The sequence below is a fragment of the Pistacia vera genome, unplaced genomic scaffold, assembly GCF_008641045.1.
Source record: "Pistacia vera cultivar Batoury unplaced genomic scaffold, PisVer_v2 Contig427, whole genome shotgun sequence".
NCBI classification, from domain to species: Eukaryota; Viridiplantae; Streptophyta; class Magnoliopsida; order Sapindales; family Anacardiaceae; genus Pistacia; species Pistacia vera.
The window spans coordinates 663,085-735,173 of record NW_022196254.1 but is presented as its reverse complement, the minus strand read 5'-3'; the positions used below and the strand labels follow the sequence as shown (position 1 = coordinate 735,173).

The 72,089-nt window shown below is 35.5% G+C and overlaps 4 protein-coding genes and 3 pseudogenes across 6 annotated transcripts; all 7 read left to right on the top strand.

Moving 5' to 3' along the window:
• The first annotated feature begins 892 nt into the window (after window positions 1-892).
• Window positions 893-4,929, top strand: LOC116143249 (two-pore potassium channel 3-like). Of its 2 annotated transcripts, none has more exons than XM_031428700.1 (2): window positions 893-2,298; window positions 4,299-4,929. In XM_031428700.1, the coding sequence occupies exons 1-2, from the start codon at window positions 1,166-1,168 to the stop codon at window positions 4,447-4,449; spliced, it is 1,284 nt and encodes a 427-aa protein (XP_031284560.1). In that variant the 5' UTR covers window positions 893-1,165; the 3' UTR covers window positions 4,450-4,929. The 2 variants fall into 2 exon arrangements, with proteins under 2 accessions (XP_031284560.1, XP_031284561.1); XM_031428701.1 differs by having other exon boundaries at window positions 3,656-4,401.
• Window positions 4,930-14,551: 9,622 nt separating this feature from the next.
• LOC116143228 (WRKY transcription factor 71-like) lies at window positions 14,552-16,097 on the top strand. The gene is made up of 3 exons (XM_031428677.1): window positions 14,552-15,083; window positions 15,176-15,322; window positions 15,509-16,097. The coding sequence occupies exons 1-3, from the start codon at window positions 14,653-14,655 to the stop codon at window positions 15,900-15,902; spliced, it is 972 nt and encodes a 323-aa protein (XP_031284537.1). The 5' UTR covers window positions 14,552-14,652; the 3' UTR covers window positions 15,903-16,097.
• A 7,810-nt stretch (window positions 16,098-23,907) lies between these two features.
• Window positions 23,908-28,514, top strand: LOC116143194 (annotated as a pseudogene).
• A 3,833-nt stretch (window positions 28,515-32,347) lies between these two features.
• On the top strand, window positions 32,348-39,146 carry LOC116143193 (annotated as a pseudogene).
• An 866-nt stretch (window positions 39,147-40,012) lies between these two features.
• On the top strand, window positions 40,013-46,438 carry LOC116143192 (annotated as a pseudogene).
• Window positions 46,439-48,691: 2,253 nt separating this feature from the next.
• Window positions 48,692-55,447, top strand: LOC116143250 (protein REDUCED WALL ACETYLATION 3-like). Its single transcript, XM_031428702.1, has 17 exons — window positions 48,692-48,950; window positions 49,070-49,117; window positions 50,036-50,127; window positions 50,779-50,916; window positions 51,007-51,063; window positions 51,141-51,213; window positions 51,931-52,089; window positions 52,593-52,742; window positions 52,864-53,119; window positions 53,404-53,519; window positions 53,610-53,696; window positions 53,811-53,899; window positions 54,021-54,083; window positions 54,225-54,281; window positions 54,590-54,686; window positions 54,792-54,950; window positions 55,103-55,447. The coding sequence occupies exons 2-17, from the start codon at window positions 49,085-49,087 to the stop codon at window positions 55,106-55,108; spliced, it is 1,632 nt and encodes a 543-aa protein (XP_031284562.1). The 5' UTR covers window positions 48,692-48,950; window positions 49,070-49,084; the 3' UTR covers window positions 55,109-55,447.
• Window positions 55,448-58,076: 2,629 nt separating this feature from the next.
• LOC116143274 (probable purine permease 10) lies at window positions 58,077-60,449 on the top strand. 2 transcript variants are annotated; one of them, XM_031428732.1, is made up of 3 exons: window positions 58,077-58,228; window positions 59,049-59,123; window positions 59,238-60,449. In XM_031428732.1, exon 3 carries the CDS (start codon window positions 59,285-59,287, stop codon window positions 60,350-60,352), a length of 1,068 nt encoding a protein of 355 aa, XP_031284592.1. In that variant the 5' UTR covers window positions 58,077-58,228; window positions 59,049-59,123; window positions 59,238-59,284; the 3' UTR covers window positions 60,353-60,449. The 2 variants fall into 2 exon arrangements, with proteins under 2 accessions (XP_031284592.1, XP_031284591.1); XM_031428731.1 differs by lacking the exon at window positions 59,049-59,123.
• Window positions 60,450-72,089: the final 11,640 nt, after the last annotated feature.

The window sequence follows — 72,089 nt, the reverse complement described above, 5'->3', positions numbered from 1 at the left end:
GCAGGGTCGGGTTTTATACCCATCCCTAGTTTTCGTGGTGATGGGAAGTGTTGTCATCGTAAGAAACAGACCCTTTTTGTTAACTTTTTGCAAGATTTCAAACTTATAAGAATTTGCATGTAATTTTCAAAGGTATTTTTATTAAATTTCAAACTTTTAAACACCGATTTGATCAGTCGGTTAAACCGGTCAACCTAAAGCAAGTCATTTTATCGAGTTTCACCTCAGGTCGAGTTTTAAAAATATTGGTCTATATCATTGAGATTGAGTTATCAACTTGGATATTCAAACAATTATATTTGGAGTGACAAATATTAATAATAGGGCTATAAATATCGCTTTTTTTTTTTTAGATGTTTTCATATAAAGTTAAATATTAAAAACATGTGGGTTTAATTATATTTTTGCAAACAATAATACTACGCTTAGACCACTTCTTTACATCAATCCCTTACATTATGACATGGTAGATGACGTAATAATTGATTGAAATTATGAGGGGTTGCCAAATGATGTGGCACTACGATATGTTGATGTTGATAGTGATGCTGACAAGGATGATGAAATTTGAGATATAGGGTTTGCAATTTTTTTTATTTATTTATTTATTTATTTTTATTTTTCAGAGGAAATGACGTGGGGATTGATATAAGGGGAGTCGTGTAAGTATTAGCGTTATTGTTTTGAGTTTTGACAAAGCTGATGGTGAAAATGTATTTAGCGGATATCTTCGATTTCACGCGCGAACCACAACCGCGTGTTTGTAGAAAACTCGTGAAATGAAAGAAACCAAAAACTGTGTCGTTTTAGTACTACTACTCGGCAACGAATAGAGTCTACAGAATTAACTACTTGCGCTTTACTAGGCATTTGCTTCCCCAAACTACTGGAAGAACGAATCAAACTTTTCACAAACTTTCTTCACATTTTTTTATCCTATATAAGTACATATGTCTGTATAAGTGTATATCCATGGATATTCATATACTTCACTATGTCATCCTTTTAATTACTTTTTGCCCTTTCATTATTTCGTACTGAACAATACTGTTTTTGGTTTCTTTTTTTGTTTTTTTATAACTTCATCTTTGTCTCACTTTTCCCATTAATTTTCATCCAAAGAGGTTTCTTGGTGACACCATAAGCGGTTTCCCGGCGAACCCAGATGGAAAAAGAGCCTCTTTTGTCTTATTTAAGTCAGGGAAGGAAACCGATTCCTTCACCTCCTCTTCTTACTCTTCCTGAAGATGGAGAAATCTCTGTTCCAATGCCTTTAACCCCATCTGAATTTAAAGATATTCTCATTTTTGGACCTTCTTCTCCTAAGACACCATCTTCCCCCACTGTGGATGCCTTAACTCTCTCTTTTTCATCACCCAGGGGATCCACTTCTCATTCAATGGTAAGTCCTTTTGAATCGCCCAAAAAACAAACAGTTGTAGAGTCTTCACATTCTTGGTTGCATGAACCCTTCACTAGAAGAACAAAGAGTAATCTTCATAGGTCGAAGACTGCCCCTGCTATGGCTGTCATCAATGAATTACAGCAGCATCCTGTGGCTAAGCCTCAGTTTAGTTCTCAATCTATTGTTAGACAGGCTTTTGTGCTTTTGGTGTTATATTTGTCATTAGGTGTGATTATTTATTGGTTTAATAGGGATGATTTTTCTGCTAATGAGACTCACCCCGTTGTTGATGCTTTGTATTTTTGTATTGTGACAATGTGCACAATTGGGTATGGAGATATTACCCCTAATAGTGTGACAACTAAGTTGTTTTCTATATTCTTTGTGTTGGTTGGATTTGGTTTTGTTGATATTTTGCTTTCTGGGATGGTTACTTATGTGCTTGATTTGCAAGAGAGTAATTTGTTGAAAACTATTAAGGGTGGTGATGATAAGGAGGCTCATGGTTCATATATTGTTGATGTGAAGAAAGGGAGGATGAGGATAAGAATGAAGGTGGCATTGGCATTAGGTGTTGTGGTTCTTTGTATTGGGGTTGGTGTTGGTGTTATGCATTTTGTTGAGAAGCTAGGCTGGTTAGATTCAATTTATCTGTCGGTTATGTCGGTTACCACAGTAGGCTACGGTGACAGGGCTTTCCGGTCATTGGCGGGTCGAATTTTTGCTTCCATTTGGTTGCTTGTATCAACACTTGCAGTTGCTCGGGCCTTTTTGTATTTGGCTGAGGCGAGAGTAGATAAGCGGCACAGGAGGATGGCAAAGTGGGTGCTTGGTCACGACATGACTGTGGCTGAGTTTCTTGCTGCGGATATTGACAACAATGGTTTTGTGAGGTATGGGATTATTGTGATTCTGTAGGCTGTAAATGTAGCTTTTAGTCTTCTTAGGTTGTTTGGGATTGGCTGTAGCATAACTCCAGAAATTCTTTCTATGACTAACATTGTATTGTGTAAATCAGTTTTGGATATCACCAGAATTAGTTAGTTAAACTTTATGTATGTCAAAAAAATAGAGGTAATGTGTCTGTCATATAGTGCATTATGCCATTACCTCGTCAAGATGTGATACATGATGCCAAGTTGTATTCAGTTCTACTTCATGTGAATCTTATATTCATAAACATGGGGTAGATGCTATAAATTTGAATAAGCTGTATTAGTTTAAATATGTGATCACATATTTTGCAGCTTGTGTTCAGCTGTTCCAAATGATGAAGCTTGAAAGTTGGACTTGCTTGAGAAAAGTTTTCCTAATGATTAGGTGATTTGAATGATTAGGTGATTTGAAGTGCCCTTTGTAGTAATGAATGTCTAAAGGAATTTTGTTTGCCCTTGGATTCTACTGATGTGCATTCACATTTGGTAGACCGTCCACTTCTGTCTGTGTTTTTTCATTATTGAATGTAGTAAAGTGCTTCATGGAATTAATTTTATACTTCAAATTCTCCTTTGAGGTTAGGTGGCCGATGCTTATGGTACTTTGATATGAAATTGCTAAACAGTTTAGCATTGTTGTAGAGAAGCAAAATTTGACTCTCTAAAATTGTATCCAATGCCTTTTATTATTACCAAAACGAATTACATCCCAGAAGATTTTTGACAGATTGGATGGCAATCTTTAATTTCCTAATTTGTTCATTATTGCCATTTTCCATGATTTATGGTGTTCCTCTGTATTGCATTTGGATCTGTTGCATTCATTGAACCACTTGAAAGTATCTTAAATAACCTAAGTTCTGCATTCCCAATGTTGTTGCTGCTTAATGTCCCCCTACCCACCCCCTGACCGTGAGTAGGTTATCGAATGTTTTCAGTAGGGTGGTTGATTTTTCGGTTTTGTTTCTCATATCAAGCGTCTTGGTTGTGACATGTACTGGGCATTACCTTTTTTTTTAATGAAATTATTATTGCTTGCCAGGGGAAAAATTAAGTGGAAAATCAAGCGAAAGAAAAATATATATAGTTTTTTTAACGGGAGTATGCATATATATATACTACATGTGTAGAGGTTGGGTCTCTTATGTATTTCTGGTTAGTTGTATTACACCCCTGCATTATCATGCTGATGGAGTTCATATCGTCTGAAGCTCTAGTCTAAACTTTTTGTTATTTTCAGTTTTAAAAAGAGTTTTTAGGATTTATATCTGTTAATTATTATTAAAACATCCATAAGTTTTATCCTTGTTTACAGTAAAAACAGTTGTCTGGATTTCAAAACAAAAAGCCATGCGTTTTTCAGAAGGGAATCACCTAATGGACCAGTTAGGTGTGGATGTATGGCTTTAAGAAATGGCAAGTAGTAAAGAGCTCAGTTTTGATGTGAAGAATATTATCTAATGTTTATGCAAGTTGTTTTTAGTATTGTTGAACTTATGTACACAGTCACAAAAGTTGTGTTGAAACTTTGTATCTCATAAAATTTTAGTGGAGAGAAAATCTAATTCTACATTTTCTATGTTGCAAGTATTTGTTTGATCGTCAGTAAATTGGCATTGGCGTTCGTATCTGTAACTTCTAGCAATTCAATTGTGACCAAAGATATACTTGTTCTCTTGTTGTTTAATATTTATATGATAAATACTGGCCCGTATTTGCTTTACATTCAGTATATTCGGCATAGACATTCCTATTTTGTAACTTGGCTCACGTCTTTGCTAGAATTTCATGATTTCAACATACTTTCTTTCTGCTTTGTCCTTTATCATCAGATTTATATATTTTATGGTTCAATTATATTTATATGATGCCCATTTATTTCACAATGAATCTAACACTAAGTTGCCAGTTTGAGTACTTGACACAAGGTATTGTATTTCTGTTGGTTTTTTATGCAGCAAATCAGAATATGTGATATACAAGCTCAAGGAGATGGGAAAGATAACAGAGAAGGATATTCAGCAAATTTGTAAGACCTTTGACAGGCTAGACGCTGGTAATTGTGGAAAGATAACTCTTGCCGGTCTGATGCCGAGTCACCGAAGATGATTGTGGAAGGGTATCAGGGAAGGCTATATTATTTCTTTTGCTTATATCTATCCATAAACCAGTTGTAAATTGATGGAAGGGCTAGGTTAGTCTATTTCCAAGAATGATGCTCTCTGGACTTCACTGCCTGATTAGTAGTTCTCTTGCCTATCAATCCATTCAATCCATTAACCAGCTCTTGACTTCATATGCGAAGGATGCTCACAAGCTCTCAAGGTCTTGGTTAGATAGACAACTTTATTGATTGACGGCGTAGATGATCGTGAACTAAACATTTTGTAGTGTAGATTGATTCAATTTATTCTTTTATACTAGTACATTAACTAAATATGCTAAGGCTATTTAATTCTCGATGCCGATGCATTTGCAGAGTGTAAATTTTGTACATTGCATAAACTGAGTTCTTTCTCTCATTTGAGGTGTTTCCCACATCTTGTTTGTATTTTGATTTGTAATTAGAATCAAGAGGCCTATAAAATATTGAAGAAAACTTACTTTAACAGGTTCTGATGCCTTTCAACAGACTCAACATTAGTGTTTTTGCTATCATTGAATGTCAAAGTTCTCTCTTTTGTTCAAACGAAATGAGAATTTTTGTACCTAAAACCTGCTTAAACTTTAACATTATTTTACAAAACCCAGAACCCCACATGCAGCATGGCCAGGTTTTTTTGGTATTCAGGGTTTCTATGGGAAACTTAACGGTTAAGTAAACGGTTAAGTAAACTTCTCATGGTTTACCTCTTATTAGTAGTAGTAAGAATTCAAACTTAAAATCTGCTGAATAATTGTAATACAACTAAGAGTCTATAGGAAACCGACAGCTACCCGAGGTAGTTCAGCGTGGCCATGTTATGCAACAGAGACTATTACGCTTGTGATACACGAAACTTGACTTCAAATGTTCTCTTTACATCATTTACTTCTTGAGCTCGCAGCCTAAAGCTGAAACGTGAGACCATTGAAGACTAGCATTTGTCTCTATCCTATGAATCAAATGAAACACGTTACCTCTTGTAAAGCTAATCACTTATTGAGTTTTGTCCCCCTTTCCCCGCAATTTTATCATATGCATGAAAGTCAGCACGTGGCATTAAGCTCTTCTAGTGACAGCGTCAGCTTACTTTGAGAGTTCTGTTGAATTCATTCCTTAACTTTGGAAGGCATGGAAGAGCTATTAGAGAGTTCAGTTCACCAAACTTGAACGTCCGTATCTGTGAATTTTTAATTTATTACAAAGTAGTATTTAGTTGATTGAGAATCGGTTTAAAGTTATTCCAGTTTGCTCTCTGCAATCACTAACTGGGTAATAAATTTTGGTTTAAACAGATTATCACCTTTAAAGCATTATCTTTGTCAACCGCGGCTGGTTTGACTAGAATCAGTCTGCATTTTTTTCTTTTTGGTGACCAGAGTGTTTGGACTAGTTTGTGCACTATTAGGATATTAGGGTTCGTTTTCTTATTTGTTCTCATGCAAAATTGTATGTTTTTAAAAAAAATATTTTATAAAGAATACAATTGTAAATAAGAATATAATTTAGGAGTTGTAATAGGAATTGAAATATGAATCTTATTAGAATTAGAATATCTTATATCTTACCTATAAATATAAGGGTGAGAACCAATTCAAGGTTATGAGAGAACGTGAGAACACATGATATTTGATGTAAGAGTTATTAAACACCATGAGAGAGAGTGTTTTAGAAACTGGGATCGTTTTCACTCTAGGTAATGGGTTGAGGATGGTTAGAAGCTAGGATTGTTTTCATTTTATTTTATGTACTAAGATTATGGTGTTGTGTACACTCTTGTATATCATATTCATGAAACTATAATGGATTTTTTTCATCCGTAGATGTAGGTAGATTATGCCAAACCAAGTAAATATCGTGTCTTTTTGTGTGGTGTGATTTTATTCCTATGTTATTAATCTCGAATAACATGCACCTCAACTAATCCTTGAAGTCCATTGAACACCCTACAAGTCCAAATGACTAAGTACGCTACAATATTATTGTGGTAAATGCCTTAAGATTTGAATCCAAGAACTCAAAAAAGAGAACAAACCTCCTTGACCGTCAAACCAATCTCTTTTAAGGTTTAGAATCAATCTGCATTCCCATTGAGAATCAGTCTGCATTCCCACTGAGGTTTTGGATTGTCTAGAAGCATATTTGTCACTGTATAAGTGTATAGTAATGTCCTATTCGTAAAAGGGTAATCATCGAAGCTTTTTTCTGCAGCAATTAAAGCAAACTTTTAGTTGTTTGTCTACTTGATCATTCAGTGAACTACTTTTGATTTTTTGAATGAAAAGTTCCATCGAAGTCTTCATTCAAAAGTTCACTTGAGTGCTGCCATCCAAAGCCAAACCCTTTTGATTAATTCATGAACTTCAGACTAGACATGGTCCATGTTACTTTATTCTTCCCATAAATCTTCATTCAATCCCCCAATTCAAGCTCCTTTTTCGGTTTTCTTCAAGGTTAAAAGTAATTTTCAGGTACCCCCACATGAACTATAGCTAGTGCAGACCGAGTCAGATTAACATAAATTAACTCAAAAACGAAGAATCTTTAACAAGACCCTTTTGAATTCAAGTAAAAATAGACCAATTATTTAATCTTGTTTCCAGTGAACTTAAATTGACTGGATGAACAATGGCATCTGAATAATTGAGTTCATGGCGTTTACTCAAAGAAGATATGTAAAGAAATGAAATACCCTGAGTCAAACTCTTTTATCTTTCTTTAACAATGACAGTTGGTGATTCCTTCCATAAAATATAATACACTAATTATTTGGTAAAAAGAAGTCCCTTTTTTTTTTTTTTTTTCTTTATCATCTTTTTTACTAGTAAATTGGTGGGACACATTACAACAATAAAAAATATTAGGATGATAGCTTCAGTGGTTAGCTAGACTGGGGTCCAAGAAAAAAATTTGACTGCTGAAATAATCAAAGTATTAATGAGGGTTTTCACATTAGAAGGCTTAAGCTTTGGGAATAAATAATATGATTATTAAATTTGCAACTTTAATTGAAAATTTAATTTATTGGTTTAAAATTGGAATTACTAATCCATTCCATATTCAACATTCCTAATGGAGTAGCTGGTGAATTATGACTGGTGCTACCTATCTTTCATTTTCAAGTCAATTCCAAAATAATCAAATCAGAAAAAAATAATTAAAAATTAAATAAGGTGAAAAAGAAAATGTGATGAAAACGATTGATGTAATTAGCTTCTAATCTTTGATTAATTAATTAATTAATATATATATATATATATATATATAATGTGTGTGTGGGGGGTTGTTTATTTGTTTTTAATGCACAGCATCCGACTGTCGTCGTTCAAACCTATATTGGGAGCAAGGGGGCCTGAGACTATGTGCCTTAACCACATATTTTAGGGCTCGTCCGACCATTTGAGCTACCCAAGGATGGGTTGTTATTGGGTTGTTTTCAAATGATTGACTACTAATAAGTTATTAAATTGGGTTCTTTCATTGATTGATAAAAAAGGAATTATGCATGAAAAATATGCAGTTTTTTTTTTTTTTTTTTTTTTTTTTAAAAAGAAAAAGAAAAATACAATCTTCTCATAGTGTGGCACCTCCACTGATGTTTTTAGTCTTAGATATTATTAGTGAAATAGATTTTGAGTTGGAATAGGTTGCTGATTTTGCCATTAAGTTGCCAATATAGACTTGAATAAGTAATTGACATTGGACCTTAAAAAAGCACGTTGTATAAGTTCTATGCTATTTTCCTTCAAACAAAAGTAGCATTTGATAATGATTTTTTTCGATTTTTTCTTTGTTGAGACAACTTTAGATTAGATACTGACAAGGGCTTAGCCATGGAACTCACCCTTGGGTAGCTCAAGTGGTAGGATGAGTGCTGAGATTTATGATTAAAGTGCACGGTCCCATGTCCAATTCCCCTTAGCTCTCAAGATTTAAGCAGTCTGATTATGACTACAGGGATTAGGGATTAATCGAGGTATGTGTAAACTGGGCCAGACACACTGTTTAAAAAAAAAAAGGGGTTAGCCATTGGACTGCCAAGTATGTAGTTTGTTTTTACTTTTCAAAGAGCATGTTATGTTATATGTTTCTTTTTTCGAATTTTTCTTTGGTCGAGACAACTTTAGATTAGATACCCACAAGGGGTTAGTCGTTGGACCCATCCTTGGGTAGTTCAAGTGGCAGGATGAGCGCTAGGATGCGTGGTTAAGACGAATAATCTCAAATTCAAATCCTCTTCCCTTCTAAGATTTAAACAGGTAATCATGAAGGTATACGTAAGCTGATCAAACCGCTTTGTTAAAAAGAGAGGGTGGTTTGGTGTTAGCCGTTGGATTGTCAGCTATGTAGTTTGTTTTTACTTTTCAAAGAACGTGTTATGTTATACGATTTTTTTTGAATTTTTCTTTGTCGGGATAACCTTCGATTAGAAACCCACAAGGGGTTAGCCGTTGGATTGTCAACTACGTGGTTTGTTCTTACTTTTCGAAGAGAATAGGGTTTTTTGAATTCGAATTTGTAAATAATTTTTTTTTTTTAAATTATATATTTTTGTCCTGAACATTGTGATGTGAAAAGGGATGAAATTATGTATCTTGACACACCTAACAAAAAACCTGCCCTCTGTGTATTGAAACTGAAAGAGACTAGCAATACAAATACTTTATGTCACATTATACATTATATTGAATTCAACTAATTATATAAAAAAGGTCAACAATCTCAAGCTCTCAAGCCCAAAGTCATCTACAATAAACAACTATTCTCACTGATTTTGCAACCACATCTACTTTGTTTAATTTAATTGTATTGTTTTGAATTGAATTCTCCACTAACACAAGAATGAATGTAATTCTATGCGCTATTAATTTTTTTTTTTTTTTTCTATTATTGGTGTATACATATAGAATTTATTATCCAATCAAATATACGATGTTCCTTCTAGATAACATGTCACATTTTCTCCCACATATTCTTTATTATGGGAAAAGAATAAACATGATTCATATATGATGCAATTACTAACCTTATCCCATCTCATTTTTTAACNAACGTATGATGTAGGTGGCGTCCATCGTATGATTCATGATGTAGACTAACGTACTACGATATCATAACGAGAAATTAAATGAAATATGTCATCAGATCAATGTGTAACAAATTAACTGTTATTAGGTGACCAAACGGTTCGATAAGGGTTCTCGAGTATATTATTGAAAAGGTTCTAAATTTGAATCTCTCTTTGATTGCTACTGGGGGTAACCATTGAAGTTTTTATCTGATCAGTAGTTTTAGGGTGTTAAGAGATCAGTTGAGGTACAAGTAAACTGGCCTGAACACCCCTAGTCATAAAAAAAAATTATAAGTAATGCTACAGTTACCGAAAAAGTATACTGAATTCATGCACCGAACAGACGTGACACTATCTGCTTTTTTTAAAAATAAAATTTATAATTAATTAACGGTCGTGATGATGTCACATTGATCGGTGCATAAATTCAGTATCCCTTTTTCTGTATCATTTTCCAAAATTTATTGATAATCAAAATTATATAAACGAAGATGCAGGCGGGCTTTTTTTTATCAATTTGGGCTTACTGGGCCCAGACCCTGGGCTAATTTTTGTCTTCAGTTTTAGATTGAGGACTCGAATTGGACACCCATAATATAATAAATTATTGTATAAGATTGGAAATAATGCTACCACATATTAATGTTATATAAGATAAGAGTAAAATGTAACAAAAATTATGGAATTACAAAAATCTCCTTAAGTAGTCATTTACTTAATTGCCCACCAACTAAACCTTAATTGGACACTAATTATAAAAAAGAAAAAATATTATTGAATTGGTATATATTCAAATACTAAAAATTTATTTTCTTTTTTCTTTTTAATTAACTTCACTAATATAGGTTGAGCTGTCTTAATCAAATTTTGTGCTCCAACAATATTGCAGTAAACAACTTTTACTAAATTAGAANAGTATATAAAACATAGTCCTTTAAATAATAATAAAAAAAGTGTTAAATCAGTCTCACAACCAACATTTGAAGAAGGACAGAAGGTAGGTTGATGTCATTCAAGAGGGTGGCATGCAACTATGCTAGAATTAATGTGACAAATACACTCCAATTGTATTACATATATTTTAATCCAATTCAACACAACTAAATTAATTTAATTTATTTTAAAAAAGTACTTTCATTTGTAGATATTTTTTAGGCATGACAAGACAATATATAGATATGTAGAGGTGGAGCAAAAAATTAGGCATAATTTACGGCATGGAACTTAGGTTTAAGAAAATATAGCTCGGGAAAATCGGTCATTTTAATTACTACTTTACACTATTGCCTTTTCAATTTGGACCGACTATTAATTGAAAGCTTCCCACTAATCACCGTGCGATGATTGTGTTAACACCCTAATTCAATATATTAATTTAAAAAATGATTGATTATATATATAATGTTTCTACATCTTACTTTTCTAGTTTTCTTCACAAATATTATGATTTATTGACAAAAAAGATGAAGAAATTAATTTCATTCAATTCAACAACATCCATTTTAAATATCTCCATCAACATACTATTAAGATTATATTCTATAAAATATTATTGTTTAATTCAACGATTCTCAATATAAAAAAAAAAAATGTTCAGGTGTGTTTGTTTTATTATTTTGAGTAAGATTTTTGAAAAAGTTGAGATGTGTGATTATTAAGAGGTGGGATTTGAAAATTAATAAAAACAGCTCATAAGTTTGTTAATTTACTAAATACCCTTACAATAAAATATTGAAAATTAACAAAAGCACTCTCACTCACACATTAAACGCCAGTAGCCGGCCACAGACCGCCATCGTCAGAGGGTGGCCGACAGTGGCCATAATGACTCACGGCCAAATGGATTTGGCTGATCGTACGCTGATATGACCTTTTTCGGTCGGACCACCATGGATTTGATCGAAAAATACTAGATTTACGGCCAGATCTGACCATCTTTGGTCGTTAATGATGGCCAAAGACATGGCCGTTGTTGATGGTCAACGACAGCCATATCTTGGCCATCGTTGATGACCAGCTATGGCCAAAGATCTGATCATCAACGAGTATATCTTTGGCCGTATATCTGACATTTTTCAGCTAGATTAACGATGGATTTGACTGAAAAAGGATAGATCGGCACACTACCGACTATATCCAGTTAATAGTGTGTAATTACGCTAGATTTTGGCCACCTTTCGACGGTGGTGGCCGGAATCTGGCAAATGTGGATGGGCGAGAGTGTTTTTATCAATTTCTAAATTTTTTTTTGGGGGTGTTTAGTTAAATTAAAAAACCTAAGGGGTTTAAAAATAGTTAAATAAAATAGATTTAGATTTTTAGAATAGGAAAACAAATATGTATTTTAGGTAAGATATGGATAGGATAATGTAAAAATATTAAATCAAATGCAGCCTTTAAACTTCATTTGTTTTAATTCCTTTAAGAAATAAATTTGTTTATTTTAATGTGGTACTATAAAAGCAAAATATATTTTAATGATGCTTTTAATATCATAGGTCATCCAAAATTTGGAAGAAAAAAGAAGCAACATTAATAAAGAGTGCATAAATGCGACCTTTCAAAAAAGTTGTGTCCTACTACGACAACGTATCTAATAAAACGATGAGGTAAATCATAAAGAAATTAAACTATTTGCCTTTAGATTTATTCAAACCTTTTTGTTGTTGACCAATTGTATCATATTTCAAAGTCACCTTTTGCTTTCTTGTCATTTGATGATTGCTAAGTAAGAAATTTTTTTAATTTCTTGTTGACTACTTCCAATCTTGCTTTGGATAATTTTCCCACTAATTAATTATTTTATTTACATCTCATCCTTATATTTAACTTAACGTGTTTTGTAAGTAACACTACAAAAATAAACAGAGGCTGGGTTATCGAATAGAAACTCTTGGATATATTACTCAAAATGTATTAAGTTTGATTCTCTTCGATTGTTAATAGGGATGACCACTGAAGATTTACCTGGTCATTAACTTCAGTACCCTGAGAGATCAGTTGAATGTATGCGTAAGTTAGCTCAGACACTTCCAGTCACAAAACCGTCAACTTTAGGGTTCTAGAGAATTAGTTGAGGTGTGTGTAACCTAGTCTGGACACCCCTAGTCACAAAAAAAAAAAAAAAAAAAATTGTATTCATAATGATATGTTTATGATGTAATTACCTAAAATAAAATTATTATAATTTTTTTTTTTTTTTTTTTTTGGTCTCTATAATTGGCGGTGTTGAAGAGATGATTTCAATTTGTGGTGCTACTTACGAACAACAATTGCCACCAAAAATAAATGAAATACATAATTAATTAATTATTTAAAACGACTTTATATTACGTTTCTAGGCCATTTAATTTCGTTTGTATGTTTCCTATATAATATTTTTAGGACATATATGAAAATGATAGTCGGTCCTTTGATTTATTATTAACCACTAACCAATTTATTCATTATCATTAAAATAATACACAATTAAAATTATTTTCTCTATATCAATTTTTCTTAATATAAAAATTATTAAATTCCACCAATTTGAATGGATTCACGACAAATTTGAGTTAATTTTAATGGTCCCTGATGTTTTGTCCACTAAAGTTAGATCCGATATAATCTGATAGTAATTAGGTCCTTTCAGTTAGATGACTCAGATAGCAATTTTTTCAAAACTTTTTTTAAAATTCTAAAATGCCCTCAATCTTATTTTATGTGAATAAGATTAAAAATAGTAGAATTATAAAAAAGAAATTTAAAAATTATTATTGTATTAATCATAAAAAATAAATAAAAAAAAATAATTCAAATATCTCTTACCTGAAGGACCTAAGTGTTACTATTAAATTTGACTGGACCTAAAAGATTGATCTCCCTGAAATCTAGAGCTAAAATAGTAAAATTGTGAGACCAAAAAGGTTAAGTTAGATGGGGAAGATGATGACGTGGGGGAAGCATCACTCCAGTAAGGAAGCTGGTAAAGGTCTACCACGTGCGCATCAGGTTGTCGGCTACGGTCAAATGCCGGTGCCAATAATACAAAGGTGGTATTTGTAAAGTTTGAAAGTTGACCGGCTTTGCGCTCTCATGCACAAAAAGAGGCATCTCATGACTGACTGATTACTGACCTGACTACAACCCGTTACTTTGTAGTCTTCGCTGACTTCTTCTTATCTCTGCCCTTTATCCATCCTTCTTTGCTCTTAACACTCACCTTTCAATAATATTTCAATTCCTTTCACTTTCCACCCCCAATCCTTTATGCATTGACACAACTTCAATACCGACACTCCGACATGCCCCATTTTCTATAGTTAACATAAATTTGAGAACAAATGAGCAAATATTATATGAGAAATCATAGTTTTAAATACCCTCAAGAATTTTCAAAAACTATTAAATATCTTTTATCAAGAGCGTATTATTCAAAAATCATGAGTTCGAATATCTTTTCGATTGCTAATAATAGTAGTCACTGGAACTCTTACTCAACTGATAGTTTCAGAGTCCTAACGATTAGTTGAAGTATGCGTAAACTGGTCGGACATCTCGGTCATGAAAAAAAAAAAAAAAAAAAGTTTTGAAAAGGTTGAGATATTTGAACAAATAAATCTTTATGGGCAGATGAAAATAAGTTATAGTAGTTTGCAAAGAACCCAAAAATATTGGTGGGGTTTAATTATTACAATAATATATAAATTTTTTTTTTTTTTTTTATTTGAATTTGTTTAGATGATAGAATTAATTAAAAAAGAGGAAGGTATTTGTGTGATTGATGGGAGTAGGAGGATAGCAGTTTTTGGACTTGGAAATGTTTCCATATTAGAAGCCACTTTTGCATCTTCTAATTGGAAGGAGTTGCTTTGTCAACCTTCTCTTTGTAAAGTAAAGTGGTGTAGCAAAAGTCGCATTCAAAGCTCAAGACTGTTTATATTTTATTTTTATATGAATTTCTTTTCTATTATATATATATAAAAAACTTGGACAACATAAATAGGTTAAAACTTACAAAAAGTCTCAGATTAACAAGACTGAGAGACCTCATCAAAACCGCTCCCTGGCTAGCTAGCTACCTCTCTTTCTTTGTTGATCTTCATCTTCTAATTCTTCCATGTCTAATGAATCTAGAGACCTTTATTACCGATCTCTCTTCCCTGACGATCAACATAATATGTCTGCAAACGCCGGCATGTATCATGACCAGAAGCCCTCCATTGCTGCTGGTTCTTCTGTTTACACTACTTCTTCGCGCGAGTTTGATGCTGGAAACCTCAACTTCGCCGACTGCTTAAATGGGTTGGTCGACTATAATTCTCTTGAGAAGGCCTTCGGCATGTCGCCTTCTTCCTCTGAGGTGTTTTCTTCCGTTGAAGGTAATCAGAAACTGGTTGGTCCTGAAGACTTAGGTGAAAACTTGGCGACCCCAAATTCTTCCATCTCTTCTTCTTCTACAGAGGCTGGTGCAGAAGAAGATTCCGGCAAGAGTAAGAAAGATGCGCAACCTAAAGGGTCGGATGATGGAGGAGAAACCTCTAAGAAAATGTAAGTATCTTGTTTCTTAACAGTTCATTGCCATGATTTAATTTCTTGGTGTAACTTTGATTCACTTTTGATGTTGTTTAATTTGATGACAGAAGCAAAGCAAAGAAACAAAAAGGAGAAAAGAGGCAGAAGGAACCGCGAGTTGCGTTCATGACAAAGAGCGAGGTTGATCATCTTGAAGATGGGTATAGATGGAGAAAATACGGACAAAAAGCTGTCAAGAATAGTCCTTATCCAAGGTTAGTATGTCAACTTTACACGCAAACACCAAAACCCCATATTATCATGTAAACACAGACACAGTCAATCCAAAATTTTGCCTAAATACTTTTGAGAAAAAGATAAAATGAAACCTAACTAAATAGTTAAACACTATGCCTTTTGATTCTAGTTTTGATCGGAGACTACTTTTCCTTTTAATGCAGAAGCTATTATAGGTGCACTACTCAGAAATGCACAGTCAAGAAACGTGTGGAGAGATCTTTTCAAGATCCATCGATTGTGATCACGACGTATGAAGGCCAACACAATCACCCCATCCCCACAACGCTGAGAGGCAACGCCGCCGGAATGTTCCGGCCTTCTATGTTAACGCCGACGCCGATCGACATGTCGAGCTACGCTCATCATGAATGGCTCGGGAGTTACTTGCCCGGTGCAGGCATACATAATAACCATGGTAGTGGTGCAGGCGCTTTGCAAATGCACCCACAGAATAATGTTAACGTCTCTTTTGAGCAGTATCATCAACCACAGCTTCCTGATTACGGGCTTTTGCAGGACGTAGTTCCTTCTATGTTCCTCAAAAGAGAGCCATGAATGATTGAATGCCCGATGGATATTATGATGATTAATTTATCTCCAATATCTCCATATCCGCTGCTTCCCCCTCTCATTGTAAATACTCCTACTAGCTAGAGAGGTACTTGAATTTTTTTTTTCTTTCCCTATTTTGTTTCTAACCTTTTCGAGCACAACGATGATTATCTATAGCTACTATATATATATATATTTTGGAAGTGAAATTGTAGCCTTCTATTGGAAATTAGGGGTATAATTTGCTTTGCAGTGCCTCTTTTAAGGAACTTAATGTTTCTAGAGTTGGAGAGAATGGTCAGGTTCTCCTAATGTAAGAGGATTTCATTTCTCTTTATATTACTATATTATAATACTAGAAATGTAGTTTTTATTATACTATATGCTTGTGTTTATTTATTGTCACACAGAAACTCCATTTTGTTGCAGTGATATATGAAAGCTTACAGAATGTCTTCGAGAATTTTTTGTTCCAATGTTTTCTTGATTAAATATTCATCTTATAGTCATTATAGAGACCAAGTGACTGCCTCTCTCTGCAACTTAAAAGATAAGACCCTTTGGCTATAGTTAATTCCAGTGGTTAAAGGGTTTATTATTCGACCATAAGAGAAAAAGTAATTACCGAACTTGTGTGTGTTGAAACATACAAGTTTTGTTTTGCTTGGGAAAGTTAGAAAATGCTTTATGTTGTTGGCGGTCAGAAACAGCATCTAAAAGCAAAGTTTAAGGAGATTTTTAAAAGGTATATATTGTGGTCAGCTTCAATTGTTGAATAGCATATCACTATACGATCGGAGGTTTTGTCTATGATTTGTTCATAAAAAGCAGGAAATAACGCAGGTATTTTTGACTGGCTGTTTGCATATCATTTCAGTTTTTCAACTCTCTCAACTCCAAACGAAAGTGCAGTCTGAATTGAGCCACAATGCCGTAATTTAATTTTATTATTTGTTATCTTTAGATTCCTGGTCCCAATTCACAAGGAGGTAAGGTACCAGAAGAAGGATGACCCCAACCCTTTCTACACTCCAATTATATTACATAGATTTTAATCCATTCAACACAACTAAATTATTTAATTTATTTTAAAAAAGTACTTCATTTGTGATATTTTGGCATGACAAGACATATATATGATATAAGGTGAGCAAAAATTAGGCAAATTTACGGCATGGAACTTAGGTTTAAGAAAATATAGCTCGGGAAAATCGGTCATTTAATTACTACTTTACACTATTGCCTTTTCAATTTGGACCGACTATTAATTGAAAGCTTCCCACTAATCACCGTGCGATGATTGTGTTAACACCCTAATTCATATATTAATTTAAAAAATGTGATTATATTAATGTTTCTACATCTTACTTTTCTAGTTTTCTTCACAAATATTATGATTTATTGACAAAAAAGATGAAGAAATTAATTTCATTCAATTCACAACATCCTTTTAAATATCTCATCAACATACTATTAAGATTATATTCTATAAAATATTTTGTTTATTCAACGATTCCATATTAAAAAAAAAAAATGTTTAGGTTTGTTGTTTATATTTTGGTATAGAATTTTTGAAAAAGTTGAGATGGTGTGATTATAAGATGGGATTTGAAAATTAATAAAACACCCATAAGTTTGTTAATTTACTAAAACCCTACATAAAATTAAAAATTAACAAAACACCTCCACCCACCCGTTAAACGCGCAGCCGGACACCACCATCGGAAGGTGGCCGACAGTCCATAATGAACGGCCAAATGATTTGGCTGCGTCTGACGCTGATATGACTTTTTCGGTAAACCACCATGATTTGATCGAAAAATGTTGAATCTACAGTCAGATCTGGCACATTGGTCGTCAAGATGGCAAAGATATGGTCCGTGGATGGTCAACGACAGCCATATCTTGGCATCGTTGATGATCAGCTATGACCAAAGATCAGTCATCAACGACAGATCTTAGCTGTGATTTGACATTTTTTAGCTAGATCAACGGTGAATCTGATCGAAAAGATAGATGGCACATACCGACCATATCAGTCGTAGCAAATTATGCAGATTTGGCTACCTTCACGATGGTGGCCTGATTTGCAAATGTGGGTGGGCGAGGGTTGTTTTTACATTTCTAATTTTTTTTTTTTTGGTGTTTAGTTAAATAAAAACCTAGGGTTAAAAATAGTAATAAAATAGATTTGAATTTTTAGAATAGGAAAACAAATATGTATTTGGTAAGATATAGATAGGAAGTGTAAAAATATTAAATCAAAGCAGCCTTTAAACTTTTTGTTTTAAGATTTTTTTTTTAATCTTGTAAGAAATAAATTATTATTATGTCTTAAAAGCAAAATATATTAATGATCTTAATATCTAGGTCATCCAAATTTGGAAGAAAAAAGAAGCAACATTAATAAAGAGTCATCATGGACCTTTCAAAAAGTTTGTCCTACTACGACAACGATCTAATAAAACGATGAGGTAATCATAAAGAAATTAAACTATTTCCTTTAGATTTATTCAAACCTTTTGTTGTTGACCAATGTATCATATTTCAAAGTCACCTTTTGCTTTCTTGTCATTTGATGATTGCTAAGTAAGAAATTTTTTTAATTTCTTGTTGACTACTTCCAATCTTGCTTTGGATAATTTTCCCACTAATTAATTATTTTATTACATCTCATCCTTATATTTAACTTAACGTGTTGTAAAACACTACAAAAATAAAAAGGCGGGTTATCGAATAGAACTCTGGTATATTACTCAAAGTATTAAGTTTATTCTCTTCGATTTTAATAGGGATGACCACTGAAGTTATAGTCATTAACACGTCCCTGAAGGATCAGTTGAATGTATGCGTAAGTTAGCTCAGACACTTCCATCACAAAACGTCAACTTTAGGGTTCTAGAGAATTAGTTGAGTGTGTGAACCTAGTCGGACACCCTAGCACAAAAAAAAAAAAAAATTGTATTCATTAATATATGTTTATGATGTAATTACCTAAAATAAATTATTATAATTTTTTTTTTTTTTTTTGGTCTCTATAAATTGGCGGTGTTGAAGAGATGATTTCAATTTGTGGTGCTACTTACGAACAACAATTGCCACCCAAAAATAAATGAAATACATAATATAATTAATATTAAACGACTTTATTATTACGTTTTCTAGGTTGCCTTTTATATCGCTTTTTAGGACATATGAAAATGATAGTCGGTCCTTTGATTTATTAAACCACTAACCAATTTATTCATTATCATCAAATTAATACACAATAAAATTAATTTCTCTAATCAATTTTTTTCATAAAAATTATTAAATTCCACAATTTGAATGATTCACGCAAATTTGAGTTAATTTTATGGTCCCTGAGTTTTGTGAATAAGTTAGGTCCGATATATCTGATAGTAACATTGGTCCTTATCAGTTAGATGACTCAGCTCAGATAGCAATTTTTTCAAAACTTTTTTTAAAATCTAAATGCTCAATCTTATTTTATGTGAATAAGATTAAAATTAAGAATTATATAAAAAAAAAAATTTATAAATTTAATATTATATTAATCATAAAAAATAAAAAAAAATAATTCAAAATCTCTTACCTGAAGGACCTAAGTGTTACTATTAAATTTTGACTGGACCTAAAAGATTTATCTCCCTGAAATCTAGAGCTAAATAGTAAAATTGTGAGACCAAAAAGGTTAAGTAGATGGGGAAGATGATGACGTGGGGGAAGCATCACTCCAGTAAGGAAGCGGTAAAGGTCTACCACGTGCCGCATCAGGTTGTCGGCTACGGTCAAATGCCGGTGCCATAATACAAGGTGGTATTTGTAAAGTTTGAAAGTTTGACCGGCTTTGCGCTTCATTGCACAAAAGAGGCATCTCATGACTGACTGATACTGACCTGACTACAACCCGTTACTTTGGTCTTCGCTGACTTCTTATCTCTTCCCATTTTATCTCCATCCCTTCTTTGCTCTAACACTCACCTTTCAATAATATTTCAATTCCTTTCACTTTCCACCCCAATCCTTTATGCATTGACACAACTTCAATACCGACATCCGACATGCCCATTTTCTATAGTTAACAAAAATTTGAGAACAATGAAAATATTATATGAGAATTCATAAGTTTTAAATACCCTCAAGAATTTTCAAAAACTATTAAATATCTTTTATCAAGAGGGTATTATTCAAAAATCATAGTTCGAATATCTTTCGATTGTCTAATAGATAGTCACTGAGACTCTTACTCAACTGATAGTTTCAGGTCTAAAAGATTAGTTGAGTATGCGTAACTGTCGGACATCCGGTCATAAAAAAAAAAAAAAAAAAAAAAAAAAAAAAAAAAAAAAACTTTATGGGGCAGATGAAATAAGTTTAGTAGTTTGCAAAGAACCAAAAATATTGGTGGGGTTTAATTATTACAATAATATATAATTTTTTTTTTTATTTGAATTTGTTTAGATGATAGAATAATTAAAAAAAGAGGAAAGGTTTGTTTGATTGATGGAGTAGGAGGATAGCAGTTTTTGGAACTTGGAAATGTTTCCATATTAGAAGCCACTTTGCATCTTCTAGGAAGGAGTTGCTTTGTCAACCTTCTCTTTGTAAGTAAAGTGGTGTTATAAAAAATACAATCTTCTCATAGTGTGGCACCTCCACTGATGTTTTTAGTCTTAGATATTATTAGTGAAATAGATTTTGAGTTGGAATAGGTTGCTGATTTTGCCATTAAGTTGCCAATATAGACTTGAATAAGTAATTGACATTGGACCTTAAAAAAGCATGTTGTATAAGTTCTATGCTATTTTCCTTCAAACAAAAGTAGCCTGTGATATGATTTTTTTTTCGAATTTTTCTTTGTTGAGACAACTTTAGATTAGATACTGGCAAGGGGTCAGTCGTTGGACTCACCCTTAGGTAGCTCAAGTGATAAGATGAGTACTGAGATTTATGGTTAAAGCGCACGGTCCCATGTTCAATTCCCCTTGGCTCTCAAGATTTAAGCAGTCTGATTATGGCTACATGGATTAAGGATTAGTCGAGGTATGCGTAAGCTAGCCTTGACACACTGTTTAAAAAAAAAAAAAAGGGCTAGCCATTGGATTGTCAAGTATGTAGTTTGTTTTTACTTTTCAAAGAGCATGTTATGTTATATGATTTTTTTTTTTCGAATTTTTCTTTGGTCGGGACAACTTTAGATTAGATATCCACAAGGGGTTAGTCGTTGGACCCATCCTTAGATAGCTCAAGTGGTAGAATGAGCGCTAAGATGTGTGGTTAATACAAACAATCTGAGATTTAAATCCTCCTACTTCCTAAGATTTAAACAAGTAATCATAAAGGTATGCGTAAACTGGTCAAACCACCTTGTTAAAAAGAGAGAGTGGTTTGGTGTTAGCCGTTGGATTGTCATGTATGTAGTTTGTTTTTACTTTTCAAAGAGTATGTTACGTTATATGATTTTTTTTTTTCGAATTTTTCTTTGATCGGGACAACTTTAGATTAGATACCCACAAGGGGTTAGCCGTTAGATTTTCAGCTACGTGGTTTGTTCTTACTTTTCGAAGAGTATAGGGTTTTTTTGAATTCGAATTTGTAAATAATTATTTTTTTTTAAATTATATATTCTTGTCCTGAACATTGTGATGTGAAAAGGGATGAAATTATGTATCTTGACACACCTAACAAAAAACCTGCCCTCTGTGTATTGAAACTGAAAGAGACCAGCAATACAAATACTTTATGTCACATTATACATTATATTGAATTCAACTAATTATATAAAAAAGGTCAACAATCTCAAGCTCTCAAGCCCAAAGTCATCTACAATAAACAACTATTCTCACTGATTTTGCAACCACATCTACTTTGTTTAATTTAATTGTATTGTTTTGAATTGAATTCTCCACTAACACAAGAATGAATGTAATTCTATGCGCTATTAATTTTTTTTTTTTTTTTTCTATTATTGGTGTATACATATAGAATTTATTATCCAATCAAATATACGATGTTCCTTCTAGATAACATGTCACATTTTCTCCCACAGATTCTTTATTATGGGAAAAGAATAAACATGATTCATATATGATGCAATTACTAACCTTATCCCATCTCATTTTTTAACAACACTTATTCAAAAGTTTTTGGAAAATAATACAGTTACCAAAGAATGCAAACTGAATTCGTGCATCGAATTACGTGACGCCATTCTGACCGTCGATTAATTATGAATTAATATTAATCGACGGTCAGGATTTCGTCACGTCATTCGGTGCATGAATTCGATACACATTTTTCGGTAATTGTAGCATTGCTCAAAGTTTTTTTACATCAATAGACAACATTTTTATCAATTAAACAAAAAAAAATGTTCGTATGTTGATAAAAAGTGAAATAAAGTGTCTGTTTATTAATAGAAACGAAACTTGCGTCGATTTTTTTTTAGGTAACTGTGATGTCCGGAAGTTCATTGATCACCCTATAAGCCTAAAGGACCAGGTAAATCACATCGAACCTAGAAACTAAATGAAGGGAGCAAATATTCTTGACCGCTAGACCAATCCCTTGGGGTTAACTTGTGTCATTTTTCCTTTAATCTTGTAAAAAAACATGATTCATACATGATGCAATTACTAACCTCATCCCATCTCTTTTTTTTTTTTTTTTTCTTTTTGATGATCAGGGTGTCCAGGTCAATATTTGCGCATACCTCAACTAATCGTCGGAGCCCATTAAACTCCCCACAAGCCCAATATTCCAAACGAAATCATAAATGTGATAGGTGACCTTAAGATGATTAGAACCTAGAAAATCAATAAAGGGAACAAATATTTTTTATCATCAGACCCTTGAATATGAAAATTTTAGCTTCTAGTGTAAATATGTCGGAAATTTTATAGATCAGCATGTTAAAAACTTCAAAATATCTATATATGAAATTTAATATATAGTAAATATTAAATACATTTTAAAAGTATATAAAACATAGTCCTTTAAATAATAATAAAAAAAGTGTTAAATCAGTCTCACAACCAACATTTGAAGAAGGACAGAAGGTAGGTTGATGTCATTCAAGAGGGTGGCATGCAACTATGCTAGAATTAATGTGACAAATACACTCCAATTGTATTACATATATTTTAATCCAATTCAACACAACTAAATTAATTTAATTTATTTTAAAAAAGTACTTTCATTTGTAGATATTTTTTAGGCATGACAAGACAATATATAGATATGTAGAGGTGGAGCAAAAAATTAGGCATAATTTACGGCATGGAACTTAGGTTTAAGAAAATATAGCTCGGGAAAATCGGTCATTTTACTTACTACTTTACACTATTGCCTTTTCATTTTGGACCGACTATTAATTGAAAGCTTCCCACTAATCACCGTGCGATGATTGTGTTAACACCCTAATTCAATATATTAATTTAAAAAATGATTGATTATATATATAATGTTTCTACATCTTACTTTTCTAGTTTTCTTCACAAATATTATGATTTATTGACAAAAAAGATGAAGAAATTAATTTCATTCAATTCAACAACATCCTTTTTAAATATCTCAATCAACATACTATTAAGATTATATTCTATAAAATATTCTTGTTTACTTCAACGATTTTCCATATAAAAAAAAAAAAATGTTTGAGTATGTTTGTTTTATTATTTTGGGTAGAATTTTTAAAAATGTTGAGATGGGTGATTATTAAGAGGCAGGATTTGAAAATTAATAAAACACCCCATAAGTTTGTTAATTTAGCTAAACACCCCTACAGTAAAACATTAAAAATTAACAAAAACACCCCTACCCACCCGTTAAACGCCGGCAGCCGGCCACCACCATCGGAAGGTGGCCGATAGTCACCATAATGGCACACGGCCAAACTGATTTGGCTGGTCCTGCGCTGATATGGCATTTTTCGGATAAACCACCATGAATTTGGTCGAAAAATGTTAGATCTACAGTCAGATCTGGCCACATTTGGTCGTCAAAGATGGCCAAAGATATGGTCATCGTGGATGGTCAACGACAGCCATATCTTGGCGATCGTTGATGATCAGCTATGACCAAAGATCTAGTCATCAACGACTAGATCTTTAGCTGTAGATTTGACATTTTTTAGCTAGATCAACGGTGAATCTGATCAGAAAAAGATAGATCGGCATACTACGGACCATATCCAGTCGATAGTGCAAAATTATGCCAGATTCTGGCTACCTTTCAACGATGGTGGCCTGATTCTGACAAATGTGGGTGGGCGAGGGTGTTTTTATCAATTTCTAAATTTTTTTTTTTTTTTTTGGTGTTTAGTTAAATTAACAAACCTAGAGGGTTTAAAAATAGTTGAATAAAATAGATTTGAATTTTTAGAATAGGAAAACAAATATGTATTTTGGTAAGATATAGATAGGACAGTGTAAAAATATTAAATCAAACGCAGCCTTTAAACTTTATTTGTTTTAAGATTTTTTTTTTTTAATTCTTGTAAGAAATAAATTTATTTATTGTACTATAAAAGCAAAATATATTTTAATGATTCTTTTAATATCGTAGGTCATCCAAATTTGGAATAAAAAAGAAGCAACATTAATAAAGAGTACATCATGTGACCTTTCAAAAAAGGTTTGTCCTACTACGACAACGTATCTAATAAAACGATGAGGTAAATCATAAAGAAATTAAACTATTTACCTTTAGATTTATTCAAACCTTTTTGTTGTTGACCAATTGTATCATATTTCAAAGTTACCTTTTGCTTTCTTGTCATTTGATGATTGCTAAGTAAGAAATTTTTTTAATTTCTTGTTGACTACTTCCAATCTTGCTTTGGATAATTTTCCCACTAATTAATTATTTTATTTACATCTCATCCTTATATTTAACTTAACGTGTTTAGTAACTAACACTACAAAAATAAACATAGGCCGGGTTATCGAATAGAGATTCTTGGGTATATTACTCAAAAGGTATTAAGTTTCATTCTCTTCGATTATTAATAGGGATGATCACTAGAGATTTAGTCAGTCATTAACTTCAGGGTCCTGAAGGATCAGTTGAATGTATGCGTAAGTTAGTTCAGACACCTCCAATCACAAAACTGTCAACTTTAGGGTTCTAGGGAATTAGTTGAGATGTGTGCAACCTAGTCTGGACACCCCTAGCACAATTAAAAAAAAAAAAATTGTATTCATTAATATATGTTTTATGATGTAATTACCTAAAATAAAATTATTATAACTTTTTTTTTTTTTTTTTGGGTCTCTATAAATTGGCGGTGTTGAAGAGATGATTTCAATTTGTGGAGCTACTTACGAACAACAATTGCCACCCAAAAATAAATGAAATACATAATTAATTAATTAATTAATTAAACGACTTTATTATTACGTTTTCTAGGCCATATTAATTTCGATTTGTATGTTTCCTTATTATAATATTTTTAGGACATATATGAAAATGATAGTCGGTCCTTTGATTTATTATTAACCACTAACCAATTTATTCATTATCATTAAAATTAATACACAATTAAAATTAATTTTCTCTATATCAATTTTTCTTCAATATAAAAATTATTAAATTCCACCAATTTTGAATGGATTCACGACAAATTTGAGTTAATTTTTGTGGTCCCTGAGGTTTTGTGGAAATAAAGTTAGGTCCAATATAATCTGATAGTAACAGTTGGTCCTTATCAGTTAGATGACTCAGCTCAGATAGCAATTTTTTCAAAACTTTTTTTAAAATTCTAAAATGCCCTCAATCTTATTTTATGTGAATAAGATTACAAATTACCAGAATTATATAAAAAAAAAATTCTATCAGAAATTTAAAAATTATTATATTAATCATAAAAAATTAAAAAAATATATATAATTCAAACATCTCTTACCTGAAGGACCTAAGTGTTACTATTAAATTTTACTGGACCTAAAAGATTTATCTCCCTGAAATCTAGAGCTGAAATAGTAAAATTGTGAGACCAAAAAGGTTAAGTTAGATGGGGAAGATGATGACGTGGGGGAAGCATCACTCCAGTAAGGAAGCTGGTAAAGGTCTACCACGTGCCGCATCAGGTTGTCGGCTACGGTCAAATGCCGGTGCCAATAATACAAAGGTGGTATTTGTAAAGTTTGAAAGTTTGACCGGCTTTGCGCTCTCATTGCACAAAAAGAGGCATCTCATGACTGACTGACTACTGACCTGACTATAACCCGTTACTTTGTAGTCTTCGCTGACTTCTTCTTATCTCTGCCCATTTATCCCATCCCTTCTTTTGCTCTTAACACTCACCTTTCAATAATATTTCAATTCCTTTCACTTTCCACCCCCAATCCTTTATGCATTGACACAACTTCAATACCGACACTCCGACATGCCCCATTTTCTATAGTTAACATAAATTTGAGAACAAATGAGCAAATATTATATGAGAAATTCATAAGTTTTAAATACCCTCAAGAATTTTCAAAAACTATTAAATATCTTTTATAAGAGTGTGATTATTCAAGAAACATAAGTTCGAATACTTTTCGATTGTAATAAGAGTAGTCACTAGAGCTCACTCAATCGATAGTTTCAGGGTCTTAAAAGATTAGTTGAGGTATGTGTAACCTGATCCGGACATCCCGGTCATAAAAAAAAAAAAAAAAAAAAAAAAAAAAAAAAAAAAAAACTTGTATGGGGCAGATGAAATAAGTTTAGTGTTGCAAAGAACCAAAAATAGGTGGGGTTTAATATTACAATAATATATAATTTTTTTTTTATTTGAATTTGTTTAGATGATAGAATTATAAAAAAAGAGGAAAGGTGTGGTTTGATTGATGGGGTAGGAGGATAGCAGTTTTGGAATGGAAATGTTCATATTAGAAGCCACTTTTGCATCTTCTAATGGAAGAGTTGCTTTGTCAACCTTCTCTTGTAAAGTAAAGTGGTGTAGCAAAAGTCGCATTCAAAGCTCAAGACTGTTTATTTATTTTTATATGAATTTATTTTCTATATAATATATAAAACTTGGACACATAAATAGGTTAAAACTTACAAAAAGTCTCAGATTAACAAGACAGCGGACCTCATCAAAACCGCCCTGGTAGCTAGCTACCTCTCTTTCTTTGTGGTATCTCATCTTCTAATTCTTCCATGTCTAATGAATCTAGAGACCTTTATTACCGATCTCTCTTCCTGACGATCAACATAATATGTCTGCAAACGCCGGCATGTATCATGACCAGAAGCCCCCATTGCTGCTGGTTCTTCTGTTTACACTACTTCTTCGCGCGAGTTGATGCTGGAAACCCAACTTCGCCGACGCTTAAATGGGTTGGTCGACTATAATTCTCTTGAGAAGGCCTTCGGCATGTCGCCTTCTCCTCTAGGTGTTTCTTCCGTGAAGGTAATCAGAAACTGGTTGGTCCTGAAGACTTAGGTGAAAACTTGGCGACCCCAAATTCTTCCATCTCTTCTCTTCTACGAGGTGGTGCAGAAGAAGATTCGGCAAGAGTAAGAAAGATGCGCAACCTAAAGGGTCGGATGATGGAGGAGAAACCTCTAAGAAAATGTAAGGATCTTGTTTCTTAACAGTTCATGCCTAGATTTAATTTCTTGGTGTAACTTTGATTCACTTTTGGTTGTTAATTTGATGACAGAGGCAAAGAAGAAACAAAAAGGAGAAAAAGAGGCGAGGAACCGCGAGTGCGTTCATGACAAAGAGCGAGGTTGATCATCTTGAAGATGGGTATAGATGGAGAAAAACGGACAAAAAGCTGTCAAAATAGTCCTATCCAAGGTTAGTATGTCAACTTTACACGCAAACACCAAAACCCCATATATCATGTAACACAGACACAGTCAATCCAAAATTTTGCCTAAATACTTTTAGAAAAAGATAAAATGAAACCTAATTAAATAGTTAAACACTATGCCTTTTGATTCTAGTTTTGATCGGAGACTACTTTCCTTTTAATGCAGAAGCTATTATAGGTGCACTACTCAGAAATGCACAGTCAAGAAAAGTGTGGAGAGATCTTTTCAAGATCCATCGATTGTGATCACACGTATGAAGGCCAACACATCACCCCATCCCCACAACGCTGAGAGGCAACGCCGCCGAATGTTCCGGCCCTCTATGTACGCCGACGCCGATCGACATGTCGAGCTACGCTCATATGAATGGCTGGGAGTTACTTGCCCGTGCAGGCATACATAATAACCATGGGAGTGGTGCAGGCGCTTTGCAAATGCACCACAGAATAATGTTAACGTCTCTTTGAGCAGTATCATCAACCACAGCTTCCTGATTACGGGCTTTTGCAGGACGTAGTTCCTTCTATGTTCCTAAAAGAGAGCCATGAATGATTGAATGCCCGATGGATGATGATTAATTAATCTCCATATCTCCATATCCGCTGCTTCCCCCTCTCATTGTAAATACTCCTATAGTAGAGAGGTACTTGAATTTTTTTTTCTTTCCCTATTTTGTTTCTACATTTCGAGCACAACGATGATTATCTATAGCACTATATGTATATTTTGGAAGTGAAATTGTAGCCTTCGATTAGAAATTAGGGTATAATTGCTTTGCACTGCCTCTTTAAGGAACTTAATGTTAGAGTTGGAGAGAATGGTCAGGTTCTCCTAATGTAAGAGGATTTCATTTCTTTTATATTTATATATAATACTAGAAATGTAGTTTTTATTATACTATATGCTTGTGTTTATTTATTGTCACAGAAACTCCCTTGTTTGCGTGATATATGAAAGCTTACAGAATTTTTGTTCCAATGTTTTCTTGATAATATATTCATCTTATAGTCTATAGAGACCAAGTGACTGCCTCTCTCGCAACTAAAAGAAACCCTTGGATATAGTTAATTCCAGTGGTTAAAGGGTTTATATTCGACCATAAGGAAAAAGAATTACCGAACTGTGTGTGTTGAAACATACAAGTTTTGTTTTGCTTGGGAAAGTGAGAAAATGCTTTATGTTGTTGGCGGTCAGAAACAGCATCTAAAAGCAAAGTTTAAGGAGATTTTTAAAAGGTATATATTGTGGTCAGCTTCAATTGTTGAAAGCATATCACTATACGATTGGAAGTTTTGTCTATGATTTGTTCATAAAAAGCAGGAAATAACGCAGGTATTTTTGACGGCTGTTGCATATCATTTCAGTTTTCACTCTCTCAACTCCAAACGAAAGTGCAGTCTGAATTGAGCCCAATGCCGTAATTTAATTTATTATTTGTTATCTTTAGATTCCTGGTCCCAATTCACAAGGAGGTAAGGTACCAGAAGAAGGATGACCCAACCCTTTTCCTGAAATACAATTCATCAGAAATTGGATTTGTAGGGCCCAAAAAATATACTAATAATAATGCTCAATTATAGGTTAACCAGAAAAAAAAAAAAAAAAAAATCTATTAACTTTGTCTTTTAGTGTTTATGTATGATACTCGATCAATTATCGACACTATCTATCTAGTTTCCTATCCTTTTAAATACAAACATGGATAAGAAAGATTGACCAAGTCACTAAAGTTCTTATCTTAATTTTTTTTTTTTGTTTTTATGCGAGAGTGTTCGAACAGTTACACGACTTTAACTAATACCCTGAATCCTAGAACTACCAACTAAGAGTTCTAGTTTATCCTTATTACAATCGAAGAGAGACTCGAATTAGGACTTTTGAGTAATACATCAAGAGTCCTATCGAAACATTGGTTATCCAGAGATAATTTCTTATTTGATATTTCAGGTCTGTTTTTTTATTTAAAAAAAAAAAAAAAAAAAATGGGGAGCCAATGAATCAGAATTGCACATGTTGAGGTTACCCAATTCTAAGACAAATTCAGGCGGGCGGGTGGTACTCACTGTGTAGAGTTTAATGACTAACCATAGTCATGCAGTCAGAGGCAATCAATTATGTATTATCACATCAATAATTGAAACCCATAAAAATAATCAATATAACAACAACTACTCTAGGTACATTTATATTTATATATATATATATTATTTGGTTACGTATTCACATTATTTTTATATATAATATGCTATGATTCATACTCTATGCATATATAAAAAATATACATGACCATGTGAGTTAGAGATGGGAATATATCGATGAATTAGTGGTCAAATTTCCACGCTTATCTTGACCATGATATCAGCAGGAATTGGAAGATTAGTGATTTCTTAACATGTGATTCAATTATAATAATTATTTTGATTAATTATGGTAATTAATTAGTTGTCAAACTCAAAACGGTGCCGGGAGAATCAAGTAATGCCAAACTATCAGTATTGGTATTGTGCTCCCTCCACTGTCCAACATTAATGAGTAATTATTTGATTTAAGTATGATGTAGGTGACTCCATCGTATGATTCATGATGTAGACTAACTAACGTACTACGAACATAAAGAAATTAAATGGAATATGTCATCAGATTAATACGTAATAAATTAAGTATTTCTGGATGATGAAAACGGTTCGATAGGTTTTTTGGGTGTATTATTTAAGAGATTTTAGTTTGGATCCCCTTCGGTTGCTAATAGGGGTAGCTATTAGAGTTTTATCTGGTTGATAGTTTTAAGATGTCAAAGGATCAGTTGAGATACACGTACACTGGTTTGGATGCCTGGTCATCGAAGAAAAATTTATTGAAAATCAAAATTAGATAAACGAAGATGCATGCGGGCTTTTCTTATCAATTTGGGCTTACTGGGCCAAGATGCTGGGATTATTTTGTCTTCAGTTTTAGATTGAGGACACGAATGGCCACCCATAATATGATAAATTATTGTATAAGATTGGAAATAATGCTACCACATATTAATGTTATGTAAGATAAGAGTAAAATGTAACAAAAATTATGGAATTACAAAAATCTCTTAAGAAGTCATTTACTTAATTGCCCACCAACTAAACTTAATTGGACACTAATTATAAAAAAGAAAAATATTAAAAATATTAGAATTGGTATATATTCAATATTAAATTTTTTTTTTTTTTAAAATTAACTGACTATATAGGTTAAGCTGTCTTAATCAAATTTTGTGCTCCAACAATATGCAGTAAACAACTTACTAAATTAGAATTAAAAATATGAAAAATTGTTTACGTTATTCCATAAATAAATTAATATCCGGTTTGTTTACCTGTCAAGGTCTCTAAACAAACCATATTCTAAAGACAGCAGTCCATTACACTAAACAAGTAATTAAAATCTACTTAACACATTTTAAATTTAGTTAATTTAATCTCAAAAATCGTTTAAATAAAACGGTTAGGGTGCTTTCCTTCATCTACACTTCGTATTTATGTTTAACCTATACGCTAACTCTCTACACTAATTAATGCACTAGTTCATTCAACCAAGTAATCAATATCAACGGTCAGGATAAAAATTCAACTCTCTGATTTGACTGTTCACCAACAACCGTACGTAGTTGTTATGATCAACGCTCAGGGTCAGAGTTCAGAGTCAACGATTCTATTTTGATCTTTACTTATTGGCTTAGATCTCCCAATTTTTTCTTGGTTTATTTATTTTAATACTTGCTCCATTTATAATATAGTGGGTATAGATTAAGTAATTGCATTTGGTTTTGACAAATATTTTATTACCAAAAAATTTTTTTTTATAAAATTTGTATTCACAATCTGACATAACAAATCTAATTGGTTAGTTTGTAATGGATCTTTGAGAGCTGACCAATTGCAAACTATCATGTAAAATTGTGAAAAAAAAAAATGATAAGATTATGTAATGAGCATCTTATTAAATTATTATGGTGTTTGATAAATAATAATGTATTTGTGATAGGAACCATAAAATACTTGAATGTTATTTTACGGAATAACCTTTTATTGATCTGGTTCGGAATGTTATTAAGTAAGGACAAAATGGAACAAAAATAGAATTAATTACTTGAGTAATAAAAGATTACTAGGGTGCGTTTGGGTTGTATTTTGGATAGGATTTAGGGGTAGTATTAGATAATTGAATATGGGAGTATTACGAGGTAAAATTATATAAAAAAACCCCATAAGTTTGCTAATTAATAAAATACCACAACATGTAAATGACCAAAATACCCCACCACCTGCAGTGCCAGATTCCAGCCACCACCGCCGGAAATCTGGTCGAAAAAATCGCGTTACGACACAAACCGGTCAGATCTGGTCATACTCATTATGTATGGCCTTTTCCAGCCAGATCCCCGCGGATCTAGCTGGAAAAGGCCAGATCTACGGTCCTGCCGTGGCTGTCGACTACCAAAAAAGGCCAAAACGACGGCATCTTTGGCTTCAGCGACGGCCAGATCTGGCATTTTCTGGCCAGATCCACGGTTGATCTGGCTGGAAAAGGCCAAATCGGTGAATTACCGTCCGTTTCGTTTGTAATTCCCGTTGTGGCAGATTCCAGTACCAACGATGGTGGTTGCTGAAATCTGGCAAGTATGGGTTACAGGGTATTTTGTTAATTTTTAAACTTTTTTTTAGGGGGTATTTAATGAAATTAATATTTTTTGAGGTCTAAAAGTAATTTAAAAAATAAGATAATATTTCTAGAAAATGTATCAAGCATTATTTGGAGAATAGGATTGAGAATATGGATAATAATAATAAGCCAACATGTCCCGACAAGATAATGATCCGATTAAAAGATACATTACGAAATAATCTTATGCAACCTTAGCGAGTAATCCCAAGAAGCATCGCAGTAATCATTACTACTCTTTCATACTTATAAAATATATAATCAAGTAGAACGTTAGTTAATTATTTTAAATTAGAGATACTGTTATTTAAGAGTTAAGATTAAGATGATATTTACTAATTATCCTTTTTTTGGAAACATAAATCCAATAATAAGATATTCACACGTACTCGTGATATTTAAAACAAATACGTGATAAAATAGAATTAAATTATATATAATTTGTTAATGGTAATATTATGTTTAGCGCGTCAAAGCGAAAGCAAAAGAGCAACCAAAAACCAAATCCAACAGCAACAACAGCAGCAGCAACAACAACAACAACCAGCGACCGTTTTAGGAGAGAGGAAGAGAAAGAAGAGAAGTGAAAACAGACGCATCGTCCAACATTTTCTCTCTTCTTTAAGCAAACTCATTCTCTTCGTTTGGATTATACGCTACGCTTTTAATTCTTTTTTCTAACTATATTTATCACCATGTCCTAGACATCACTCCTTCACTCTTGCTTTTACTTCTGTTCTGCTTCTTTTCTTCTGGTACTTCACCTTATGATCTCAAATTCAAATTTAGATTTTAGATTTAGATTTAGATTTTAATTTTAATTTTTTTTAAATGTTCCGGCGTTGATATCTAATGCGCATTGATTGCAGTTTTACGGATCCAAAATGGTGGTTTCGGGTCAATCACGCTGGACAAGGTGTAGTTTCATTCAGTTTCTTCGTATATTTGATTTTTTCTAATGTTAATTAAAAGCGTTTTTATTGAAGACTGTGTTTTTAATTTGACTTTAGTTAATTACCTGTAGATCTTCTGGATGCAATGAATTTAAGTTGTAATGCAGAATTTTTTGTATTTTTATTGATTATAGTTTGATGATTTAAGTTCTAAATTGAAAGTGAAGCTAGTTGAGCAAGATGGAGTTTTAGTAACATCTAGTAATTGCGAGTTTCTGGTAACTGATTTTCAAGTAATGCACTTGATTGGATTTGTGATAATGTCTTGGGGCATGCAAAAGAGGTGTGACCTGAAGATTGTGAGTAAATAGTTATTAAGGTTTGAAGTCATTAGACTCAGATCAGAACTATTTGTTGCAAACTCTGAGTATGTGTTGTGATATGATCTTGTGGCAACTTATTCTAATGAATTGGCCTTTCGTGCCTTATGTTAGTCGGTGGATCATTTCTTGTGCTTGTTGTTCACCTTCCAACATAGCATGTTGACCGCCTAAGTGAAATATATTGGATACAATTAATGAAATTAATGGATACAGTTGATGACGATTAATAGGATTATGTGAAGCAATTTTTTCATTGTTGGATGTTCGAATTCGAGTGTTATAATTTGAAAAATCTTTTAGAGGGAATGTCTGTATGCTTAGTCTAACTTTGTCAGTTCAAGATAGATATTTTATACTTTTCTCAACTATCTTGTATATTACTGAGGGAAACTGTAATTTATTGCGCTTACTAAGGTAAGCTGATGGCAATTTGTTCAAAGTTGCTATTCTGTATCATGATTAACTTTATTTTTTCTGAGTAATTGTTACCTGCATACATAACAAAGCTCTTGTTGCATGTTTCAGGTGTCATTCTGCTCGGAATAATCCCAGTGATTTGTGCATGGATATACAGAGTTTTTAGAATATTAAAAAACATTCATTCATTCTAAAGTGTAAGTCGCTTTCCCACTTGCAGTGTTTACTTGGTGCAGTGGATGATGGAAAATGGGTTTTTTATTATTTTTCTGCGTAATGAAAAGAGATTTTTTTTTTTAATAAACATTGAATCGATTAAGTTTTTGTGTGTATCTGGATGCAGAATATGGAACTTCTGGAAAGCACCGTGTTTAGAACGAGTTTCTTTTGAAGACTGGTCTGTTAAAAATTATCAGTAATAAAGTATCCTGTCATTCTGTAAAAAGCAAAGGAATAAAAGTCAATCTCCATTCACTCTATACTGAATTTCTTTATCTATAATGTGGGTAGATGTGTTTCTCTTCCTTTCCAATTTTTTGGCTCAATTGATTTCTGTTTGTATCTGTTGAGATCTGCCTTATGGCCCTCTGCTATATGCTGCTCAGAGTTATGCAAAACCCACCACTTTTGTTGTTCTTAGGGAATGAAAAAAAAGTTAGGGATAATAGGATGGTGGGGCATCAACATTTTTATAGGACAAGATTGTTGTTATGAAAGGTTTTTTTGTCCTGATAGAACAAATGTAATGAGTTTGTAAAAATTATAATAGTTCTTGAAATGGATGCCGAAACATCTTAACACGTACGTTCCTTGGTTGCAGCCATTCAGACACCAATCTGGATGAATGGAAAAGGAGACTATCAAGGAAGCTGATCGTGCTGTTTGTTGGAAGGAGGCCTCACAAGATCAGCTTCTGCAAGGCTTCATAGTTCGTCCTTTAAAACAAACATGATTAGGTCACCTCTTGTGATGTGCTAAATTTCTTGGAATTTGTTATGGTTGTTGTCATAAAGTCTTTCTTACCTTTTCTCCACTTGGTCTTTCAGATTTCTGACCATGGATGATGCTTCTTGCTAGAAAATCGGACAAATTTGAGAGCAATGTAAGTCATATTATTTTGTAGATGGGTAATATACAAATTCTCTTACTTATATTAGTACTAAATTTTGCATGCAGGGATGAGTTTGGGGGAACTTTTTTATTTTATATATGTGACCGCACCATGTAATTGGTTATTATACCAAGGTACTTTCTTTATGAAACTGAAATATAAATCTTATGTTATTATTCTTTCATTTCTGATTGCTTGCAGTTTGCACTGACATGCCTCACTCAAGGTAAAGTATTAAATATGCTAGGTGGTTTGGAAGGGTCTGATATCCAGTTAAATTTGAAAACATGTTCTGCATATCCCTTTTTTCTTACTTTATTTTTACTCTTACTATCTACTTTTCTTCATCTTTATATAGTGATACTGTTACTTGTAAAAAGATATAATTGGGCATCTTACCCTTTCTTGTCAGAGGGGATATAACTTGGATGTGATAGTTTTTGTGCTATAGAATTTAAATGTTTATGCTAAGGGCAACTCATACCAGATAATTTTGTAATAAGAACTATTTAAGGCTTTATATTATCGTGTTTCTCTTTGTGGATACCATAGTCTTATCTTTTTATATTATTTATTACTGATTTGGTGGGTTATACAACATAGTCTTATGTGACAGAGGTTTATATGTACAGTGTCTTCGTTAGAAGATAATAAACATGATGCTTAACCTGAAAATAATTGAAGCCTATGTGGCATATATCTAGAGATTTTGATGTTACTGAAAAAATGATCTATAGATGAGGTTTCTAGGGTTGTGGTTTGTACTTGCATGTGATAATCATGATAGGCTTGATTGTGCTGTGAATTCTGATATTTTATTTTCCTCTCTTGTGGGTTTTCTTTCACAGAACTACAATCGCGTCTCTTTCCTTTTTCTCTATTCTTCTTGTCATAGTTTCAGCTATGACTTCTCTGAAGAAACATAATGACAAGTCCACATTTCTGGAAAAGACCATACTATTACCTTAATCGGCATCAGACTGAAGAGTGGAAAGGATGGATGCAGGCAAGTATTTTCTATAAAACTTGTAGCTTTTTAAACAAATCATGCCTTTATCATGACTTTGGGGAAAAAGTAAAAATTTAACGAAGTGGTTTTCTTGTTTTGAATTTATTTTGAAATATGTCAGATAATAAAATAAATACTTTGAATTATGACGATACACACTTTCCATTGCCTTCTGCTCATATCTTACTTCACCTATTTTCTTCATTGGCTGTAAGATATGTTATCTCTTGATGGCTATTAATTTTATTCAGACTAAATTAAGCTCGTGTTTTACTTTTATCCTCTCTGTAAATGCATTATTCGAAGAAGTTTCCATCAATTGCCCAACGATGAGTGGATTCAGCACAATTTTGTTTTTACAGAATATGCTACCTTATCTTTTTCTTATGTCGGAGATGCTTGTGTGTGTAGCTTTATTCTGTTTGTGAACCATACATGACGACTGTAACTCGTTATGTGGTTGCATTACAATCATTTTCTGTTTCCACAGGTCCTGTTTTTAATGTACCATTACTTTGCTGCACTGAGATTTACAAAGCGATACGTATCTTTATTGCTGCATATGTTTGGATGACTGGGTCGGTAACTTCTCCTACTATTACATTAGAAAGGATTTTAGCCTTCCAGTTCGCTCAGGTTTTTTTCTTCTGGACTGTTAGCATTATTACTGCAACTGTAATAAGTTATGATTTTTTTTTTTTTTTGAAAATAACATCTAACAATCTTCAAAATCTTTATTGCGATGCAGATGATGTGGCGGCTGAATTTCTTTGTGGCATTTTGCTGTATTGTTCTCAACAATGAATATGCTGTACTATATCTGCCCAATGCACACGCTTTTCACCATAATGGTGTATGGAGCTGTTGGCATTTTTAACAAGTACAATGAGATAAGATCGTGATGATTGTAAGATTTGGCATGCTTCTTGTGGTCATCTTGATTGGAAGTTCTGGAGTTTTGATATACTGGGGTCCTTTTTCATTTTACGGGTAAGTAACCTAGCAGATGCAGAGCAGAATCCTTCCCTCAAGTTTTACTAATTCTTTGTGGCATGCTTTTTAGTGGTAAAACTGTGTTGATTTATGGCTTCTTCGCTTTCCTCATACCTTACTTTGAATGAAGTTCAATGCTTGTCTTTTTGATATTTCATTTATATTAGAACTGAATTGGTTAATTCAGGCTAAACCCAATGGTTTGAGTCAAGTTGACTTGCGTATCCGGATAGTTGTATCTTGTCATTATGTTTTGTCCTATGGCAGGGTATAGTGATCCTGGAAAAACGGATCTTCCTCGACTGCATGAGTGGCTTTTAGATCTGGACTTGAGCTATATATGGATCATCGGAATGATATATGCCTATTGTCATCCCAATGTAACTTCTTGAATGTTTGGGATCTTGGATTTCTTACTTTCGAATCGACAATCAAAACATCTAATCTTAAGATGGTTAAACGATTAGGTTGAGAAATGGATGGGAGAAAATTGGAGGAATCGAACCCAAGAAAAAACATCTCAATCAAAACAGGCATTGTGGCAATTGCTTTATTGGTGAGGTGCATGCTATTGTGACCATGTTACTGCTATTGACTACTTAAATATGATAAATTAATTTTATGTATTTATTACAGTTAGAGGTTTAATGTCTTTCGGGTTACTTTGTAGGTTGGTTACTTATGGTATGAATGCATCTACAAGCTGGACAAAGGTACATACAACAAGTTACCATCCTACACTTCATGGATTCCCATATATGTACAAAGGATTTTTTGGTGCAGCATGTATTAGGGAGTTTTATGGGGTGGTTGTAGAAATAGTGATCATCTAAGGAGCTTATTCAAGTTTTTAACTCTTCTTTTTGTGATTCCAGTGTTTACATTTGTTTGCGGAACTTCACTCAACAGCTTCGGAATGTGTCTTTGACTCTTTTGCGTATGTTCTTTGACCATTATAATTAAATTAAATTGTAATGATGTGGTTAAAGGTTTTAAATTTTATTTTGCGGTACGATATATATATATAATTATATATATAGTTTTGTCTCTAACGCACACCTGTCATACCAGGTGGCTTGGCAAGATAACTTTGGAAACCTATATCTCGCAGTTTCCATATCTGGTGAGGTTTGTGGACAAAATTGTTTGCCTTTTTTTCCTTATTGTATTTCTGTATTCACTGATTAACCTTACTATGTATATGGTGTTACCTTTATCACATATTTACCGTCATTTATTTTCTTCTTTGGTTCCATTAAAATGTACAGAAATGGAACTCTTTCCATAAAAACAACATACTTTTTCTTCTTCTGGAAAACATGAAATACATCATGATTTTAGCATACCCTAAGTATTGCACCCAAAAGCAAAGAATTGCTATTCTCCAAAATTATGCAGATGATTTCATCAATTAGTATGTGTTTGCAGATCAAACATTCCTAACGGACAACCCAAGTGGCTCTTCTTTTATCCCAGAATACCCTATGCTCAATTCATGCTTACTACTGCTATTATGTTTGGTAAGTAAATATTTTTAATTTTTGTTATCGTGCGAGAAAATTGTTTTAAATTAACTTTTATTTTTCTGGCAATTGTCTGCTGTCTTGACTTGCTTCTGCAGGTATCTCACAGACTTTTGAATTAACCAATACACTCAAGATAGCTTTTGTACCTACAAAAGACAATAAGCGGCTGCTGTCTAACTTTCTCGCCGGAGTGCAATTTCTGTGTGTGTACTGCGTTTCACTCATTCTTGTCTTGCCTCATTCACCCGTAAGTTTCTTGCGAACACTTGAGAAAACAGCAAATTTCATCAACTTATCATATATTCCCATACTTAGCCTTTGCTTAAAATAGTAAAACTTCGTGCTAGTTCTCTTAACCTTCTGTAATTACTTTAATACAATGATACTGTTACAGGCCTGAAAAATATAAGTGAAAGTTGCACAGGGGTTTGTATTGAAGAATCAAAAACAAACAAGTTAGGTTGAGTGAATAAGGGGGTTGGAACACTGTCTGAACTCAAATGATATACCACTTTACCAAGCCAATGTTTCGCATTTGGGGAAAGATTTGCCTCCGTTACCATGGCGAAGCCAAAATTAGATGTTCGATTTGGGAGAGGCCGGCAAATGGCACAGATATTTTTTTTTTTTCTTGTAATATTGTGAATCGTTATATATCAATTTTTGTCCCTCATTTAAGAAAGAAAATGTAGGTTCCTGTGATATAGATTTATCGTCTGGCATAAAAAAAAAAAAAAAAACCAAGGTTCAATACTAATGCAATTTTTATTGTGAATTCTCCTTGTTACATGTATTGAACAACAATAATTTGTATACTCAATTGGAATTTCTTTTACACGAACACAGATACATTGTTGTGGTTTCCTTGAAAATGCTTTTTGGTGTTTTATTAGTGTTTATGGTAAAATACTAAAATTTGAGGGATAGACATTGTTATGGCCTTATGGGTTAGGACTTAGAATTGACCCATGAATTGCAGTTGACAGAGTGGTCCTCTATCATGGATTCATGGGAATCCGTGCTAAATGTGAATAATTTGAAGTAGCTCTTGTGTCAATATCGTTTATTAAATAGAGCTAACGACACGTTTGCACCCAAAAAATGGCAATAACCTTCTAGTATCAAAAGCATAATTTTTTTAGTAATTTTCATTGTAAAAAAGGGTAAAATGGTCAAAATTCTGTTATTAGCAAGGATAAAATGATCAACAAACATTTGGTTGTCGAAGAAGAAGAAAAGAAAAGGGACGGCACACGTTAGCGAGAGATGGAGCACGTTAGTAGCATCATAGTCGACAGTTTCTGTCATTTTTCGGCTGATCCCAATGTTCAAAATCACTTTCAAGACCACCCACAGAATTCCCATCACCTCCTCTACAAAGCACAAACCTCCATTTGCCGTCATCAGTCACTATTTCCCACCACCACCTCCATTCCCACAGTTGACTCTTTAAGCCGGATTTTTGGTTGATTTCTTTACCAGAAATTCCCCTAGACACCACCATCACACTCCCCACAACCCACTCTACAAAACCCTTACTTCCATCACCGTCCCTTGCTCGTCGATCGCTGGCCGTGCACCAGGCAACCTTTCAAATTCTAAGCCGATTTTCAGTCATTTCTGGTGTCAGAAATTGTCCTTGCCATCACCAATCGACTCCCTGGATCTTCCTCTCCAAAAGCCCTAATGTTCTCGATCCCGTTTGCTTACCAATTGTCGACGATTGAAGCTTCCCCACTTTCAAGTTTTGATCGATTAATTGAGTTTGATTCGTTCGGTTTTTGTGTTTATTGGGTTGAAAGACGATTGATGAATGTTTATTTGCAGTATTTGTGATTAGTTGGTTGATTTTTTGGTCGCCAGCACTCCCCAATGCCGACAATTGCTGGCAATAGAAGAGGCTAAAACAGAAAAGAAAAAAGAGGGAATTTTTTTTTTCCCCCCCTAAATCATTGTAGTTCCCACCTAAACCAGAGGAAAACATATTATTTGGGTTGTAAAATATTTTTTTAAAAGTCTGATGGTGGGCAAACATCAATGGACCATTTTTTGGGTGAGAAAAGTCGTTAACTCTTATTAAATATTAGCTTAATTACGTTAATTACCTTGATTCTTCTGGATGCAATGAATTTAAGTTGTAATGCAGAATTTTTTGTATTTTTATTGATTATAGTTTGATGATTTAAGTTCTAAATTTGGAAAGTGAAGCTAGTTAGCAAATGGAGCTTTTAGTTAACATCTAGTTAATTGCGAGTTTCTGGTAACTGATTTTCAAGTAATGCACTTTGTTACTGATTTGTGATAAGTCTTGGGCATGCAAAAGAGGGTGACCTTGAAGATTGTGAGTAAATAGTTATTAAGGTTTGAAGTCATTAGTACTCATAGATCAGACATTTGTTGCAAACTCTTGATATGTGTTGTGATATGATCTGTGGCAACTTATTCTAATGAATTGGCCTTTCGTGCCTATGTTAGTCGTGGATCATTTCTTGTGCTTGTTGTTCACCTTCCAACTAGCATGTTGACCGCCTAGTGAAATCTATTGGATACAATTAATGAAATTAATTGGATACAGTTGATGACGATTAATAGGATTATGTGAAGCATTTTTTCATTGTTGGATGTTCGAATTCGAGTGTTATAATTTGAAAAATCTTTTTCAGAGGGAATGTCTGTATCTTAGTCTAACTTCTTGTCATTCAAGATAGATATTTTATACTTTTTCAAACTATCTTGTACAATTTTACTGAGGGAACGTAATTTTACTGCTTTACTAAGGTAAGCTGATGGCAATTTTTCAAAGTTGCTATTCTGTATCATTGATTAACTTTATTTTTTCTGAGTATTGTTACCTGCATACATAACAAAGCTCTTGTTGCATGTTTCAGGTGTCATTTCTGCTCGGAATATCCCAGTATTTGTTGCATGGATATATTCAGAGTTTTTTAGAATAAAAAACATCATCTCATTCTAAAGTGTAAGTCGCTTTCCCACTTGCACGTGTTTACTTGGTGCAGGGATGATGGAAAATGGGTTTTATATTTTATTTTCTGCGTATATGAAAGAGATTTTTTTTTTTAATAACTTGAATCGATTAAGTTTGTGTGTATCTGGATGCAAGAAATGGAACTTCTGGAAAGCACCGTGTTTAGAACGAGTTTTCTTTTGAAGACTGGTCTGTTAAAAATATCAGTAATAAAGTATCCTGTCATTCTGTAAAAAGCAAAGGAATAAAAGTCACTCATCCATCCTCTATACTGAATTTCTTTTTATCTTAATGTGGGGTAGATGTGCTTTCTCTTCCTTTCCAATTATTTTTGGCTCAATTGATTTCTGTTTGTATCTGTTGAGATCTGCCTTATGCCCTCTTGCTATATGCTGCTCAGGTTATGCAAACCCACCACTTTTTGTTGTTTCTTATGGGAATGAAAAAAGTTAGGGATAATAGGATGGTGGGCATCAACAGTATTTTATTTAGGACAAGTTGTGTTTATGAAAGGTTTTTTTGTCCTGATAGACAAATTGTAATGAGTTTGTAAAAATTATAATTTTCTTGAAATGGATGCCGAAACATCTTACACGTACGTTCCTTGGTTGCAGCCATTCAGACACCAATCTGGATGAATTGGAAAAGGAGACTATCAAGGAAGACTGATCGTGCTGTTTTGTTGGAAGGAGGCCTCACAAGATCAGCTTCTGCAAGGCTTCATAGTTCGTCCTTTAAAACAAACATATTAGGTCACCTCTTGTGATGTGCTAAATTTCTTGGAATTTGTTATGGTTGTTGTCATAAATCTTTCTTACCTTTTCTCCACTTGGTCTTTCAGATTTCTGACCATGGATGATGCTTTCTTGCTAGAAAATCGGACAACTTTAGAGCAATGTAAGTCATATATTTGTAGATGGGTAATATACAAATTTCTCTTTACTTATATAGTACTAAATTTTGCAGGCGGTAGTTGGGGGAATTCTTTTTTATTTTTATATTTGACCGCACCAATGTAATTGGTTATTCTACCAAGGTACTTTCTTTATGAAACTGAAATATAATCTTTGTTTATTTATTCTTTCATTTCTGATTGCTTTGCAGTTTGCACTGACATGCCTCACTCAAGTGATAGTATAAATATGCTAGGTGGTTTGAAGGCTCTGATATCCAGTTAATTTGAAACATGTTCTGCATATCCCTTTTTTTCTTACTTTATTTTTTACTCTCTACTATCTACTTCTTCTTCATCTTTATATAGTGATACTGTTACTTGTAAAAGATATAATGGGGCATCTTACCCTTTTCTTGTCAGAGGGATATAACTTGATGTGATAGTTTTTGTGCTATAGAATTTAATTTTATGCTAAGGGCAACTCTACCATTAATTTTGTATATAAGAACTTATTTAAGGCTTTATATTTATCGTGTTTTCCTCTTGTGGATCCATAGTCTTATCTTTTTATATTTTTTTATTTACTGATTGGGTGGGTTTACAACATAGTCTTATGTACAGAGAGTTTATATGTACAGTGTCTTTCGTTAGAGATAATAACATGATGCTTAACCTGAAATAATTGAAGCCTATGTGGCATATTCTTAGAGATTTTTATGTTACTGAAAAAATGACTATAGATGAGGTTTCTAGGGTTGTGGTTTGTACTTGCATGTTGATAATCATGATAGGCTTGATTGTGCTGTGAATTCTGATATTTTATTTTCCTCTCTGTGGTTTTTCTTTCACAGAACTACAATCGCGATCTTTTCCTTTTTCTCTACCTCTTCTTGTCATAGTTTCAGCTATGACTTCTCTGAAGAACCATAATGACAAGTCCACATTTTCTGGAAAGACCATACTATACCTTAATCGGCATCAGACTGAAGAGTGGAAAGGATGGATGCAGGCAATGTATTCTTAATAAAACTTGTAGCTTTTAAACAAATCATGCCTTTATCATACTTTGGGGAAAAAGTAAATTTATAACGAAGGGTTTTCTTTGTTTTGAATTTATTTTGAAATATGTTCAGATATAAAATAAATACTTTGAATAGCATCAACATTGGTTCCGTTGTCATCTGTTCTTCATTGCATTCTGCTCATATCTTTACTTCACCTATTTTTCTTCATCTGGCTGTAAGATATGTTATCTCTTGATGGCTATTAATTTTATTCAGACTAAATTAAGCTCGTGTTTTACTTTTATCCTCTCTGTAAATGCATTATTCGAAGAAGTTCCATCAATTGCCAACGATGAGTGGAATTCAGCACAATTTTGTTTTTACAGAATATGCTACCTTATCTTTTTCTATGTCGGAGATTGCTTGTGTGTGTAGCTTTATTCTGTTTGTGAACCATACATGACGACTGTAATCGTTATGTGGTTGCATTACAATCATTTTCTGTTTCCACAGGTCCTGTTTTTAATGTACCATTACTTGCTGCTACTGGATTTACAACGCGATACGTATCTTTTGCTGCATATGTTTGGATGACTGGGTTCGGTAACTTCTCCTACTATTACATTAGAAAGGATTTTAGCCTTCCACGCTTCGCTCAGGTTTCTTTTCTTCTCTGACTGTTAGCATTATTTACTGCAACTGTAATAAGTTATGATTTTTTTTTTTTTTTGAAATATAACATTCATAACAATCTTCAAAATCTTTATTGCTTGATGCAGATGATTGGCGGCTGAATTTCTTTGTGGCATTTTGCTGTATTGTTCTCAACAATGACTATATGCTGTACTATATCTGCCAATGCACACGCTTTTCACCATAATGGTGTATGGAGCTGTTGGCATTTTAACAAGTACAATGAGATAAGATCAGTGATGATTGTGAAGATTCTGGCATGCTTTCTTGTGGTCATCTTGATTTGGGAAGTTCCTGGAGTTTTTGATATACTGTGGAGTCCTTTTTCATTTTACTGGGTAAGTAACCTAGCAGATGCAGAGCACCGAATCCATCCCTCAAGTTTTACTACTTTTCTTGTGGGCATGCTTTTTAGTGGTAAACTTGGTTTATTTTATGGCCTTCTTCGCTTTCCTCATACCTTACTTTGAATGAAGTTCAACTGCTTGTCTTTTTGATATTTCATTTATTTAGAACTTGAATTTGGTTAATTCAGGCTAAACCCAATGTTTGAGTTCAAGTTGACTTGCGTATCCGATATGTTTCATTGTCATTATGTTTTGTCCTATGGCAGGGTATAGTGATCCTGGAAAACTGGATCTTCCTCGACTGCATGAGTGGCATTTTAGATCTGGACTTGATCGCTATATATGGATCATCGGAATGATATATGCCTATTGTCATCCCAATGTAACTTCTTGAATGTTTGGTGATCTTGGATTTCTTACTTCTTGATCTGACAATCAAACATCTAATCTTTAAGATGGTTAAACTATGGTTGAGAAATGGATGGAGAAATTGGAGGAATCCGAACCCAAGAAAAAACTCTCAATCAAAACAGGCATTGTCAATTGCTTTATTGGTGAGTTGCATGCTATGTGACCATGTTACTGCTATTGACTACTTAAATATGATAAATTAATTTTGTATTTATTCACGTTAGAGGTTTAATGTCTTTCGGGTTACTTTGTAGGTTGTTACTTATGGTATGAAATCACTACAAGTGGACAAAGTTACATACAACAAGTACCATCCATACACTTCATGGATTCCCATTACGTATGTACACAGGATTTTTTGGTGCAGCATGTATTAGGGAGTTTTATGGGTGGTTGTAGAAATAGTTGATCATCTAAGGAGCTTATTCAAGTTTTTACTCTTCTTTTTGTGATTCCAGTGTTTACATTTGTTTGCGGAACTTCACTCAACAGCTTCGGAATGTGTCTTTGACTCTTTTTGCGTATGTTCTTTGACCATTATAATTAAATTAATTGTATGATGTTGGTTAAAGGTTAAATTTTATTCTTTTGCGTACATATATATATATATATATATATAGTATTTTGTCTCTAACAGCACAACCCGTCATACCAGGTGGCTTGGCAAGATAACTTTGGAAACCTATATCTCGCAGTTCCATATCTGGTTGAGGTTGTGGACAAAATTGTTTGCCTTTTTTTTCCTTATTGTATTTCTGTATTCACTGTATTAACCTTACTATGTTATGGTGTTACCTTTATCACATATTTACCGTCATTTATTTTCTTTCTTTTGGTTCCATTAAAATGTACAGAAATGGAACTCTGTTCCATAAAACAACATACTTTTTCTTCTTCTGGAAACATGAAATACATCATGATTTAGCATACCCTAAGTATTGCCCCAAAAGCAAAGAATTTGCTATTCTCCAAAATTATTGCAGATGATTTCTCACATCTAGTATGTGTTTGCAGATCAAACATTCCTAACGGACAACCCAAGTGGCTCCTTTCTTTTATCCCAGAATACCCTATGCTCAATTTCATGCTTACTACTGCTATTATGTCTTGGTAAGTAAATTTTCTTAATTTTTTTATCGTTCGAGAAAATTGTTTTAAATTAACTTTTTTATTTTTCTGGCATTGTCTTGCTGTCTTGACTTGCTTCTGCAGGTATCTCACAGACTTTTTGAATTAACCAATACACTCAAGATAGCTTTTGTACCTACAAAAGACAATAAGCGTGCTGCTTCTAACTTTCTCGCCGGAGTTGCAATTTCTGTGTGCTTGTACTGCGTTTCACTCATTTTGTCTTGATCCCTCATTCACCAGTAAGTTTCTTGCGAACACTTGAGAAACAGCAACAATTTCATCAACATTAATCATATTCCCATACTTAGCCTTTGCTTAAAATAGTAAAACTTCGTGCTAGTTCTCTTAACCTTCTGTAATTACTTTAATACAATGATACTGTTACAGGCCTGAAAAATTAAAGTGAAAGTTGCACAGGGTTTTGTATTGAAGAATGCAAAAACAAGTTAGGTTGAGTGAATAAGGGGGTTTGGAAAAATGTTGCTCAATGATATCACTTACCAAGCAAATGTTTTTCGAATATGAAAAATTGTTTACGTTATTTCCATAAATAAATATTAATATCCGGTTTTGTTTAACTGTCAAGCTATCTAAACAAACCATAGTCTAAAGACAGCAGTCCATTACACTAAACAAGTAATTAAAATCTACTTAACACATTTTAAATTTAGTTAATTTAATCTCAAAAATCGTTTAAATAAAACGGTTAGGTGCTTTCCTTCACCTACACTTCTTAATTATGTTTAACCTATACGCTAACTCTCTACACTAATTAATGCACTAGTTCTCATTCAACCAAGTAATCAATATCAACGGTCAGGATAAAACTTCCACTCTCTTGATTTGACTGTTCACCAACAACCGTACGTAGTTGTTATGATCAACGCTCAGGGTCAGAGTCTCAGAGTCAACGATTCTATTTTTATTACTTTACTTATTAGGCTTAGATCTCCTCCAATTTTTTCTTGGTTTTATTTATTTTAATTACTTGCTCCATTTATAATATTAGTGGGTATAGATTAAGTAATTGCATTTGGTTTTGACAAATATTTTATTACCAAAAAATTTTTTTTTTATAAATTTTTATTCACAATCCTGACATAACAACTCATAATTGGTTAGTTTGTAATGGATCTTTGAGAGCTGACCAATTGCAAACTATCATGTCAAAATTGTGAAAAAAACAAATGATAAGATTATGTAATGAGCCAATCTCTATTGATAAATTATTATGGTGTTTGTATAAATAATTAATGTATTTTGTTGATAGTAACCATAAAATACTTGAATGTTATTTTACGGAAATACCTTTTATTTATCTGTGTTCGGAATTGTTATTAAGTAAGGACAAAATTGGAACAAAAATAGAATTCATATTACTTGAGTAATAAAAGATTACTAGGGTGCGTTTGGTTTGTTATTTTGGATAGGATTTTAGGGGTAGTATTAGATAATTGAATATGGGAGTATTACGAGGTAAAATTTATAAAAAAACCCCATAAGTTTGCTAATTTAATAAATACCACAACATGTAAAATGACAAAAATACCCCCACCACCTGCAGTGCCAGATTCCAGCCACCACCGCCGGAATCTGGTCGAAAAATCGCGTTACGACACAAACCGGTCAGATCTGTGTCATAACTCATTATTATGGCCTTTTCCAGCCAGATCCACCGCGGATCTAGCTGGAAAAGGCCAGATCTACGGCCTGCCGTGGCTGTCGACTACCAAAAAAGGCCAAAACGACGGCCATCTTTGGCCTTCAGCGACGGCCAGATCTGGCATTTTCTGGCCAGATCCACGGTGGATCTGGCTGGAAAAGGCCAAATCGGTGAATTACCGTCCAGTTTCGTTTGTAATTCACCGTTGTGGCAGATTCCAGCTACCACCGATGGTGGTTGCTGAAATCTGGCAAGTATGGGTTACAGGGGTATTTTTGTTAATTTTTAAACTTTTTTTTAGGGGGTATTTAATGAAATTAATAATTTTTTGAGGTCTAAAAGTAATTTAAAAAATAAGATAATATTTCTAGAATAATGTATCAAGCATTATTTGGAGAATAGGATTGAGAATATGGATAATAATAATAAGCCAAACATGTCCCGACAAGATAATGATCCGATTAAAAGATACATTACGAAATAATCTTATGCAACCTTAGCTGAGTAATCCCAAGAAGCATCGCAGTAATCATTACTACTCTTTCATACTTATAAAATATATAATCAAGTAGAACGTTAGTTAATTAATTTTAAATTAGAGATACTGTTATTTAAGAGTTAAGATTAAGATGATATTTACTTAATTATCCTTTTTTTGGAAACATAAATATCCAATAATAAGATATTCACACGTACTCGTGATATTTAAAACATAATTACGTGATAAAATAGAATTAAATTATATAATAATTTTTGTTAATGGTAATATTATTGTTTAGCGCGTCAAAGCGAAAGCAAAAGAGCAACCAAAAACCAAATCCAACAGCAACAACAGCAGCATCAACAACAACAACAACCAGCGACCGTTTTAGAGAGCGGAGAGAAAGAAGAGAAGTGAAAACGACGCATCGTCCAACATTTTCTCTCTTCTTTAAGCAAACTCATTCTCTTCGTTTGGATCTATTACGCTACGCTTTTTAATTTCTTTTTTCTAACTCATATTTATCACCATGTCCTAGACATCACTCCTTCACTCCTTGCTTTTACTTTCTGTTTCTGCTTCTTCTTCTTCTGGTACTTCACCTTATTGATCTCAAATTCAAATTTTAGATTTTAGATTTTAGATTTTAGATTTTAATTTTAATTTTTTTTAAATGTTCCGGCGTTGATATCTAATGCGCATTGATTTGCAGTTTTACGGATCCAAAATGGTGGTTTCCGGGTCAATCACGCCTGGACAGGTGTAGTTTCATTCAGTTTCTTCGTATTATTTGATTTTTCTTCTAATGTTAATTAAACGCGTTTTTATTTGAAGACCTTGTTTTTTAATTTTGACTTTAGTTAATTACCTGTAGATCTTCTGGATGCAATGAATTTAAGTTGTAATGCAGAATTTTTTGTATTTTTTATTGATTATAGTTTGATGATTTAAGTTCTAAATTTGGAAAGTGAAGCTAGTTGAGCAAGATGGAGGCTTTTAGTTAACATCTAGTTAATTGCGAGTTTCTGGTAACTGATTTTCAAGTAATGCACTTTGATTACTGGATTTGTGATAATGTCTTGGGCATGCAAAAGAGGTGTGACCTTGAAGATTGTGAGTAAATAGTTATTAAGGTTTGAAGTCATTAGTACTCATAGATCAGAACTATTTGTTGCAAACTCTTGATTATGTGTTGTGATATGATCTTGTGGCAACTTTATTCTAATGAATTGGCCTTTCGTGCCTTATGTTAGTCGTTGGATCATTTCTTGTGCTTGTTGTTCACCTTCCAACATAGCATGTTGACCGCCTAAGTGAAATCTATTGGATACAATTAATGAAATTAATTGGATACAGTTGATGACTATTAATAGGATTATGTGAAGCAATTTTTTCATTGTTGGATGTTCGAATTCGAGTGTTATAATTTGAAAAATCTTTTTCAGAGGGAATGTCTGTATGCTTAGTCTAACTTCTTGTCAGTTCAAGATAGATATTTTATACTTTTTCAAATTATCTTGTACATATTTTACTGAGGGAACTGTAATTTTATCTGCTTTACTAAGGTAAGCTGATGGCAATTTGTTCAAAGTTGCTATTCTGTATCATTGATTAACTTTATTTTTTTCTGAGTAATTGTTACCTGCATACATAACAAAGCTCTTGTTGCATGTTTCAGGTGTCATTTCTGCTCGGAATAATCCCAGTATTTGTTGCATGGATATATTCAGAGTTTTTAGAATATAAAAAACATTCATCTCATTCTAAAGTGTAAGTCGCTTTCCCACTTGCACGTGTTTACTTGGTGCAGTGGAAGATGGAAAATGGGTTTTATTATTTTATTTTTCTGCGTATATGAAAAGAGATTTTTTTTTTTTAATAAACATTGAATCGATTAAGTTTTTTGTGTGTATCTGGATGCAAGAATATGGAACTTCTGGAAAGCACCGTGTTTAGAACGAGTTTTCTTTTGAAGACTGGTCTGTTAAAAATTATCAGTAATAAAGTATCCTGTCATTCTGTAAAAAAGCAAAGGAATAAAAGTCAATCATCCATTCACTCTATACTGAATTTCTTTTTATCTATAATGTGGGGTAGATGTGCTTTCTCTTCCTTTCCAATTATTTTTGGCTCAATTGATTTCTGTTTGTATCTGTTGAGATCTGCCTTATGGCCCTCTTGCTATATGCTGCTCAGAGTTATGCAAAACCCACCACTTTTTGTTGTTTCTTATGGGAATGAAAAACAAAGTTAGGGATAATAGGGATGGTGGGCATCAACAGTATTTTATTTAGGACAAGATTGTGTTTATGAAAGGTTTTTTTGTCTTGATAGAACAAATTGTAATAAGTTTGTAAAAATTATAATTAGTTCTTGAAATGGATGCCGAAACATCTTAACACGTACGTTCCTTGGTTGCAGCCATTCAGACACCAATCTGGATGAATTGGAAAAGGAGACTATCAAGGAAGCTGATCGTGCTGTTTTGTTGGAAGGAGGCCTCACAAGATCAGCTTCTGCAAGGCTTCATAGTTCGTCCTTTAAAACAAACATGATTAGGTCACCTCTTGTGATGTGCTAAATTTCTTGGAATTTGTTATGGTTGTTGTCATAAAGTCTTTCTTACCTTTTCTCCACTTGGTCTTTCAGATTTCTGACCATGGATGATGCTTTCTTGCTAGAAAATCGGACAACTTTGAGAGCAATGTAAGTCATATTATTTTGTAGATGGGTAATATACAAATTTCTCTTTACTTATATATAGTACTAAATTTTGCATGCAGGGCTGAGTTTGGGGGAATTCTTTTTTATTTTTATTTATGTGACCGCACCAATGTAATTGGTTATTCTACCAAGGTACTTTCTTTATGAAACTGAAATATAAATCTTATGTTTATTTATTCTTTCATTTCTGATTGCTTTGCACTGACATGCCTCACTCAAGTGTAATAGTATAAATATGCTAGGTGGTTTTGGAAGGGCTCTGATATCCAGTTAAATTTGAAACATGTTCTGCATATCCCTTTTTTTCTTACTTTATTTTTTTACTCTCTACTATCTACTTCTTCTTCATCTTTTATTTAGTGATACTGTTACTTGTAAAAAGATATAATTGGGGCATCTTACCCTTTTCTTGTCAGAGGGGATATAACTTGGATGTGATAGTTTTTGTGCTATAGAATTTAAATGTTTATGCTAAGGGCAACTCATACCAGATAATTTTGTAATATAAGAACTTATTTAAGGCTTTATATTTATCGTGTTTTCTCTTTGTGGATACCATAGTCTTATCTTTTTATATTTTATTTATTTACTGATTTGGTGGGTTAGACAACATAGAGTTTATATGTACAGTGTCTTTCGTTAGAAGATAATAAACATGATGCTTAACCTGAAAATAATTGAAGCCTATGTGGCATATATCTTAGAGATTTTTATGTTACTGAAAAAATGATCTATAGATGAGGTTTCTAGGGTTGTGGTTTGTACTTGCATGTTGATAATCATGATAGGCTTGATTGTGCTGTGAATTCTGATATTTTATTTTCCTCTCTTGTGGGTTTTCTTTCACAGAACTACAATCGCGATCTTTTCCTTTTTCTCTACCTTCTTCTTGTCATAGTTTCAGCTATGACTTCTCTGAAGAAACATAATGACAAGTCCACATTTTCTGGAAAGACCATACTATACCTTAATCGGCATCAGACTGAAGAGTGGAAAGGATGGATGCAGGCAAGTATTTCTTAATAAAACTTGTAGCTTTTAAACAAATCATGCCTTTATCATGACTTTGGGGAAAAAGTAAAATTTATAACGAAGTGGTTTTCTTTGTTTTGAATTTATTTTGAAATATGTTCAGATAATAAAATAAATACTTTGAATTATGACGATACACACTTTCCATTTGCATTCTTGCTCATATCTTTACTTCACCTATTTTTCTTCATCTGGCTGTAAGATATGTTATCTCTTGATGGCTATTAATTTTATTCAGACTAAATTAAGCTCGTGTTTTTACTTTTATCCTCTCTGTAAATGCATTATTCGAAGAAGTTCCATCAATTGCCCAACGATGAGTGGAATTCAGCACAATTTTTGTTTTTACAGAATATGCTACCTTATCTTTTTCTTATGTTGGAGATTGCTTGTGTGTGTAGCTTTATTCTGTTTGTGAACCATACATGACGACTGTAATCGTTACGTGGTGGCATTACAATCATTTTCTGTTTCCACAGGTCCTGTTTTTAATGTACCATTACTTTGCTGCTACTGAGATTTACAACGCGATACGTATCTTTATTGCTGCATATGTTTGGATGACTGGGTTTGGTAACTTCTCCTACTATTACATTAGAAAGGATTTTAGCCTTCCACGCTTCGCTCAGGTTTCTTTTCTTCTCTGGACTGTTAGCATTATTTACTGCAACTGTAATAAGTTATGATTTTTTTTTTTTTTTTGAAATATAACATTCTAACAATCTTCAAAATCTTTATTGCTTGATGCAGATGATGTGGCGGCTGAATTTCTTTGTGGCATTTTGCTGTATTGTTCTCAACAATGACTATATGCTGTACTATATCTGCCCAATGCACACGCTTTTCACCATAATGGTGTATGGAGCTGTTGGCATTTTTAACAAGTACAATGAGATAAGATCAGTGATGATTGTGAAGATTCTGGCATGCTTTCTTGTGGTCATCTTGATTTGGGAAGTTCCTGGAGTTTTTGATATACTGTGGAGTCCTTTTTCATTTTTACTGGGTAAGTAACCTAGCAGATGCAGAGCACTGAATCCATTCCCTCAAGTTTTACTACTTTTCTTTGTGGCATGCTTTTTAGTGGTAAACTTGGTTTTATTTTATGGCCTTCTTCACTTTCCTCATACCTTACTTTGAATGAAGTTCAACTGCTTGTCTTTTTGATATTTCATTTATTATTAGAACTTGAATTTGGTTAATTCAGGCTAAACCCAATCGTTTGAGTTCAAGTTGACTTGCGTATCCTGGATATGTTTATCATTGTCATTATGTTTTGTCCTATGGCAGGGTATAGTGATCCTGGAAAACTGGATCTTCCTCGACTGCATGAGTGGCATTTTAGATCTGGACTTGATCGCTATATATGGATCATCGGAATGATATATGCCTATTGTCATCCCAATGTAACTTCTTGAATGTTTGGTGATCTTGGATTTCTTACTTTCTTGATCTGACAATCAAACATCTAATCTTTAAGATGGTTAAACTATTAGGTTGAGAAATGGATGGAGAAATTGGAGGAATCCGAACCCAAGAAAAAACTCTCAATCAAAACAGGCATTGTGGCAATTGCTTTATTGGTGAGTTGCATGCTATTGTGACCATGTTACTGCTATTGACTACTTAAATATGATAAATTAATTTTATGTATTTATTCACGTTAGAGGTTTAATGTCTTTCGGGTTACTTTGTAGGTTGGTTACTTATGGTATGAATGCATCTACAAGCTGGACAAAGTTACATACAACAAGTACCATCCATACACTTCATGGATTCCCATTACGTACGTACACAGGTTTTTTTGGTGCAGCATGTATTAGGGAGTTTTATGGGGTGGTTGTAGAAATAGTTGATCATCTAAGGAGCTTTATTCAAGTTTTTAACTCTTCTTTTTGTGATTCCAGTGTTTACATTTGTTTGCGGAACTTCACTCAACAGCTTCGGAATGTGTCTTTGACTCTTTTTGCGTATGTTCTTTGACCATTATAATTAAATTAAATTGTATGATGTTGGTTAAAAGGTTAAATTTTATTCTTTTGCGTACATATATATATATATATATATATATATATAGTTTTGTCTCTAACAGCACAACCCTGTCATACCAGGTGGCTTGGCAAGATAACTTTGGAAACCTATATCTCGCAGTTCCATATCTGGTTGAGGTTTGTGGACAAAATTGTTTGCTCTTTTTTTTCCTTATTGTATTTCTGTATTCACTGTATTAACCTTACTATGTATATGGTGTTACCTTTATCACATATTTACCGTCATTTATTTTCTTTCTTTTTGGTTCCATTAAAATGTACAGAAATGGAACTCTTTCCATAAAAACAACATACTTTTTCTTCTTCTGGAAACATGAAATACATCATGATTTTAGCATACCCTAAGTATTGCCCCAAAAGCAAAGAATTTGCTATTCTCCAAAATTATTGCAGATGATTTCTCACATCTTAGTATGTGTTTGCAGATCAAACATTCCTAACGGACAACCCAAGTGGCTCCTTTCTTTTATCCCAGAATACCCTATGCTCAATTTCATGCTTACTACTGCTATTTATGTCTTGGTAAGTAAATATTTCTTAATTTTTTGTTATCGTTTGAGAAAATTGTTTTAAATTAACTTTTTTATTTTTCTGGCATTGTCTTGCTGTCTTGACTTGCTTCTGCAGGTATCTCACAGACTTTTTGAATTAACCAATACACTCAAGATAGCTTTTGTACCTACAAAAGACAATAAGCGGCTGCTGTCTAACTTTCTCGCCGGAGTTGCAATTTCTGTGTGCTTGTACTGCGTTTCACTCATTCTTGTCTTGATCCCTCATTCACCAGTAAGTTTCTTGCGAACACTTGAGAAAAAGCAACAATTTCATCAACGTTAATCATATATTCCCATACTTAGCCTTTGCTTAAAATAGTAAAACTTCGTGCTAGTTCTCTTAACCTTCTGTAATTACTTTATAATACAATGATACTGTTACAGGCCTGAAAAATTAAAGTGAAAGTTGCACAGGGGTTTTGTATTGAAGAATGCAAAAACAAGTATAGGTTGAGTGAAATAAGGGGGTTTGGAAAAATGTTGCTCAATGATATACACTTACCAAGCAAATGTTTCGCGATTTTGGGGAAAGATTTGCCTCCGTTACCATGGCGAAGCCAAAATTAGATGTTCGATTTGGGAGAGGCCGGCAAGTGGCACAGATATTTTTTTTTCTTTTTCTTGTAATATTGTGAATCGTTATATATCAATTTTTGTCCCTCATTTAAAAAAGAAAATGTAGGTTCCTGTGATATAGATTTATCGTCTGGCATAAAAAAAAAAAAAAAACCAAGGTTCAATACTAATGCAATTTTTATTGTGAATTCTCCTTGTTACATGTATTGAACAACAATAATTTGTATACTCAATTGGAATTTCTTTTACACGAACAAATACATTGTTGTGGTTTCCTTGAAAATGCTTTTTGGTGTTTTATTAGTGTTTATGGTAAAACACTAAAATTTGAGGGATAGACATTGTTATGGCCTTATGGGTTAGGACTTAGAATTGACCCATGAATTGAAGTTGACAGAGTGGTCCTCTATCATGGATTCATGGGAATCCGTGCTAAATGTGAATAATTTGAAGCAGCTCGTGTCAATATCGTTTATTAAATAGAGCTAACGATACGTTTGCACCCAAGAAATGGCAATAACCTTCTAGTATCACAAGCATAATTTTTTTAGTAATTTTCATTGTGAAAAAGGGTAAAATGGTCAAAATTCTGTTATTAGCGAGGATAAAATGATCAACAAACATTTGATTGTCGAAGAAGAAGAAAAGAAAAGGGACGGTACATGTTAGCGAGAGATGGCACATGTTAATAGCATCATCGTCGACAGTTTTTGTCATTTTGCGGCTGATCCCAATGTTCAAAATCACTTTCAAGACCACTCACAGAATTCCCATCACCTTCTCTACAAAGCACAAACCTCCATTTGCCGTCATCACTCACTATTTCCCACCACCCCCTCCATTCGCATAGTTGACTCTTTAAGCCGGATTTTTGGTTGATTTCTTTGCCAGAAATTCCCCTAGACACCACCATCACACTCCCCACAACCCACTCTACAAAACCCTTACTTCCATCACCGTCCCTTGCTCATCGATCGCTGGCCGTGCACCACGCAACCTTTCAAATTTTAAGCCGATTTTCGGTCATTTCTGGTGTCAGAAATCGTCCTTGCCATCACCAATCGACTCCCTGGATCTTCCTCTCCAAAAGCCCTAATGTTCTCGATCCCGTTTGCTTACCAATTGCCGACGATTGAAGCTTCCCCACTTTCAAGTTTTGATCGATTAATTGAGTTTGATTCGTTCGGTTTTTGTGTTTATTGGGTTGAAAGACAATTGAGGAATATTTATTTGCAGTATTTGTGATTAGTTGGTTGATTTTTTGGTCACCAGCACTCCCCAATGCCGACAATTGCTGGCAATAGAAGAGGCTAAAACAGAAAAGAAAAAAGAGGGAATTTTTTTTTTCCCCCCCTAAATCATTGTAGTTCCCACCTAAACCAGAGGAAAACATAGTATTTGGGTTGTAAAAAAATCTTTTAAAAGTCTGATGGTGGGCAAACATCAATGGACCATTTTTTGGGTGAGAAAAGTCGTTAACTCTTATTAAATATTAGCTTAATTAAGCAAATTTCTGTCTTTCTTTTATAATTTGAAATTCAATGTTGAGTTGTTTCAAATTATTGACAAATTGAAGTATTCATTTCAGTATTAGTTAGGCGTTTTCATAAGATTAAAACCGAAAAAATGATTAGAAGAGTTCAAATTTTGGCATGAAAAGTACAGGCATTTTTTATTTTTTTGGGTAAAAACAGTAATTGCCTTTAAAATATATGAATATATTAAGTTATTATGCGTTGCTATTGTGTTGAAAGGACAATAATGAGCGAAGGAGAAAACAATTGTAAAAGGGTATTTATGTCAAAAGCTGCATTGATTGACCCATTTATTTTAGTGTTGGGAGGATGGTTATTCTTGTTTTAACCCCTATATTTAATTAACTTAATTACTATATCCCTATTTTGCATTTTGTGAATTTCATAAGAAAGTCCAATGATACCAATGTACATACATAAATACATATATTTTTTTTTATTGAACAATTTAGATTAGCCACAGTTTCGACCACACCTCAAGGTTGTGATAATAGGATGCATTTTCTACCTATATAAAAAAGAGTAAACGACTTTTATCACCCAAGGTTTACCTTAATGACACTTTCCCACACAAAAAGTTTAAAAATACCACTTTCTCACTCAAAGTTAATTTTCCGTTACTACCCAAAACCGATTTCGGCAAAAATTCTCTTTGTCACCACCATTTAAACTTCCGGTCTCTTCTATACAAAACCCTTTTCACTTCGTCAATTGATTTCTTGCCAATTGCCAATCACTGCAAAACTAGGGTTTTGTGTTCTTAACTGATTTTCAATTGATTCTGACGACTAATATTTAATCGATCTCCATCATTTGATCAGCCAGTGTCAACTTTACAAAAACCCTCTTAACTTAGCTCCTATTAACTCGCTGAATACCAATTAAGAAAGTGAAGTATATCTTGGGTATTAACAGAATATAAATGTTAGATGAAAAAATTATATTTCCAAACTTTTTAGATGGAAAAAGTGGCATTAAGGAAAACTTAGGTGGGAAATGTCGTCTACTTTATAAAAAGCGGAGGAATCAGTTAAATGCAGATGATTGAATCCAAATAGGCCGGCAGGAATCATCTAAATTATAAATGACACGGCTCCCACTAAAGACAAGATTGTTGTCCTTGTTCATCCCAAATAAATGCTTAGAGCACAACGGTGACCAGAAAAGCATCCTGAAATTAAATAACATATGTTTTTCTCTTTACCAAAAGTCCATATGGGTTGCTGGTTTCGCATTCAGACAGATTACATATTATTGTCATTCGTTAATATTTTCAAGGGCCTCTCTCTCTTTCTTTCTGTCTCTCTGCCAAAGACTTGATCTTTTTTGGGGAGTTCCTTCTTCTTCAGTATTGACATGGGAGATTCTCAAGAACATGAAGTGCAGCTTCATATTGTAGGTAAGTGATGAGAGTCATAAGTTTTTGTTTTTGATCCACAGAGATACTTGCATGCATGGATGATGGCTTTTTGGTCATCTTTTTTAATTTTCCTTTTGTTTTTGGTCACTGAATCATAGAAGAAAAAGAAATAAATCCAAATTATTTTAGAAAAAAAAAAAAAATTTATAAATATGTACTCCCTCAGTTTTTTTATAAAAGTCGTTTTGAGGGTATTAATTTTTTTTTAAAATAAATGACGTTCTTTTCTTTCAATGTTTTATGGTCCACATCTTTATTCTTCACCCTGCCTCTTATCTCCTCTCTCTACCTTTTTCTCTGCCTTGCCCACACTCCTCTCTCTCTCTCTCTCTCTTTTTATCTATCTTTTCCCCTCATCTCCTCTCTTTCATAATTTCTCTCCCTTTATTTTAATATTTCACACGCGTTGCAGCGGGAAAAACAAAATTTTCCCACCTGCAATATGAGGAAAAAGTCAATTTTCTGCGTAGTTTTTGATTTATTAAAAACTATGTAAAAACTTAAAACGACAGTTATATTGAAATGGAGGGAGTATTAATTTGTTAGTTTCGTAAACTAGTAATAGATCAAATCTTGGGGTTGTAAACTAATTTCTCCTTTCTAGAACTAGAGGTGGGAAAGGCCCTGGCCTAGTCGGTCCTGGGCTGGGCCCAAATAATCAAGGACTATCTTAAGCCCATAAGATTTTTTAGGGCCCGGACCGGTCCATAGGACTGGTCATGGGTCCCATGGGCTTGCATAATATTTTTTTTATTTTTTATTTTTTTAAATTTCACTTTAACCCTTATATTCAATGCAGCAATGGGAAACTTTGCCTCACCACTGATCACCCTTGGATCAGAGTGGACCAAGATCGAAGGTGGTTAGTTGGTAGGTAAGGTTACGTCCGAGGCTCCCAGTAATAGCTTCCTCTCATATATACTTAAAACTTCGATGCAATGATGTCCCATGGTATGTAGCCAGTAAATAAACTTGATGTTACCTGCAGGCCAGGAAGACAAAGAAGGAAACTCATTCACTCGCCAAAGAAATTTGATGTGGTGGATCCGACTGGTCATCTATACAATCTTTGTTCTTGTTGGTCAGACTGTCGCCACTCTCCTTGGAAGATTATACTACGACAAAGGTGGCAACAGCAAATGGTTGGCCGGACTTTTGCTCACTGCAGGTTTCCCTGTTCTTATTCCCTTATATTTCATTTCATCACTACCTCAACATCCCATTTCCAACAATCTCAATCATAAATCTCCATCTCTTTTAGTTTTTGTATCGGCTTATATCTCAGTCGGCATTCTTTTAGCTGCTGACTCCATGATGTATTCAGTTGGGTACATGTACCTCCCAGTCTCCACTTATTCCCTCCTTTGCGCTTCTCAATTAGCTTTCAATGCTTTCTTCTCCTTCTTCCTCAACTCTTTGAAGTTCACTTTTCTCATTATCAACTCTTTGACCCTTCTTACCATTTCCTCCATTCTCCTCATCTTTCAAACCAATGACTCGACTGAATCAAGCGACAATGATGGTCAAGTGTCGAAACGACAGTATGCGATCGGGTTCATATGTACTCTAGCGGCCTCAGCCGGATATGGCCTGATTCTTTCACTTACACAGTGGTTTTTACACAAGGTTGTGAAGAAGGAAACGTTCAAGGTGGTTCTGGATATGATAATCTATCCAGCTCTGGTTGCCAGTTGTGTTATAGTTGTGGGGCTTTTTGGCAGTGGAGAATGGAAGGGTTTAAGCCAAGAAATGGAGGGGTTTAAGCTTGGGAAGGTGTCTTATCTTATGACTTTGATATGGACTGCTGTGTGTTGGCAGGTTTTTTCCATTGGCGCAATTGGGTTGATTTTTGAAGTGTCTTCAGTGTTCTCAAATGTTATAAGTACTTTGGGATTGCCTGTTGTTCCAGTTCTAGCAGTGGTGTTTTTCAAAGATAAAATGAGTGGGCTGAAGGTGGGGGCTTTGATATTGGCTGTTTGGGGGTTTGTTTCTTATGTGTATCAGCATTATTTAGATGACTGTAAGTCCAAAATTGACAGTAGAAATGCAAATGATGCTGCGAAAGCTTCCATTGTTGAGAGAAATAATGTTAGTGAAGAATGAGAACAAGGAATCAACTTGTAAACAGATACCCTTGACCTAATATTCTAGAAAACTGATCACTTGTTTACTCTACTCCATTCCATTGTATGAAATATTAGAAAATTAAATGAATGTTTTTTTTTTTTGGTAATCGAGGGTGTTTGAGCCAGTTTGCGTGTACCTCAATTAGTCTCCCAGGGCTCTAAAGTTAATGACAAGGTAAACCTCAAGTGGCTATCTCTATTAGCAATCAAGAGAAATCAAACTCAAGACTTTTTGAATAATACACTCAAAAGTCTCTATTGCATCACCAGCAAAGGTGGTTAAGTTAAATGAATGTTGATCTACCTGTTTATCAAAATCCAAATTATTGATATTATTTGCAAGTGTAGGAATTAGAACACGTGCTCCAAGATTGATTCAACATCTAAAAAATCTATGGATTGGTCTCTGCTTCATATCTCGACCAAACTCAGTCAATAATCTTCATGTCAAATTTGAATATTCAACTGAGTCCCAAATGCCCTTTAATTTGGTTTATCTTCTTCAGTTAATATTTGATTATTTGGTATTAAATTCTGTAGATGCAAAAAACCTACTGCTACGGAAATAGGGTATGATTTCGTGAGGTTGAGGTCATCAACAATCCGTTGCACCTGCGCACATAAGAAAACAAATGTGAAGCTTACGGAAAGCACCAGGGTGGTGTTTGTCGTAGGCACTTTGACGCTTAATTCAACAAGACTGTGTGAGTCTAATTTAGAGAGGGTAAGGGAAAGAGAAGGTTACCAGGAATCTAGCCGAAGATTAGGACTATAGCGATGATGTAAGGCTCTCGAGAGTGAGACTGTAAGGGTAGAAGGCTTAGTTTTTCGTACCTGTGAGAGGACTAGCCTCTTGTTTAAATAGTAGCTATAGGATCTTCGAGTTCTAGTTGGACTGCGAGTCCTTGAAAGTTGAGGTTTAGTGAGAAGGAAAGTATTTGACTCTCTTACCTTAGTGGGAAGGGGAGTCCCAATGGGTCTAAGATACAGATTTTAGATGAATTAGGATAGTAATGGATCTCTTTGATAGAATTCTGATGGTGCCAAAGTAAGTAGGCAACCTTGGGGTTCAAGTTGACCCTAAGTCCAGCAGGTGGCCTTGGATCAATGGGCCCGAACCAAGATAAGCTGATGATGAGGTCTAAAAGAATCGGGGCTTTTATTGATTGGGCTTAAGTAGTAAGCAACATGGTAAGTGTAATAAGCAGGTCTAATATGCGAACCCTGTCACGGGCCTAATCGGAATTAGGTCATGACTCCGAGCTTTGTTGTAGGTGTCTTCCCTTGGGCCTATTGGGGTCGAAGACATTTTTTGGTCCTAACAAATTCTTACATTTCTTTATGGAAGCCAATGGTTTCATAATAATTAACTTGAAAATTAAGCATGGTCTGATCTGAACTCGAAATAATGAAAACTATTTCTACAGTACTTTTTCAGGCTGAAAATAAAAAAATAAAAATGATTGTGAAAAATTAACGGGCAAAATCATATCACCTTTTTTGATAGACTTTAATCAAACTCGAATTAGAAACATGATTTGCCCCCTTCTTATGGCCTTCGATCAAGCCCCAATTAGAAACACTCATGGTGGCGTATATATATATGACAAATTAATTTCATCTAAATATAATTAATCTCTCTGTCCGTCACTCTGTCTCCTTCTAGCTTAACAGCTCGGAAGTTCTTCAAAAATATATACTTCTGTTGATGTGTGATTTTGACAACAACCAAACGCACGTGTGAAATGTTGAGCTGGCCCAGAAGACACATGTGGATGAAATAGACGAGAGTAAAAGTAATGGAAAACAATGTTTAAAGTGGTTCGAATGCTTAAGGAATCAAGTCCTATGTCCACTGATTTAGTATTAATAATAGTGGTCAGGTCGCGTTCAGCGGACTGACTTACAAATGATTAAACGAAAATGAATGCTATTTTTTTTAAGAGAGATTAGCTAATCCCTTAAATGAGAGAGAAGCTGTCAATTTATAGTGGGATGATTTGAGGTTATGATTACTAAATCTGTGAATTGGTGAGATTATCCGTGCAAATCCTTCTTTATGTCCCATTGCCCACCTTCCAGAGTGATTTATGCGATTTGGTGCATGGATTAGAAACGTGGAATCGCTATAGCTCCTGGCTGGTCTGACGCGCACCCACTGCCCTGACAGGAGTATGCCGTCCCTGCCATTATATGACATGGCTGCTTTTGACTGGCTGCGGGCCTACCTAAGTTCTGACTTTTTGTGCTGACTGAGTCTTGCGTCAGCCCTATTTTTCCAGGCATAACAGAAGTCCCCTAGTTTTTAAGGTTTGAGGATCGAACCTTGGAAACTATAATTCATGCCATGACAAGACGCCCTTGAGGAAATTCTGGTGATTCTGACCTATTTGAAGAGAGGTCGAGACTGCGCTTTTGTACACGCGACCTGATGGTCTGTTTAAGGGTGAATGACCTGATCTTAGACCGTACCAGTGCTTCGATTTCGATGTTCCGAAGTTCACGACCTGATTATAGTTGCAATTCTCATCTGGACAATGAGATTGGGTTGTTTCCGAACTGGGCACTTGTTGACAATCATGTCGCTTCGCGACCAATAGGGTAGAGTCGAAGAGTCACGTTGCTTTGTGGCTAGCCAGATGAAGAGTGTTCTACGTAACGATCTCTTTAGGTGCCACTTGTTGCATTTTTGTAATGGGTATATTTAATAAAACTCCTTCTGTTCTGACAGACGTGTCCTGTGCACAATAAATGCTAGCCATGCGTATTAAATGCGTGATATGCTGAAAAGACATCCCTTATCAGAGCATTAAATGAAGATTAGGGCGCATTTAATGCGAAGGGAGAACGTGCCATCGTTTGGGTTTTTCAACGGAGAAGGGCGACGATTTGGTTTTCCTGAAATGTGACGGTCACACTTCCTCATGGATTTGCGACATGTGGTCGCGATCAACGGTGAGATACATTTTTTCGGGAAAACCAAGCGCTATTTCTTTTGCTATAAAACCCAAGTTCATTTCAAGCAATGTCACCATATTCATCTTCTCAGAGAGAGCAAGAGACTTTCGCAAACTTGGGTTCTTTGCCTTCCAAACCTGCATGTACCTGTTATTCAAAGCAGAAGGATTCGTTTTCATATTCTGAGGTAAGGATCGTTTTCTGTTTTTACTCTTTATTCCTAGTAGTTGATGAATGATATCAGTTTTCTGGTGGTTGATGGGAGACGAGATGTTTTTGCTGGGTTCGAGCCATGAATGGCAGCTTGAAACATTTGGTTAGGGTTTTTCTGGGATTTAGGAGGGGAAGTGTTTGTTTCCCTCCACGTCATCGTATGAAAGCGTACGAGGGTTAAATGACCCCTTGCTTGTCGCTTTTGCAGACTATAGTAAAATGGACCCCTCAACGACCAGATCCGAGGAAGGGACTAGTTTGTCTACGCAGGATATGGATATTCCTGGGAGTCCCGTTCGAGAGGTCTATTCGGTTCTTACTAGGGATGAGCTCGAAAGGGTGATAGAACAATACGGTATCAGCGCAGATGTTTTTCATGATGGGATGCGCACAGCTCGGTATCTGCCACGTGGGTTAGCCGCGATCTCTGAGGAAATCTTCAAGGGTGGGGGGTTGATCCCTTTCCACCCTTTTGTCAGGTCGGTCCTGGATCATTTTGGGATCGTACTGATGCAACTCACGCTGAATGCGGACATGATTGTCATTGCCATGTACATTGCGTGTCGTGAGAACAGGTTAGGCAAGCTTACTACGTTAGAGCTCGGTTGCTCGTATATTCTTAAAAAGAACAAGGACAGAGATTCCTACTACTTGTCCAGGTGACCCACTATAGCAGTGGGGATACACAGTTGCCCTAGCAATGCGGGGGCCTACGAGACGAAATTTTTCTTCTTTTGTTACGACGGCCTTTACCGCTTCTAAGAGCTGAGTAGGTTCTTTTCCCTTAACAAATTTATTGATTGTTTGTCCTTTGCTAATGAATTGTTTATTTTTTTCGTAGTTTACAAAACGACCAGCTTAGACCTGCTCGTGGACCCGGATAGAATAAAAAATTTCAGTTTCCTGCCCACAGCTAGTCGCGACGCTAGGCTACTTGTGACGATCGCGAATCTATGGAGATACGGTTTCTTCAACATAGACGCTACCTTAGAGCCCTCAACAAGTAAGCTGCGATAACCAAGTCTCGATTGTGCAACAAACTATTTTTACTAACTATTTTTACTAACGACATTCTTATGTAGTAAACATGCCTCTGAAGGTCCCGAGGTCGCCACGAGGAAGGCAGTTTACCTTCCCTCAGGTGAGGACTGCTAGGACGACCGAAGCTGCTCCTAGTGGTCCCCTAGTTGAAAGGGTAACATCGGGGGCTTCAGCGCATCCTGTCGAGACTTCCCAACCTTCGACAGGTACCCCGATCCAACCTACGGGCGCTTCCCAGCATTCGGTTGCTCGCCTGAAGCAAAAGACAATAGCCCAGCGACCCAGGAAGAGGAGACAGATTTAGACCGAAGAGTCAGAGTCCAAACCAGAGGATCTGGGTGTTCAGCCCAGAGGGTCGCAACCAGGCATTCCTACTGTTTCGGGAGCATCTTGAGCAAGGCAAAGCGAGGTTGCAGGAACTGGAAAGAGGTTGAGTAAGGAACCGGCGGGCGATACCCACTTCGGGGGCACCAGTAAGGACACTCCAGTGTTGGACTCGATGGGACAACTGCCAGATCATTTGTAGCCAACGGTCTTTGCCTTGTTGGAGTGCGAACTCGCAGAAGTATTTGAAGAGTTCGTGGGTTCCAACCATGTGGACTTGATGTCCACATCAATCCAGCACATAAGCAAGGTAAAACGAGCTGTCCTCAGCGAGGACTTTGCCCTTTCATCTTTGGTAGCGAACTAACTTATTGTTCTTGTTCTTGTTCGCAGGCTCTACTCTCCATGCAACTATCCTTGCAAAAGGTCCGACTTGAAGCTGTTGTAGGAGAGGTCGCACTGAAGGAAGAGAATGCGCAGCTTAAGCGGGACCTAGAAGCTGCTAAAGCAGAAAATGACCTATCTACCGAGTCAGCGAACCGGTACTTGAGTGAAAGGAATGCAGCTCTTTGCACAGTAGATTTTCAAAAGGATGAGCTCGAGAGAAATATGGAGGAGATGAACGAGCTCCGGAGGACGGTGGCTAGACTCACCAGGGAAGCTGGCGAGAAAGGCAAGGAGCTAGCAACGGCTACCCAATGGGCCTTACAAGCAAAGAGGGGAAGGAGCGAGCTGTGGGAGGCCTCCGAGAAGCAAAGGTAGGCACTCAAGGCTGAACTCCATACCAGTCAGGGAAGGGTCACCTCTCTGACCAAAGAGATGCAAAGACAAGAGACGGAGATTGAGAGCAAGGCTGCCGAATCGACAATCTAGTCCATCTTCGCTTTGAGGCCGAGGAATCTATGATGGACATATCCGACCTTCCGCCAGATTACCAGGACATCCTTGATAGTATGGCCCGGCTTGAAGAACAGGATGTAGCGGTGGCCACCCAAGGTTCTAGTCCAAGGGAGACTTCGGTACATGTCCTAGAGGAGCCCGCATCCGATCAGGCGATCAACGACCAGCCTGGGGCGATAAGATCGAGCTGCGGGAATTGGGGGCGAAGGACATTGATCTCCTTTTGTTGTCTTTCCTTTCCTCCCTTTTTCCTTTTTTGTAAATAAAGACTTCGCTTTCTGAATTTATAGTTTTCGTATCGCATTTACATAAGGTTGCATACTAAATGTTTAGTTACATTCGAAACAAGTTTATGCGAACAAAGTTATACATTTCATGCGAACAGACTCATACATGTAAAATGTGATTACAAAAGAACTGAATTACACTTAGTAATTACAAAGATTACGAAGGCCAAAATCTTTACAAGGAAAAATTGAGTTCGAGATTACTGATAAGATGGTCCAAGATGCTCAGCATTCCAAGCTCGCGGTATTACGGAACTATTCAGCCCCGATCTTACTACTTTGGCGACGCGGTATAGGCCTTCCTAGTTTGGTCCCAAAACTCCCGCGCTTGGTTCTCTAGCACCGAGAAGAACTTTCTTCAAAACGAGGTCGCCGACCTGGAAGTCTTTTCCTTTGACCTTAGAGTCAAAGAACCTCTTCGCGTGTTGCTGATAGGCTGCTATTTTTAGCAGGGCCTTGCTGCGGTGTTCTTCAACTAGGTCCAGACTTGCGCGTATAAGTGCTTTATTGTCAACTTCGTTGTATAGGTCCCTCCGAAGTGAACCAGTTCCTACCTCCATTGGGATCATCGCTTCGCAGCCATATGCTAGCGAAAAAGGGGTTTTTGAGGTAGAGGTTCTCAGAGTTGTCCTGTATGCTTATAGGACTTCAGGGAGGTTGTCGGCCCAATTCCCCTTGGCTGCGCCAAGCTTGGCTTTGAGAGTGTGCTTGATGGTCTTGTTGATGGCTTCAACTTGACCGTTCGCTTGCGGTCTTACGACTGAAGCTAATTTTTTATGGATACGCAGCTCGTCGCAAAACTGTTTGAACTCCTTGTTGTCGAACTGTTTACCATTGTCTTAAATGAGGGTATGAGGAATCCTGTAATGGCACACGATGTTCTTGAAGATGAAGTCCTTGAGCTTTCTGGTTGTGATTGCGACTAACGATTTTGCTTCGACCCATTTGGTGAAATAGTCTGCCGCGACCATAGCATACCTGACTCCCCCTTTACCAATCGGCATAGGCCCAATGAGATCAATTCCCCACATGGAGAATGGCTAGGGGCTGATCATGGTTATCAGCTGGTGGGAAGAAGCTCGAGGTATGTTTGTGAACTGTTGACATTTGTTACACCTTTTGGCGAAGTTGGTGGTGTCTTCTTGGATTAGGGGCCAGTAGTACCCTCGGCGAACAACTTTATTAGCGAGAGATCGTGTGGTGGTGTGATTACCGCAGATCCCCTCATGTATCTCCCTCATGATGTAATCTGCTTCTTCGTTGTTTACACATCAGAGGAGAGGAGCACTAAACTCTCGCCTATACAACTGGTCTCTGATGAGGGTCTAACGAGCAGATCTTGTTTGCAGAGTCCTTGCCTCGACCTTGTCATTAGGCAAGGTCCCATCTCTAAGGTACTAAATGATGGGGGTCATCTAGGAGTCTGATTCTACTACATTCACAACCTGTTCGGTCGAGCTGATACTAGGGCTCTCAATGAACTGAAGAGGAACGCTCTCCGGTGCATCTGAGTCCAATGACGAGGCTATTCTTGCCAAGGCATCGCCACAGAGTTGCTATCTCTAGGAATCTGTGTGATTGTGAAGTGCTTGAACGGCTCGAGCGCGGCCTTAACCTTCTTCAGATAGCTGATCATGTTTTCTTCCTTGGCTTGGTGTTCTCCCTAAATCTGGTTAATGACCAGCTTGGAGTTGCTGTGGATACTGATCGCGGTTACACCCATTTCCTTAGCCAACCGCAGTCCAACGAGCATAATTTCATACTCGACCTCATTATTGGTTGCCTTAAAATCGAATCGGAGAATGCCGTGAATGCTAGCCCCTTCGGGACTCAAAAGGAGAAGACTTGCCCCGACCCTTTTTATGTTCGATGATCCATTGACATAAAGGCTCTAGGTCAATATATTTTGAGCAGTTTCCTGAATGACTTCGTTGGGCTGTTGCTCCGACTTGTGCGTCGGATGATATGAGAATTCTGATATGAAGTCAGCAACAGCCCGCCCTTTGATAGTTGATTTTGGTCTGTACTTCAGATCGAACTGACTTAATTTCATGGCCCATTTGAGCAGTTTACCCGATGCCTCTGGCTTTTGGAGGACCTGCCTAAGCAGGTAATTAGTCATTACATGGATTGTATGGGCGTGGAAGTAAGGTCGTAACTTCCTGGATGCGATCAGCAGGGCATAAGCTAATCGTTCCATTTCTGGATACCGCATCTTGGCATATAATAGACGCTTGCTCACATAATACATTGGCCATTGGACCCTATCCTCTTCTCGAATTAAGGCTGCACTGACTGTAAACTGAGAGATGGACAGATATAAGATGAGGATCTCTTGCGGGAGAGGTTTGGACAGAAGGGGTGGCTTCCCGAGGTGTTCTTTAATACTCTGGAATGCCTGTTCACACTCGGGAGTCCACTCAAACTTTTTATTGACCCTTAGAACATTGAAGAATGGCAGGCAACGATCTGTTGCCCTCGATATGAAGCAACTGAGTGCCACTATCCTCCCATTGAGGCTCATGACTTGCTTTTTGTTGGTCGGGCTTTTCATATCGAGGAGAGCCTGGATTTTCTCGGGGTTGATCTCTATTCCCCGTTGGTTAAGCATGTATCCTAGAAATTTTCCTGAGGATATTTCGAATGAGCACTTGAGGGGGTTCAGCTTCATTCTGTATTGCCAGAGGATGTCGAACATCTCAGCGAGATGCGCTATGTGATCTGAAGCAACATGCAACTTGACCAGCATGTTATCTACATAGACCTCCATCGATTTTTTGATCTGCTCGGAGAACATCCGGTTAACCAGCCGCTGGTAAGTTGCGCTAGCGTTCTTGAGGCCGAAGGGCATAACCTTGTAACAGTACAGCCCCCGATCTGTAACAAAGGACGTATGTTCTTCATCCAATGTGTACATCAAAATTTGATTGTATCCTGAGTATGCGTCCATAAAACTCAGCAGCTCGTGCCCTAAGGTGGTCAATCTTGGGAAGGGGAAAACTATCTGTTGGGCATGCTTTATTGAGCTCGGTGAAGTCGACGCAGGTCCGCCATTTGCCGTTGGGCTTCTTTACCAGAACTGGGTTGGCAACCCGGGTCGGATAAAGCGCTTCTCGGATGGATCCATTTCAAAGGAGGTTATCTACCTCAAGTTTTAAGGCAGCATATTACTTCGGATCCATTGTTCTCCTCTTTTGGTGAACCGGCTTGGCTTCACTGTCGATATTCAATGCATGGCAAATAATATCCGGGCTAATCCTGACCATATCCTCATGCGATCATGCAAACATATCGATATTCTTCTTGAGGAAGCTGGTCAGTTCGGTGGTAAGCAGGGGGTTGAGATTGCTCCCAATCCTTAACACTCTGCTCGGCTCGCTCTGGTTGACCGATACTTCAGACACATCCTCAACTGGCCTACTAGAAGGGCCTTCCTGAATACGAGGATCCATATTATCCTCGGCTGGGCCAAGCTGTGGCTCGATCCGGCTGATCGCCATTGCCTGTCGGGGAATGTCGTGCGAGATGCCTTTCCCTTTGCATGCCATCTGCATGGCCTTCACATAACAGTCGCGAGATACGCGTTGAGATCCGCTAACTTCCCCTATCCCCGTCGGGGTAGGGAACTTCATCTTCAGATGGTATATCGAAGTGACTGCCTTGAAGTTTCTCAGTAGAGGTCGCCCTAGGATACCATTAAAAACGGATGGGCAATCCACTACCAAGAATTCAATTACCTTGGTCACCTCGTCAAAGTCACCCAACGTGACTGGAAGTAAGATCATTCCTTTGGGGATTAGGTGGTCCCCTGTAAAACCATATAGGGGGATCGAGGCGGGCTTCAGGTTAGCCTCGTCCAAGTTCATTCTTTCAAAAGCTGTCTAGAACAGGATGTTCACAGCACTTTTGTTATCCACCAATATTCTATGGACGTTATGGCACCCTATTAGGGGCATGATCATAAGAGCGTCGTCATGGGGATGATGCAATCGAACTGCATCTTTTTCAAAGAAGGTAATTTCCTCCTCCTTACGAACCTTTTGTGGTCGTAGCGTCATGCTCATCACACTGATAGGGTCGTGATGGGCTACGCGAGTATACCTTTCCTAGGCACCTCGCGAGTTCCCTGCGAGGTACGGTTTTCCAAAGATCAAATTGATGCTGCATATATCATGTTTCTTCTTTCCTGGTTCCCCTTGATTTTTCTCTTGCGCGGCAGTGGAGTCATCAATATATTCCTTGAAATGCCTCTGCTTGATGAGGTTTTTGATTGCCTGTTTGAGAGCTCGACACTCATCGATGTGATGCCTATTATCTCGATGAAAGCGATAGTATTTTTTGCTATTTTTGGCTGATGGGGGATTTTTCATGGGCTTAGGCTCTCCGAGCAGGCTAACTTCTTCCGACTTGTCAAGAATAGCCGATACAGACGCATTCAAAGGCGTATACTGATTTCTGTCGTGGTCGCGACGAGGAACGGGAGCATAAGACTTTTTGAGCTCATAGCGCGGTTTCTTTCCTTTTCGTTGATCGTCTGCAACCCATCTGCGATCAACTCTCCTATTTTCTTCCCATCTAGGCGCACTACTTGAAGCGTCGGGGTCACAACGGTGGACCGCCGCCACGGAATTTTCAATACGAAGGTACTTCTCCGCAAGGTTATAGAAGCGGGTGAGGGAAACATCATCCTCAGCCTGTAGCTTTTTCCACAGGTCGGTCTGCGGGCGAACTCCCACTATGATGAGAGTCCAAACAGACTCTTCGGGAGTGTGTGCTACCTTATTAAGCTCTCTGTGGAATCGATCGATGTATGATTGGAGGGATTCATCCATTTCTTCCCTTATATTGCTGAGGTAGCTTAAAGGCATTGAGAACTTTCGGTTTGCTTGGAAGTGCCTTAGGAACGTCGTGCTTATCTTAGGCCACGAGCTGATCGATCCCGCTGGGAGCGACCTAAACCACCGTTTGGCATGAGAGGTTAGAGTTACTGCCAAACAATGACACTTTGCCAAATCCGAAACTTGGTGAAGTTCCATCAAGTCGTTGAATTCGTACAAGTGATCCTGCAGATCAAAATTTTCATCGAATGCCTACATGTCGGGCATTCTAAATCTTGATGGGAGTGGGGCGGCTAACACTGTTGGAGAAAAGGGAGACGCTGATGTGACCTACCCTTGCTTATTTTGCTGAGCTCTTAGTTGGTCTAGAGCTCGCTGTAGCTCCTCAATTTGGGGTAGTGGAGCTATCTGGGGATTGCTTTCGCACATGCGAGTTCGAGCCTTACGGTTGCGATTGAGGAAAGTCCGGAGGTCAAATTCCTCTTCGCCTCGGCCGACAGTTCTGGCTACTTTTGGAACACGCTGGCTAGAGTCGTGTGATGGCGATGAATTCTGAGGAGAATTTCTACGACCTCCGCGGTGGTATGAACAGCCCCGCGGAGTGTGGGAACCTCCTGCACAACTACGATCAGGATTATTTCTCTGGCGGTGATAAGAATCGCCCTACCTAGCACTTTTATGGGGGTTTTCATGCGACGTGGCATGGGACAACTTAGGCTGTGACTTTTCACCGAGTCTTAATGCCACGGGTATTCTACTCGGGACATGGTTGGTGTTCGCTGGCCCTTTGGAGCTCTTAGGCCCATTTTTCGCCATTTGCTTACCCTTCATTCGGCACGCTGCAGTGCTCACGGCATGGGCTATCGCCCTTTGCCCTGCTTTTGTGTGACTTGTAGGCATTTTTGGCAGTTGAACTGCCTCATTTGATTTGGGTGGCATGCCTGGTCCAAACGGTCTAACCTTTGTTTGACTATTTAGTGAGTATTGTTGAACCTCTCCAGGTAGCTCACGATGGCAGGGTCAAGTTGTGAACTTGACAGGATATCCCTCGCGACATTTTGCGGAACCAAAGGTACCTTAGGAGAGGTGTCCTCCTACATTTGGGGGATCTCCTCAATGCCCTGATTGGTCCGCTCAGGTTCAAGTCGGTGAG

Coding starts and splice junctions, on each gene's coding strand:
- LOC116143228 (XM_031428677.1), top strand. CDS start 14,653: ATGTCTAATGAATCTAGAGACCTTTATTACCGATCTCTCTTCCCTGAC. Junction 15,084..15,175: donor GGAGAAACCTCTAAGAAAAT/GTAAGTATCTTG, acceptor ATTTGATGACAG/AAGCAAAGCAAAGAAACAAA. Junction 15,323..15,508: donor AAGAATAGTCCTTATCCAAG/GTTAGTATGTCA, acceptor CTTTTAATGCAG/AAGCTATTATAGGTGCACTA.
- LOC116143274 (XM_031428731.1), top strand. CDS start 58,186: ATGGGAGATTCTCAAGAACATGAAGTGCAGCTTCATATTGTAG. Junction 58,229..59,237: donor AGTGCAGCTTCATATTGTAG/GTAAGTGATGAG, acceptor TGTTACCTGCAG/GCCAGGAAGACAAAGAAGGA.
- LOC116143249 (XM_031428700.1), top strand. CDS start 1,166: ATGGAAAAAGAGCCTCTTTTGTCTTATTTAAGTCAGGGAAGGAAACCG. Junction 2,299..4,298: donor GACAACAATGGTTTTGTGAG/GTATGGGATTAT, acceptor TTTTTTATGCAG/CAAATCAGAATATGTGATAT.
- LOC116143250 (XM_031428702.1), top strand. CDS start 49,085: ATGGTGGTTTCCGGGTCAATCACGCCTGGACAG. Junction 49,118..50,035: donor GGTCAATCACGCCTGGACAG/GTGTAGTTTCAT, acceptor TGCATGTTTCAG/GTGTCATTTCTGCTCGGAAT. Junction 52,090..52,592: donor AGTGGAAAGGATGGATGCAG/GCAAGTATTTCT, acceptor CTGTTTCCACAG/GTCCTGTTTTTAATGTACCA.